At 48.1% G+C, this 69027-nt stretch overlaps 19 protein-coding genes across 19 annotated transcripts in view; 8 read left to right on the forward strand and 11 right to left on the reverse strand.

Moving 5' to 3' along the window:
• Positions 1-544: 544 nt before the first annotated feature.
• On the reverse strand, positions 545-1238 carry N7539_009495 (PfsNACHT and Ankyrin domain protein; the record flags this gene model as incomplete). The annotated part of the gene is made up of 2 exons (XM_056939090.1): positions 545-963; positions 1055-1238. 2 exons carry the CDS (start codon positions 1236-1238, stop codon positions 545-547), a joined length of 603 nt encoding a protein of 200 aa, XP_056785585.1.
• Positions 1239-2892: 1654 nt separating this feature from the next.
• On the forward strand, positions 2893-3477 carry N7539_009496 (uncharacterized protein; the record flags this gene model as incomplete). Its single annotated transcript, XM_056939091.1, has 1 exon — positions 2893-3477. The coding sequence occupies one exon, from the start codon at positions 2893-2895 to the stop codon at positions 3475-3477; it is 585 nt and encodes a 194-aa protein (XP_056785586.1).
• Positions 3478-3880: 403 nt separating this feature from the next.
• Positions 3881-4342, reverse strand: N7539_009497 (uncharacterized protein; the record flags this gene model as incomplete). The annotated part of the gene is made up of 1 exon (XM_056939092.1): positions 3881-4342. One exon carries the CDS (start codon positions 4340-4342, stop codon positions 3881-3883), a length of 462 nt encoding a protein of 153 aa, XP_056785587.1.
• A 2181-nt stretch (positions 4343-6523) lies between these two features.
• Positions 6524-6751, reverse strand: N7539_009498 (uncharacterized protein; the record flags this gene model as incomplete). Its single annotated transcript, XM_056939093.1, has 1 exon — positions 6524-6751. The coding sequence occupies one exon, from the start codon at positions 6749-6751 to the stop codon at positions 6524-6526; it is 228 nt and encodes a 75-aa protein (XP_056785588.1).
• Positions 6752-20377: 13626 nt separating this feature from the next.
• Positions 20378-21601, forward strand: abnA (putative extracellular endo-1,5-alpha-L-arabinase; the record flags this gene model as incomplete). The annotated part of the gene is made up of 4 exons (XM_056939094.1): positions 20378-20644; positions 20764-21240; positions 21317-21402; positions 21466-21601. The coding sequence occupies 4 exons, from the start codon at positions 20378-20380 to the stop codon at positions 21599-21601; spliced, it is 966 nt and encodes a 321-aa protein (XP_056785589.1).
• A 773-nt stretch (positions 21602-22374) lies between these two features.
• N7539_009500 (uncharacterized protein) lies at positions 22375-24183 on the reverse strand (the record flags this gene model as incomplete). Its single annotated transcript, XM_056939095.1, has 4 exons — positions 22375-22955; positions 23015-23352; positions 23421-23899; positions 23968-24183. 4 exons carry the CDS (start codon positions 24181-24183, stop codon positions 22375-22377), a joined length of 1614 nt encoding a protein of 537 aa, XP_056785590.1.
• A 9317-nt stretch (positions 24184-33500) lies between these two features.
• N7539_009501 (uncharacterized protein) lies at positions 33501-33983 on the reverse strand (the record flags this gene model as incomplete). The annotated part of the gene is made up of 1 exon (XM_056939096.1): positions 33501-33983. One exon carries the CDS (start codon positions 33981-33983, stop codon positions 33501-33503), a length of 483 nt encoding a protein of 160 aa, XP_056785591.1.
• Positions 33984-34189: 206 nt separating this feature from the next.
• On the forward strand, positions 34190-36204 carry N7539_009502 (uncharacterized protein; the record flags this gene model as incomplete). Its single annotated transcript, XM_056939097.1, has 10 exons — positions 34190-34368; positions 34442-34455; positions 34531-34603; positions 34671-35017; positions 35105-35248; positions 35310-35524; positions 35596-35793; positions 35855-35882; positions 35942-36057; positions 36121-36204. 10 exons carry the CDS (start codon positions 34190-34192, stop codon positions 36202-36204), a joined length of 1398 nt encoding a protein of 465 aa, XP_056785592.1.
• Positions 36205-36946: 742 nt separating this feature from the next.
• On the reverse strand, positions 36947-38527 carry N7539_009503 (FAD-binding oxidoreductase; the record flags this gene model as incomplete). Its single annotated transcript, XM_056939098.1, has 3 exons — positions 36947-37086; positions 37157-38318; positions 38393-38527. 3 exons carry the CDS (start codon positions 38525-38527, stop codon positions 36947-36949), a joined length of 1437 nt encoding a protein of 478 aa, XP_056785593.1.
• A 2559-nt stretch (positions 38528-41086) lies between these two features.
• N7539_009504 (ATP-binding response regulator) lies at positions 41087-45159 on the forward strand (the record flags this gene model as incomplete). Its single annotated transcript, XM_056939099.1, has 5 exons — positions 41087-41313; positions 41412-41643; positions 41748-43027; positions 43109-44826; positions 44924-45159. 5 exons carry the CDS (start codon positions 41087-41089, stop codon positions 45157-45159), a joined length of 3693 nt encoding a protein of 1230 aa, XP_056785594.1.
• Positions 45160-47202: 2043 nt separating this feature from the next.
• On the forward strand, positions 47203-48723 carry N7539_009505 (alpha-L-arabinofuranosidase B; the record flags this gene model as incomplete). Its single annotated transcript, XM_056939100.1, has 1 exon — positions 47203-48723. The coding sequence occupies one exon, from the start codon at positions 47203-47205 to the stop codon at positions 48721-48723; it is 1521 nt and encodes a 506-aa protein (XP_056785595.1).
• A 515-nt stretch (positions 48724-49238) lies between these two features.
• On the reverse strand, positions 49239-50899 carry N7539_009506 (cytosine permease; the record flags this gene model as incomplete). The annotated part of the gene is made up of 3 exons (XM_056939101.1): positions 49239-50344; positions 50409-50625; positions 50690-50899. 3 exons carry the CDS (start codon positions 50897-50899, stop codon positions 49239-49241), a joined length of 1533 nt encoding a protein of 510 aa, XP_056785596.1.
• Positions 50900-55409: 4510 nt separating this feature from the next.
• Positions 55410-56383, forward strand: N7539_009507 (Endo-1-4-beta-xylanase B; the record flags this gene model as incomplete). Its single annotated transcript, XM_056939102.1, has 3 exons — positions 55410-55551; positions 55623-55828; positions 55898-56383. 3 exons carry the CDS (start codon positions 55410-55412, stop codon positions 56381-56383), a joined length of 834 nt encoding a protein of 277 aa, XP_056785597.1.
• Positions 56384-57269: 886 nt separating this feature from the next.
• Positions 57270-57548, reverse strand: N7539_009508 (uncharacterized protein; the record flags this gene model as incomplete). The annotated part of the gene is made up of 1 exon (XM_056939103.1): positions 57270-57548. One exon carries the CDS (start codon positions 57546-57548, stop codon positions 57270-57272), a length of 279 nt encoding a protein of 92 aa, XP_056785598.1.
• A 502-nt stretch (positions 57549-58050) lies between these two features.
• On the reverse strand, positions 58051-59741 carry N7539_009509 (allantoate permease family MFS transporter; the record flags this gene model as incomplete). Its single annotated transcript, XM_056939104.1, has 4 exons — positions 58051-58482; positions 58551-58953; positions 59025-59448; positions 59516-59741. 4 exons carry the CDS (start codon positions 59739-59741, stop codon positions 58051-58053), a joined length of 1485 nt encoding a protein of 494 aa, XP_056785599.1.
• Positions 59742-60822: 1081 nt separating this feature from the next.
• Positions 60823-61831, forward strand: N7539_009510 (DUF1445 domain protein; the record flags this gene model as incomplete). Its single annotated transcript, XM_056939105.1, has 2 exons — positions 60823-61241; positions 61315-61831. 2 exons carry the CDS (start codon positions 60823-60825, stop codon positions 61829-61831), a joined length of 936 nt encoding a protein of 311 aa, XP_056785600.1.
• Positions 61832-61952: 121 nt separating this feature from the next.
• On the reverse strand, positions 61953-64012 carry N7539_009511 (putative C6 transcription factor; the record flags this gene model as incomplete). The annotated part of the gene is made up of 2 exons (XM_056939106.1): positions 61953-63170; positions 63251-64012. The coding sequence occupies 2 exons, from the start codon at positions 64010-64012 to the stop codon at positions 61953-61955; spliced, it is 1980 nt and encodes a 659-aa protein (XP_056785601.1).
• Positions 64013-65054: 1042 nt separating this feature from the next.
• On the reverse strand, positions 65055-66874 carry N7539_009512 (cytochrome P450; the record flags this gene model as incomplete). Its single annotated transcript, XM_056939107.1, has 4 exons — positions 65055-65429; positions 65515-65837; positions 65936-66569; positions 66656-66874. The coding sequence occupies 4 exons, from the start codon at positions 66872-66874 to the stop codon at positions 65055-65057; spliced, it is 1551 nt and encodes a 516-aa protein (XP_056785602.1).
• Positions 66875-68094: 1220 nt separating this feature from the next.
• Positions 68095-69027, forward strand: part of N7539_009513 (cation diffusion facilitator family transporter) — a gene marked incomplete at both ends in the record, with an annotated part of 1945 nt that continues 1012 nt past the window's right edge. The window contains 3 exons of the mRNA XM_056939108.1: positions 68095-68462; positions 68509-68577; positions 68657-69027. The exon at positions 68657-69027 is cut by the window's right edge and continues 489 nt beyond it. Of these exons, the coding sequence (XP_056785603.1) occupies positions 68095-68462; positions 68509-68577; positions 68657-69027 (808 nt within the window). The remainder of the gene's footprint in view (positions 68463-68508; positions 68578-68656) is intronic.

The raw sequence follows: 69027 nt of genomic DNA on the forward strand, positions 1-69027 counted from the left end.
TAACCCTAAACCCTAAAAAACCCTAAACCCTAAAAACCCTAACCCTAAAAGCCCTAAAAAACCCTAAAAAAAGTTAGGATCTCTTGAGAGAATGCCGCGACCTCGTAAAGTTGGAGCCGACCCAGCGGGGAGCCGAATATTTGTGCCAGCGTGATGTCCATCATCTCATAGAGTAAGAAGATGGCACCATCGTCGTAGAAGGCTCTTTGCAGCTTGACAAGGTTTTTGTGAGAATATGAAGTGATGATTGACAGTTTTTCTTTCCCGTAGTCTCTGATTTCCTTCAATATCCCTTCGGCAAATGTCGCATTCTTGGCATGGACGATCAAGCCGTAGCTAGCCTGGTTAAGTTGAAAGATTTTTGATAATCTCGCCAAGGACTGGCTATATCTCTAGAGAAGGGTGACAGCGGCAAACGTGCGATAGCCTCCTCCATAGCTGCCTCGTGACAACACGAGCCGGGCTGTCCGACTGGCAGAGCGCCCACCTAAACCTCAGCTGATCGTCAGCAAACCAACGGTGTATTGATCGAAGCAGTATTATCTCATATCCCGTCGGCCCCGTCGACAACCTTTCTCCGGATCCCCTGGAGGAGATCCTGGGACAAGGGTTTCTCTTTAAAATCCTGCCGTTGAGAAAGTTGTGCTGTGACCCACGATCGTATATCGGAGTTGACATCCTGCGTGTTAAGTGATAGGCAGATTTGCTTTGCTATCAAAGGGTGAATGTCGCGCAGGAACCCAGTTTCCGGTCGACTGGTATAAAGCAGCTGGACATGACCCAATTCCGGACTAGACATTGTCCCCTCATGGCGGAGCGTCCTCGCGTGGTTGGCGTTTGTAGACGGATCCTGGGGACAAAGCCAGCGCTTGATATTATCGGTATGATGGTCAGGCCTGATGGAATCAGTTGCCGCTTTCGTTGCAACCGTCGTCTGCTGCACGCAATCGATCTGTTGTTGAACTACTCGTAGTTAGGACGTATTCCAAGTTCAAATACCGTTCGGTTTCGGGTGTTTGCTTGTCTAGCCCTGGTGAACGACACAAGAACTAACCTAACAGAAGCACTTCTATTGCCCTCTTGGTCTCCTGGACCTCCGCAGCCGGCACGTACTCCAGAAGCTCCTTGGCGTAAGCAGCGGCGGTGGCCGAGGCGTAGCGTTGCCATCGATTATTCTTGTGAGAGTCGGCGTAGTCGCAGATCCCTCGGATCACAAGACATGGAACGTGGTTCATCATGCCAAAGAGTAATAGGATAACAATATGAGGAAGGCATGGCTCGCTAGATGGCTGTTCGAAATAGCTTCCTTTAGGCTCGCTGTTTGGAACCGCTAGAAGTTAGTTGAATGGCAAATTAGGCTTCCCGTTAACGGTTTGAGTCCAGTTCATGAACCTAGAAATTGTAGGGATTTTAGCTGCATACAGTCGACAAGTTGTGACCCGAAAAATGGTCCCAAGAGTCGCGATTCTGAACCACCTACAAAGCATCTAGGCAATCAGCGCATAGTACTAGTGTGGAAATTCTAGGCAACAACTTAGAGCACAAGGACGCAGAGGAATAAGAAGTAGGTTGAGAGGAAGACGGGTCTCATCCCGAAATCCCTCTACCAAAGGAAGGATAAGCAAAGCTAAGCATACGCCACCGGTAGCCTACATTATTACGGGCTAGTAAAAGACCCTTGCGGACTGTTACATCGCTCAGAACTATTACCCCGAGACTAACGTCACCATGCCTCTAGCCCTGATTTTGGAGGAAGGCTACATTCAGCTTTGCCTCGAATGACTCCGGACCTTCTAAATTGACTCAGCTGAAACAAGGGAGTCTTCCGACAGAAGGCCAATTAGGTCCTTCGAGCCTCCCAGTCGACACGGAATAGTTACATCAGCCATCGTTAGTAATTGGAACATAGAACAGAACCTAGCCCCTTTATCTTTTTGCCAGCGGGCGGAAGTACCCGGAGAAAATAATTAGTGGTGTCTGCTCTCCTACATGACATGACAGGTCTTGCTCGATACTGTTAACTTGTAAAGGCGGATGTTTTGTTAGCACGGCGCTAGCGCGAAACCGGCTGTTGCTCTGGATAGAGGGCATATATTACTCGGGGCATGTGGCTCGTGAGTATGCCCCCGTCCGTCCAGGGCAGTCCAACTAGCGCGATATCATTGTCAATGGTCTGAGTTGATCGTAAGACTGCGATAACCCGGGTACAAACGGCCCCACCACCGCTCTCCGCAAGCACCACAAGACAAATATCTTAACGCATGATTGTCTTTACGAAGAGGTTCCAGCGGCTAGCCAATATTAACTTGTTACTAAAACGATAGTAAAGCGTGCTAATCGGACTGCCTGGGACGGACGAGGGGATAGATGAAGAGCTGGCCCAACCTTGCAGATTGCTCCATAGAAACCTACTACCTGGTTACATCGTTGGCGTCGGAGCTGACCAGGAGGCAGGACACCCTAGTCAGACGTTCGCTAGGCTCAGTGAGCCCCGATGCAGCATAGGTTTGTACTTCGGCCAACTTCTCGTGCATTGACTAATCGGCATGAGTCAGGATCCACAGAAAACGAGGTTGTTTCATTGGCCATGAACATAATGATTAAGCACACTGCGTAGGGGGAACACCCTTGTCAAAGAATAGGAGGCCAAGTTTAGTGATTTCGCCGCTGAAAACACTAGGACGCAAGTACTTCGCCTATCGACTACAGAGCCAACCCCTAGATACTACCTTGAAATCATTGGAGCCAGACCCAGCCGACATGCTATGAGACAGATGGCAGATTTTCAATATAAAAAGCCGCAGGACTGCTGTGGAATTTTTACTACAACTAAGTGTTTCGAACAGTCGTGAAATGTCTTTCATTATTTCTATTATCCTCTCCCTCTACGTTATGGCTTGCAGCGCACTTTACTGCAAAGACACAAGCGTTGTACTGTCCCAAAAGCCTCAAAACCCTGCCAACCCTACATTTCTTAAGCCCGCCACCAACACTGAGTTCACAAAATATGCTTATGATACTGAAGACGCAACTGAAGCTGAAATGGTCGCTGTCGAATACATCTGCTCCTATAACCCCGACGTGAACGGCGAGTGGTGGCTAGTCAGCGAAGAGGGCAAGCCTGTTATCAAGTTGACCACACACTATGTTGACCACTTCGGTGGGGACTTGGATAAATCTCCAACCACCGAAACTTATTCCTTTATTCAAGAATATTTTCAGGCCAAACTTTCAATTGTTCGTGCGGATCTTCAACTTCAGGAAGAAGCCCAAAAGTGGTTAGACGGTGTCAAGGCTACTCAACGGACGCTTTCCATGCCGTTGGGCGAACGCTCCTTGGAGGAGCGTTACGTTCGGTGTGGCTCGTCTCGATGCCAGTCTCAACGGACTTGTATTAATACTGGAGGCACTCAATGCTCAGTTTGTGCTCGTTTTGTCTGTTATTACACAGTACTTCCGGATGGCTGTTGGCACTAGAGTCAGGCAGCTGCCAATGGACGTCTGCCTGGCGAGGAATGGTGAAGGTGGAAAAACCGATGGAGTTGATCTGAATTGGTGCATTTGGTGATTTCTTTTAGTACGGCCAAAGGATTTACGACTCTTTGCGATTCGAAACTTACAAGGGCTTCAACCCCTTTCCCCAAAATTGAGGTATTACCAAGCAAGGACACTTCAACAGTTCCGCGCCCTGTTTAGTCTCTTCATTTTCTCAATCAAGCTACTCTTTTCTTTTGGATTGCTTCCCCATGGTTCTTTTCAAGCCCTATCCATGCGGAATAGTATAGTCGCTAGTTACTTGGTTACGAAGGATTTCAAGACTGTAAGTCACTGATTGCGATTGCAAGCTTCGTCGCCTATAGGCTCGAGGGAACTTTGCACACTAAGGCTCGAGAAATTTGCTTTGTCGGCTATTATCACCAGTGGTGACATCTTCAAAATAGTGGGTTCGTGGTCGATTTGCTTCTTCTTCTTCGATCCGCTTGCAAAAATTGAGCAGCGTTTCTGTGCCACTCAATTCTTCTCTGAAACTCTGCTCCTCGGATTCCTGGTCGTTGTTCAAGTAAGGCAAGTAGCGCTGTTGTCCTTGAACATTTCGATCGAGTCCATATAGATGCTGCAACAGGCGTAACTTCCAGCTCGTGATTTCCTTGCAAGTAGAATTGAGGCCCTCCGCATTGATCATCCATGAACCATTATGGTTGCGAAAGGGCGATGCTTGATCAAAGAGTCTCGAAGAATTGCTCACTTCACCCAGTAAAGTCGGTCGCGTCTGGTCGACCAGAGAGAGGAATTGTTCGCGGATTTCGAGGCTCTTCTGTGTGCTATTCTTCTCGTCCTCCATTAATTAGAGCTCAACTGTATCGAGACCAGCTATCATGGGGCCTTGAGCGCACGCTATTTGTAGCTTCTCTTGAATATCTTGCAAGTGATTTTCCAGCTCACATTTCGTATTTTCGATCAGATTTTTATATTCCTCCAAAACGGCTCTTGTGGTCTTTGTGGTGCGTCTGTTGAAAAGAAAGAAGACAATAACTTACAAATTTGCATATGCGAGTGCAATAGAGATAGTTGACTTGTAACTAGATATGTCCTTGAAATTGGTGATGTCCCCACCTATGTATCTCAACCTTAGCCAGTCTCTTTTGCTGTTCTGCTCTTGGGTGGAATGCGACGTGCGTTTTATGATCAGAGCATTGAATTCACCACAGGCTTTATTGCATCGCTTAAGGGGCTGCTCAAGCACTATGAGATCGACTTCAAAATCGCGAATTGATTCACCCAGATCTTAAAGGACACCCTAGAGAGCCTCTAACTCCTGACGTAGTTCACGAATCACCTTGTCTCTTGATTGGAGGCTCTGAACTGTCTGATAGAGAGTGATAGAAGATTGAAAGGCCAGATTCACTAGGGATATGATAGCAGATAGGGTACCGACCAATTCCGCCATAGCAAATAATGCAATATCGTGCAATTCTCGGTTGTGAGGCGTGAAAGGAGGAACCAAAGGTTTGCGATGGCTCTCCAGGACTCGAGAAAAAGGTCGCGGATTTAAAGGAAGCACTGAAGGGCTTCTGAAACACTTACCGCCGCCCCAAGATAGCGCGCGGCTAGCATCTCACTGTTGAATTTCCTGAATAAGTTATGACATGACTCGCTTCGACTAATGCCTCAACTCACCCTGTGCTTGGAGGGTTTGTAACCAATCATTGGGCTAGGTGTACTAAAATTAGTTGGACTGCCGCGGCGCACTCTTTGTTCAGTCTATTCTGAAACTCACTATGTATTATCTTGTTAGTACAGTAAAACGCATCTCTTGCACCAACGTTGAGCATTGAGCATGGATATCCGAGAGCTTACATCAACCCATCCCGCAAGTTAACTATTTTTCCCGCCCTAATGACTCTCTCTAGAGTGCTGTTTCGAAAAGGAGCTCATTGTCTGAATCTCATTTGAATGCATGGTGTCGAAGAATATTCTGTATCTTTAAGTATTATTTTGGTGAAGTAGCTTCGCCAGGTGGCTGTTCGAAATAGCTTTCTTCGGAGTCGCTGTTTTAAACCGCTGAATGTGCGCTCCATCGATGGAAGCACAGTGTAACATAAGTGGAAATTCTGGCGTGTTGTGGGCAGATGATCGCATGCGTACTTCCCTTTTTAATTAAGAGCGGTCTTTCTGGGATTTGATAATTTACCTGCTTTCAAGGGAATCACTAGGGATATCGCACGATTTATTAAGTAGTTAATAAAGGCTGCTGTGTGTGTAACAATTCCCTGCTGCCATTAGACCGTGTGGTGTCTGTATTGATTCCCCCAGCTCGCCCATAAATTACGTTAAGTTGGTTACACATGAGACAACAACGACCCAGGGCTGGCAGAAAATCTGAAGCCAGTCAGAAGGCTCTAGGGGTCGCAGTTTCAAACTGCGAAATACCCGTGTCTAATCATGGCTCGAGAAGTCCTAGATTCGCGATTCTGAACCGCTAAGAGGATGTCCGACCAATGGATAGACAGTGTTTATCTCGAACCGCTAAATTCAATCGGTGATTCCGCACCGGTACCTTTCGGTTGCGTCTAACTTGCTTGCAAATACTCTTATAAGCATAGACTAATTTGCCTAGATCGAAGCATGACTACTGTGAAGCGAAGCAGCGGATAATGTAGGGCTAAGCAGCGAGATCCAATTTTGTGCTATCTAACTACAGATAGACCAGCCGTCTATAATGTAACCCAATTACAGAGTCAACTTCTGTATAACCAAATCGAATCCAAGGTATTCAAAGAAAATAAAGTAGCCAAGAACGAATAAGAAAGATAGGACGGCAAGTCGGACGCACAAGCGGCAGCGCAAAAACACGGCAACAAAAGCGGCACCTAAAACCGCAAGGATAGCACCTTGCAAGGCCGCAAGATGAAGGCAAAGGGAAAAGCGAAAACTTCAAAAAGAAGCAGGCCACGCCATTGGCGGGAAAGGGCGTACCTAATTGCAGCAAATTAGGAATCACTAATGGTTAGAAATATCTCACTTAAATGTAGAACATGGTATCCTTGATGCTGGGGTGAACAGTTGCCTGGCTCACCTCAGATACACGACTATCACTTTCACCGGCCACACTACCCGTCGGAGTTGTAGAGGGAGTTGGGTCGAACAGATCACTCATGTAGCAGCGAGCACGGGTGCAGACGAGATCGGCATAGTAGGCAGGCGGACACACACTGACGGCCTTCGTTGCTCGGCCGAAGAGGTAGCACATCTTGTGTGTGAGGTCCTGGAGTCTATCGGTAGCGCCGATACCGGGTCCGACGCTAGGGTGTAGTGGGTAGAAGATCTCGTCCTAAACGGTGAAGTAGTGGGCGGGACGGGCGGTGCCTTGCAGCGCGGAGTGGGCCTGTAGGTAGAAGTCCTAGTAGCGAGCCTCGGAGATTCCGCGGTCGACGACGGTGCTAGGTTGAGGGTTGGCGGAGCGTTCGGCGTTACCGTCGGATGTTGGGTAGAAGCAGGTGTTGTGGCGTTTTCTAATAACGACGATGGCTATACGGGGGAGGTTTTTCTTTGTATCTGAGGCTGGGTAGATATCTTGGTAGGCTTTCTTCAGGAGTAGTAGCTCCTTCTTAATGACTATGTCGTATTAGCCCTCTAACACGCTGTTACGGTAGACGACGATACGTTCCGGGAACTTACCCTTATTATACTCTACCTAGATCTTAATACGTGATTATAGAAGGATATCGAGGTCAGAAACTATTTCCTAGCGCGTAGGCTGAATACGAATACCTACGGGCTACTATACGAGTTACGCGTCGACTAAGGCGACGATCCCGACCACACTAGGTACTGAACTAGTGGAACCCGGGGAGGGATAGGTAACGTCGAGACCGACGAGCATAGTCTTACCGTTAGCGAAGAAGCCTAGATCCGAGGTTCGAAGGGTTTAGTTAGTACCTCCTAGCTTAAGGTTGATTTTCAGGCCGATATTTACCTAATATTATACGTTAGCACCGCTTACCTTCTCGGTATGATCACGGGCCTATAGCTACCTTAGGTATCCTAACCCTTCCTTTTCGCGATAACCAGAGCTAGATGAGCTATAACCTTACCGTACGGCTCCGGTCGGTTACGTAAGGACCCTTAGTCCTCCGTATATATATAGTCACGCCCGTAGCTATACTTATAAGAACTATATCCTATCTACCCTCTAGATCTTATCTAGTAGTAAACCCTTATATTAGCTAAGCCTCCGTGCTTAACTACTCGAGAGCGAAAGCTTACTTAGAACTATACTTACTAAGCTCTTAAGACTAAACGATCCCTAAAGATCTAGCTTAAATTACTAACTACTTATAGTACTAAGTAACCCTCTTCTTACTATATTAAAAATCTTAAAAATTATACGATAGTATAAGAGAGGGCTTAAATCCTAAAAAAAACTCTACTCTACTATAGTTAGTATATAGGATATCCTTCTAGAAGAGATCTAATCTACTAGTAATTAAATAACTAGAAGTAAAACTAGAAGAAAGATACCTAATTAGAAATAAAAGCTTCCTTATTCAAATAAACTATAACCCTTATTAACTTATAGAATACCGAAGTATATAATCCTCTTCCGATAGAATTCGATATATAGGAAAACCTATATAGGACTTATATCCTATACTCCGAACCCTTTACGTCGCTCCCGGAACCCCCTTACTAGCTAATACCTAGTATACTATAACTAGTATTACTATTAACCGATAATACTCTAATAATCTTACCGGCTAATATAGCTAAACTCTTTCGAGGCTCTTACTAAAGTATCCTTAATCCTACTCTATAGAAGAAGATTATCCGACGAGCTATCTTTAAGTAAATCGCGACTACTTAATATCTTCTAGGATAGATACTATAGATATATCCGCCTCTAGCCGATCGAGATAGTATCGGTATATCCCGAGAATCTAGTATAGATACTACTATCCGGAAATAACTAGTTAAAATAGTCCCGAAAATTAAGGATTATATAGATATAATTAGGAATAACGGAGCTAGAGAGCATCTATATAACTATAAATACTTCTTTATAGAAGTAAGCTAACTCTCTAACTTAATCCTCTAGGACTTAACTAAGATTATATATATATCTAGAGCTCTAGTAGGTAATATATAGAAAGTCTACTATACCTAGTCTAAATATATTAATCTAATATATAGTATATAATATACGACTACTTAGACCGAGTTCCGAGAATAGATTAAATACGGATTCTCGGAGTATATCAGTACCGAATATAGGCTTAACTAACTTATAATCTATAAATAAGATAGCTAGTAGGGATTTACTAAGTACGCTCGCGATCTATAGTAGTTTATAGCTAATTATAAATATAAGTTCCCCGAAGATCTTATTATTTAATTCCTTCGCTAAGATACCTATACTAAACTCTAGAAGAAGTAGGCTAAGGACTCTAATAAGCCTATAATCTTATATAGTATTATTAATCGGTTTATCTAATATAAGCGAGATACTATAATTATAAATTATATTAGCTAAAGAAACTAGGATACTAATAGTAATATCTATATAGATAGCCTTAATACTATAAATAGCGATGTATATATCTACTATAACTATAGCTAAGTAGACTATCTTAGACTTATCTATAAGTAAAAGTATAATCCTAGAAGCTCCTATAGCTATAGAGACGGATATAGATATAGGGAGCGAGGAGATTACGGTAATAATAGTAGCCGTAATTAGAGCTAAGTAGATTAATTAAAGCCTAAGTATAAGGAAAAGAATATAGGTAATAATAATTTAAAAAACTAAGTCGCTTAGATAAGATAGATATACTTATCCGATATATAATAGTAGTATTAGAGAGCTAGGACTAGCCTAATAACGATTTCTTAGATCTCTTATAGGCTAAGTAGACTACTAATTATAATAGTACTCTTACTATCCTAGGGGATAGCCTATTAATATACTAGGCTTATATCGGTTCCCTAATATAGAATATTAATATATAGGCCCTACTAGATAGTAGTATCTTATATATATTTATATCGAAAACGGTTTTAAAGAAGTATAGGAGCTAGCTTCTTATAATATATAATAAATATATATTATAAGTTAAGCTTCCTAATAGATAGAGTATAGTCTAATACTTCTTACTAACTACTAATATATATTAGTAGTTAGTAGGAATATATATAAGTATAGGCCTTAGACCTATCTAGATTCGATCTAATCCTTAGTAGAAATTTCCTTATAGCTAAGAATCCCTATATTAATTAGGTTATCTTAGTAATAACTATCCGTAATTATACTAGTTTATACCGGATCGAAGCTATCGATCCTTCTTACGATAAAGAGCTCGAAGAAGCTAAGCTTAACCTAATTAGCTACTACTAAGCTTAACGATACGCTAGGAAGAAAGACTCTAAGAGCTTTCTATTAGCTCTCCGGCCTATCCGAGAGGAGCTAAATATAGCCTCTAAGTTTTTATACCCGGATCCTAAGGTATATAAAATTATCCGAGTCTAAACTAATCTAGGATACTACTCTTAATATTATAGAAGTAGACCTAACGACGGTCGGAGATATATTAGAGAGTAAGTAGCTAGAAGTAACTATATACTTCCTAGAATCATAGGAGAAGCCGAGTAACTAGGTACTTATAAAGGTTATTAAGAAGTATATACCGAACTTAAGTCTTTAGGCGTATCCTAATAATATAAACGAGTAATTACTTATATTTATATATAAAAACGGTCTAGTAGCTCTATACCTAGAGCCTATCTTTTATATAGATCTTATTAACCGGATATATATATAGTATAGCTACTTAGGTTAGCCGGGGTTAAACGGAGTTATCCGCCTAAGGGCGTAGTAGCTATAGATGTAAAAGGATATTAAGAAAGCGGTATATATATAGCCTAATTATTAGTTTTTATAAGATTCGAAGAAGAGTCTAGAGAGAGAGTTACTATAGTATATAGTAATACGCGATATCTAGCTATTCTAACATTAGGGTATTAATCTAATCGGTATCTTACCTACTATATCTAATAGGAATTAGTAGATTATTACTATAATCGATTATATAACTAGTATAGAGGGGAATGCTCAAGGCAGTCTGATCTCACTAGACAGGTCGAGTCATAGAGGACCCAAACCACAACCACTAGCACGCACGTCCAGAGATCTCCCAGCCCGACTGTATAACACCTATCCGTAGGATATCCGAAGGTAAAGAGGAAGATCAAAAAGAGTATATCATTGCAATGCAAAAGAATCCGACTGTAAAGACTGTACTGAACTCCCTTAAAGCCGTTCAATCCGATGGTTGCATCATATCCTTCGCATCCGTATGGTTGTCCGTATTATTGTTCGTCGTATTATGGTTGTTAAGTTGATTAACTCCCTCTCCTTATGTCCAAACAGCCTCTCCCGACCGTAAGGCCACCATCAGGCACATGCACCTCAATAGACTATCTGCTCTATGTATATGTAACCGGATTCCCTACTACACTATTTACTTTCTTAATAAATAGGATAGGGAATCCCTATAGGCTTAAGGATAGGTATATAAGCCTCTTCTTTAGAAGTAGATTAACTTAGGCTATCTACTCCTATAGCTTCTTATAAGAAAGAGTATAGATATTAATATTAACTAGCTTTATATTTCTAGTATCGATTATATAGTTTATAGCTTATATAGGAGAAAGGATATTAGGAAGCTTATCTTATATAATATCTAGGAATTATCGGATAATTTTATATATCTTAGGATCTAGGTATATAAACTTAGAGACTACGTTTAGCTCCTCTTAGATAGGCTAGAGAGCTAATAGGAAGCTCTCGGAATCTTTCTTTCTAGTATATTATTAAGCTTAGTAGTAGTTAATTAGGTTAAGCTTAGCTTCTTCGAGCTCTTTATTATAAGAAGGATCGATAGCTTCGATCTAGTATAAACTAGTATAATTATAGATAGTTATTACTAAGATAACCTAATTAATATAGGGGTTCTTAGCTATAAGGAAATTTCTACTAAGGATTAGATCGAATCCGGATAGATCTAAGGCCTATACTTATATATATCTCTGCTAACTACTAATATATATTAGTAGTTAGTAAGAAGTATTAGACTATATACTCTATCTATCGGGAAGCTTAACTTATAAGATATATTTATTATATATTATAAGAAGCTAGCTCCTATACTTCTTTAAAACTAATTTCGATATAAATATATATAAGATACTATTATCTAGTAGGACCTATATATTAATATTCTATACCAGAAGACCGATATAAGTCTAGTATATTAATAGACTATCTTCTAGGATAGTAAGAGTACTATTATAATCGGCGGTCTACTTAGTCCGTAAAGGATCTAAGAGATTATCGTCGGACTAGTTCTAGCTCTCTAATACTACTATTACGCGTTAGATAAGTATATCTATCTCGTCCGAGTAACTTAGTTTTTTAAATTATTATTACCTATATCCTTTTTCTTAGACTCGGGCTTTAATTAATCTACTTAGCTCCGATCGTAGCTACTATTATTACCGCGATCTTCTTATCCTTTATATCTATATCCGCCTCCGCGGCTATAGAAGCTTCCGGGGTTATACTTTTACTTATAGATAAGTCTAAGATAGTCTACTTAGCTATAGTTATAGTGGATATTATAGAGGGGAATACTTAAGGCAGTCTAATCTTACTAGATAGGTCGAGTTATAGAGGAACTAAACTATAACTACTAGTATATATGTCTAGAGATCTCCTAGCCCGACTGTATAATACCTATCTATAGGATGTCCGAAGGTAAAGAGGAAGATCAAAAAGAGTATATTATTATAATATAAAAGAATTCGACTGTAAAGACTATACTAAACTCCCTTAAAGCCGTTTAATCCGATAGTTATATTATATCCTTTATATCTGTATAGTTATCTATATTATTATAGTTATCCGTATAGTTATTAAGTTGATTAACTCCCTCTCCTTATATCTAAATAGCCTCTCCTAACTATAAGGCTACTATTAGGTATATATATCTTAATAGACTATCTACTCCCTATATATATAACCGGATTCCCTACTATATACTACCCCCCCTAGAAATTTACTATCCCTTAGTAAATTTTCTATATCCTTCGAGGATTTTACTAGCTATTCTAAGAGTCTTATAAAGATTTATTAGTCTATATAAACTACGGTATTACTAATAGTCCTTTCTCTTTCCGCAGAAAATAGGAATATATACTAAACTATACCTATTCTTCTTATACTATTATCTAGAAATACCGAAGATAGGCCTATCTTATCCGATTATACTAGTCTTAAATTAATCGGTATATACGCTACTAGTCCCGACCGAATAGAATATCTAGCTTATTAATAATAGTAGATAAGTCCTATCTTTCGTGACCGATAAGAGTATCTCCGATTAGACTTAAATCTTATAGCTAAATCGATATAGAGAAGGGATATATAAGCTAACTACTATACTTCTAACTCGACTATCCGAAAGGAGTCTTCTCTAGTAATAAAAAATCGCGATAATATACCGAAAGTTTAGACTAAGTACCGGATTTAGGACTATCTAAAGTCTTATAATTATCTTTAATACTAATAAACTATAGTAAAATTATTCGCCGAAGGATAGTAGCTAGTCCTATTAATCTATAAGATAGATATAGTTTGAAAATACGTATCTCTCCTTTCCCGTAGATAACTTTCTTCTAAGAGAGACTAAATTTCTCTTTATTAGTAGATATCTATATCGTAGTAGAAACTTTATAAATTAAACCGTCCTTTTAGTAGCCGCGTTCGCGTAGATCTTACTACTATTTAGTAAGATAATTTTATATTCTAAGTAGTATATCTATATAGTTATATAAGTCTTCGTTAGTTAGAGAGACTGTCCCTTAGATTATATTCGCTATCCGCTAGGATATAAGTAGATCTATTATATTTATATTAAGATATTAAAAGATAGTCTATTTACTAGGATATACGCTCTTTATATAATAAGGAGATAAAATTAAGCGATACTAGTAATTAGGTCGAAGTAGTATATAGAATAGATAGTAGGTATAGTCGTACTATATTAGCTACTAGATACCGCTATACTATATATTCTTAGCCTATCTAATTCTTAGAGTATACTTACGCGACCGGTAATACTAGTTATATATATTAAATTCCTTCTCGACTATATCTATAATACTATAAGGATAGTAGCTATCCTAGTTATCTTATAGCTATAAAAAGATTAGGATAATAATACTCCTATCTATATCCTAATCCCTTTCTAGCTTCCTCCTAAAAATATCCGGTATTCTTCTAAAATAGCGAAGACTTATATCTTAAAGAGATAGATATAATAATTTCCTAAAATCTAATACTAGTAGCTTCTGTAACTTAGGAAGGAATCGAAAATAGTCCCTAAGCTCCTTTCTAGATAATAGCTTAAACTATACTTCGAACTCTCTTTTAGCTCCGTCCTATTTATCTAATTATATATAAAGATAGTATAAGCGATATACTAGTATTATATAATTTATACTATTAGTATAAATATATAATAGATATATAAGTTAAGTTATATATTCCTTATAGATCGAATCAGAATTAATTGCGGTCGTATTTTCGCGAATTAATCTTCTAATAATCCGGAAAATTATTAGAGCTTCGCGTTTACTTTTAATATTTAGTTTTGCCTTCGGAATTACCTTTTTTAACCGAGATAGATCTATCTTATATCCGTAAGGTATAGATTTAGATAAATTCTATAAAGTCTACGATTTCTTAGTTATAATCGGGACTAATAGTTCCGGAGTCCTCTTTTACGGCCGAATTCCTTCTATAGAAGAAATTAGATTCCTTTATAAGTCCTAGGAAGACGATCGGCTTTATAGTAGTTAGCTTTATAGCTAATTTTCTTCTATAGAAGAAATCTATATCTCTTTACCGTCCGAGACTATATCCTAATTTTTAGCTTCTTTATCTATAAGCCGCGGTATTAGATAATATTTATATATAAACCCGTCCTTATTAATTAAAAGATAATATTTTAATAGTTATTCTAGTATTAATTCTATTAAATCCGGTAACTTATATATATTATCTAGATTATCTTATATAACCTCTTTAGCTCTATAGATTCCTTATCTATATATTAATTTCTCTAGATATTAAAGAATAGTATTATTAACTCTAAGCTATATTTCTTCGAAACTAATTGCGCTCTATATTAACTTACTAACTTTTTTGGTAAAGATTTTCGTTCTATCTCTAATTATAATCTTTTTAGTATTACTATTCTAAGCTTAGAGTACTATATATATTACTTACTAGATATAATTCTTATTATACATATAGCGATTAACTACCTCTCTTACTACTATCTAGCTATCTTTAAAGTCCTCCTAGATCTTATATCCTCTCTAAAGTTTACTATTCTTAATAAAAGTATAGAGATTAATCACAACTAAGTCTAGGAATTCCTATCCCTTCTTATAGATCTTATATAGATAGAGCTTAGTAGTCTAATATATCTAGTTTTTAGATAATACTTATAACTCTTCGATAATTTAACCTAGGGAGACTACTATCGGTTAGTTACTTAGTATTAAAGATATAAGATTAAGATACTATTCTATAACGGATATTATAGTACTTTATTAGCGAGGAATAGATAGTCTAGCTAAAGCTACTATAGTTAGTAGAATTCTACTATAATATATATATTAATATAATAACTAAATTTAGTCTTTACAAAGCCTTTTATAGATTTAATCCCTTATTCTATCTCCGCGATAAGGCTATTACTTAGGAGAGAGAAGTACTAGAAATAAATATAAGACTTAAGAAACTTATAATGCTCCGCGAAAAGCTAATAGAATATAAAAAGCTAATAGAATATTAGTAAAAAGTAAATAAAACTATAGAGAAGTACTATAATATAAAAAGGATTCCTATATCCTTTAAGTAGAATAATCTAGTTATATTATTAATATAAAATCTATAGATTAAGAAATTAAGAAAGCTATTACTAAAGAGGATTAGCCTCTTTAAGATCCTCTAACTAGTTAGATCCTAAGTCTACTATCTTATACTCCCGGAAAAATATAGCTATCTATATAATATCTTTTATATCTTCCTCCTTAAAAAATAGAATAATAATCTAGTATAAAGTAGTATTAAAAAGATATTAATACCTAATTCAGCTAAAGAAGAGGATAAATACAAAATAAAAGAAGTTAAGAATAAAGCTAAGATTAATTAGTAGCTTTATTTTCTAGTTAAATAGAAGAACTAGTCTTCTAAATATAATAAATAGATTCCTAACTATAATATAAAGAATATAGTAAAAGCTATTATATAATTTCGAAAATCTAAGAAAACTAAAGTAGTAAAAACTAAATAATAAATATAAAACCTAAGACCGAAATATCCCTAAACTATCCTTAGAACTCCTCTATAAACTCTAATATCTAATTATATATAGCTATAGCCTTAGCCGCTAATATTCTATAATTATTTATTATATCTCTTAAATAAGTTATAAAATTTACTAAACTAACTTACTATAGTATAAATCTAGTATCCTTTTTCTCTAGATCTAGTAATATATTAACCTACTTAGTTAGAGCTCTTATAATTAACGCCTAATTATAGTACTAATTATTTATCTTTATATAGTAGAAATAGTAGTAATACTATCTAAGTTAGCTTATATTTACGTAATCGAAATACTAGGTTTTCCTTACTAACTATATATATTTTAGGCCTTCGAAAAAATACTTCTTTTAATAAGTAGTAGCTATACCTATAAAGATAGCTACTAGATCTTTATTTATAAAAAAGAGATCGGTATATATTATAACTAGCTAGATAGAAATATATATTAGTCCTTCTATAATACTTAACTCTTAGATATCTTTAAAGATTACCTAATAGATTTATAGGTACTACTAGAATAATTATATATCCTATATTATACCTATAAGAACCTAGGATAGATTAATATCGAATTATTATCCTTTTATAATAGTCTAGAGTTTCTTATCGGCTTATATAAGTTATACTAACTATTATATAACTTATATAATACTAAACTAATTCGATCGAAAGTATAAACTACCCGAAATAGTTCCGAAGTAGTAAAGTAGTTATACGAACTTTTAGCTTCCCTGAAATACTATATATACTAAAGATATTCGTAAATTATATAAATATAGTTTAGTACCGGAGAAGTACGTCTAATACTATCTATCTTAGTATAGCGGCGACGATTACGAGAAGTAGGAGGTATAGTATCTAAGAAAGAAGAAACTTAAAGTAGATATTAGATAACTACTAGAAGATAGGAATCTTATCTCTACTTATAGTAGAGACTATAATATCTCTAAGAGCTCCCTAAAATATCCTTCTTTTCTACTTATTTATACTTAATCCTATAATCGTTAGTTCCTTTAAGTATACTAAATATAAAATTACGACTATATATATACTAATATTATAGAATACTATAAGAAGCCCTAATTAAGATAAGTTCCTATAGTTATATATTATAGTAGGGAATCCGGTTATACATATATAGAGTAGATAGTCTATTAAGGTATATATACCTAATAGTAGTCTTACGGTCGGGAGAGGCTATTTAGATATAAGAAGAGGGAGTTAATTAACTTAATAATAATAATAATATAGCGGATAATTATATAGATATAAAGGATATAATATAACCATCGGATTAAACGGCTTTAAGGGAGTTTAGTATAGTCTTTATAGTCGGATTCTTTTATATTATAATAATACACTCTTTTTAATCTTCCTCTTTACCTTCGGACATCCTACGGATAGGTATTATACGGTCGGGCTAGGAGATCTCTAGATATACGTGCTAGTGGTTATGGTTTGGTTCCTCTATGACTCAATCTATCTGGTGAGATCAGACTACCTTAAGCATTCCCCTCTATAATATATACTAATCGTAGTTTAGCTATATCTTACCTTTATTTAATCCTACTTATCGTTCTACTATTATAATAGTCCCGACTTATATCCGATTCCGTAATAGTATCTTCTTTATTAGTATAGTAGACCCTACTATCCTATCCGTAGTTATAGCTTAGGTAATATAAAGGAATATTATTATCCGATAAAGACACGAACGTTACTATATATAGTATATAGTATATATATAAATAGCTAAAAACTTAGGAGACTTCTGGCCGGGATATCTAGTATAAAGGAGGGGATTAATTATTACGGCGCGACCTGCTAAGGCGCGGTCGCGGGAGAATCACGTGCGGAACGCTAACGAATCTATCCGGGTTGTAGCCCTAAGGATACGGGCCCGGTACGTGGGAACTATATATATAATAATCGCAGAAGGGAGGAAGAACTCCGACCTTTAAGATTCAGTCTTTGAATTTGAGCCCCCCTAGACTTCGATCCTTTGCCTAGTCAACAGTCCTAGTCACCCTACGATCCTGACCCTAATAGATATCATTGAAACATCAGTAATTAGGAATCTCTTCACTAATGCCTACTTTTCCAAATAAGCACTAGGGAGGCCTAATCGGAATATTACGGCAAAAGTAGATTTTGCTGTGTTAGTCGATTACATCGATGTGCTAGTGAAAAATGATTTGATACCAATGGTTTATTCCAAGCAGGCTTATCATTGTATACAGGAGAATTGCACCAGACATCGAAATCACTAGCCGGTACCTTATGTGCCTGGATCCATATCTTGGACGAGATCTCTAATCTCATATATACGAGTCCAAAACTCGTACCTACGTGAGCTTCAAAACAAGGCTGATCTGTCACGGCTTTGGAGCTACTAAATATATTCGTGTTTAAGTTCTTGGCAGAGTTTCTGGACGTACTCGGTGATCGCATGAAGTGCTTTGATAAGGCTTTCGGTAGGTCAAAGTGAATTGAAAATGCTAGTCGGGGGTAGTCTGTGGTAGCATGCGTTGACCGAGGCTTTGTGATGGGATACGGCTACTGTAGGGGTAGCAGTATCGATGTGTGAGAGGGATAAGGAGTGAGATTGCTAAGGGGGAGAGATTCTACCTAAGCTATGGACTACGGTGAGGCGGCAGTATCACATGCCATACAAACACTTTGTATTCTCCTGGATATGATTTGAACATTATTCAAAGTGTGTGTACTTCATTGCGCAACCCCCGAGATTCATATCGCTGTATTCCGACTTGTCTTGCCTCGGTGGAATCTGCCCGCGACTTCTGTCTCGCAACCTTTTATCCGTGAAATATGGAAGATCCCTACTTGATCCAGCTTCAGCTCTATATTTGGATCTCTCTGTGGTAATGAGCTCTATAGCAGCTTCTTGTGGAAGTGTCGGTCAAGTACCTTATGCTATGCTTCTCCATGCAAATGCATATTCCAGTTAGACGCATTGATTTGTAACTCAGGCCCTTGAGCCTGCCAGCCGCTGTACTCAGTCGCGGCGCATTTGCGACATTGGCTGCTGCAGCTACCTAAGAGCCTAAACAATTTGCTTCCACTCGTCAGTAGGGGTTTCGATCGTTGAATCACGCACATGTCATCCACGCAATGCCCGAGAAGCACAATTCTGGCTTCCTAGAAGCCATTTGCCGCGGACGGCATATCTGCCCATGGCCAAGTTGCTGTAAGCATAGCGACTATACGGACCAGTCCGAACGCTGTGTTACGTATTCCACCCATTGGTGTCATGCTCGCTATTGCATGTTGACGGACATTGTGCAGACTGGCCGAAAGGTTGCGGATGGTATGTAGGAGTTGATTTTAGGCCACCTCATTCAAGCACATCGGAATCCGAGTCTACTCAAGAGAACGCGCTCGTACGAGCTTTTACTTGAATACATTGCGAACCGATGAGATTCAGGGTCGCAAATAGAGCGAGAAGTTACAGTTTGCGAGGGTTTCTGTTGATTTTATTGTTGTCATTGAAAATATTGCCCGTCGTTAACTCCGACGAGTTCTGGGGGTCGAAATCAGAATAACTAGCCTCACTAGTGCGACTCACTTGGGCGAGCTGGTTCAACCTTTATGTGATCTCCATGAGTGATATACAGACACCGTCACGAGCCACGATTGAGGGTGGTACTGTTTTTCACGTTGTAACCTAGTCACTGGTGTCAGTGGGCTTGTCCGGGAGCCTTCCTTTTATTGATAGTTTATACAACGAGCGTCGTTGACATGTCGCACTTCGACACTCCTTCTATAAATTCAAGCACACTTGTATCCGAGACCTCGGGAATTGAGTTTTATGTTCAGAAACCAAAAAAGGTGAGCAAGCGAAGAAACAGTACATGTTAGCCGCCTGGGCATGACATTTTCACACTAGTGACCAGCCAATTTCTTTCCAAGACCCGGTGTCCTTGACACCTGCTATCTCCTCTTCGACCTGTTCATGCATTTCCACTTCGAGTCGACTGGTACTCCGCACCCTTGTTGCCGGCAGATTAGCTATAATGACAGGGGGGTCGTATCCACAGATGGGTGTCTCACTCCCGTTATAGTTGTGTTTGACATGATCACTAACATCTTCGGGCGAGCCTATCAACTATCGTCCTAGTTTCTTCAGAGCCTTGGGAGGTCCTTGGCAGCCCCACCCGCGAATTCACCCATTTCTCTACACATCAGCAGGTAAGCGTATGGCAACCTTCGCATTTCCATAGGTACACGGCCATGTTGTTTCACTTTTTGTGGTACGATTGATCGCTTTAATTCTCTCCCAGGTTCTCGCTTTCGCTATTTAGTGTGCTTCTGTCCCCGGTCAGGAGTGAAAATGATCTCAGAAGCCACGATACACATATACAGGATCAACACCTAACAAGGACATTCTTCCGACCCGCAGTGATGGCTCTAAGCAAGACCATTGTCTTTCTTTCACTGCTTACAACTTCTGTTCACGCTTTTGCGAATCCAGGGCGCTGCTCGGGAGAATGCGTTGTTCATGACCCGAGTGTGATTCAGAGAACCTCTGATGGTCGGTACTTTCGTTTCTCGACCGGAAACAAGATCTCATACGCCAGCGCGTCTTCGATCGCTGGTCCCTGGACGGGTCTCGGATCTATGCTTCCATCCGGGTCTTCTATCAACCTGGCTGGTCGGAACGATCTTTGGGTATGGTTTCTTGTTCAATGAATCACCGCAGCCTGACTGATTATTCATATGCGCTGGGATTGAAGTTTCCCACTCATGCCAAGGGGTGACAACTGACAACTGCGTGTGAAAAATATTAGGCCCCCGACGCACATTTTGTCAATGGTGCATACCACGTATATTACTCGGTGTCGACGTTTGGCTCGCAAAATTCGGCGATCGGTCTGGCCAGGTCAGCGACAATGGAACCCGGTTCCTGGACTGACCTTGGTAGCACCGGGATTGCCTCATCCGCCTCAAAGCCCTACAATGCCATCGATGGCAACTTAATCAACGCGGACGGACTCTACTACATGAACTTTGGGTCGTTCTGGCATGATATTTACCAAGCGCCAATGGACTCGGCTGCAACCAAGGTTGCCTCGTCCTCCTATAACATTGCGTTCCAACCGACAGGTACACATGCAGTCGAAGGAGCCTACATGTACCAACACGGCAACTTTTATTATCTTTTCTACTCGTCGGGCATCTGCTGTAACTATGACAAAACCAGACCGGCGCCCGGAGAGGAGTACAAGATCATGGTCTGTCGGTCAACCTCGCCGAAAGGTGGATTCGTAAGTCTATGCAATCTTCCCGTCCCAGCCTCTCCATGGGGAAAGAATCCTGCGCTGATATGCCTTGGGAATTCAGGTGGACAAACGCGGCATAGCATGCACGAACGGCGGCGGCAGTGTTGTCTTGGAAAGTCACGGAACCGTGTACGGACCAGGTGGACAGTAAGTCATCGATTGATCTTGTTCATATCGGTCGAGGACCGGCTAACTGTTTCACTGGTGCAGGGGTGTATTCACCGATTCTAGCCTCGGCCCAGTTCTCTATTATCATTACGTTGACACTACAGTGGGATTTGCGGATGGTCAGAAACGATTCGGGTGGAATCAGATTGACTTTTCGTCTGGATGGCCAGTTGTTTAGAGAAGACTTGTTGAGACGCTGCAGAGAGACTGAGACTAGACGCAGACGGGTTGATTGCCGGGCCGTCTCAATCCACGCTGCGGCGAAGCCTACGCTGTCAGTTTCACCTGTGAACCTGGCTTTCCATCGTCGTCAAACAAGAGCTCTCAGCCACGCAACAATGCAACTTGGCAATCCGAGTATCAATCGGCATGTCAGCCATATGATGGCAAAACTGGAGACGAACATGGTATACCCCGATTCATGACATTGGGCTCTTAGGAAGTAGAAAATGCAATTGTACGGTGTTTTCAGAAGACATCTCAGGATCGATAGGTATAGAACGCGCTTCGAATCCGGTGAAAGGGCGATCGACCGATTCCAAAATCTTACCTAGGTTTTATGCAACACCACACTCGGCCTACAAGCGATTGCAAGTCGACGGCGAAACCGAAGCGGCAATGCACAAAGCTGAGCGGGACTGAGATTGACTCGTTAGTGCTTAGCCGAAGATTTCACAGTCCGTCTTTATGTTCAAATTTGCCTATTCTTTCTAAAGTGAGGGAACTAGGCTTAATGGGTCATGATACAGACCAATCTATTTCATAAGAAGTGCACCTTGTCAATTAGAGAAAGCCGGGACAACAAAGCCTCTATATTCTGAATGACATGGGGAAGGAATACCAGGAACGAAAACCGATGGAATAGAATTAAATGCATTAAGTATCAATTGCATCTCGTAATCTGATGTACCAGCAAAAGCCACCCCCACGGTGTCGAAGGCCACAAACTATCTACTCATCATCGCCAATGTCGACCACGGTCTGCTTCCACTTGCGAGCGGGAACGTGACGGTTGAAGAGAATGTCAATCTCACGGAACGAGCGGTGCTTCATCTCAGGGATGAAGACCCACGACATCACGGAGCAGAACAAGGCAGTACCCGCCCAGATGTAACCGCTCTTGCCGCCGAGATTCCACTTATCGGAGTTCAGCATGTAGCTGGACAGGAAAATGCAAGGAATGTTGACCAGGTAGTAGGCGCCACGGCCGATACCGGTAGTCAGAGGACGAAGACGAACGGACGGGGTCTCGCCGATAATGACCCATGAGGCCGGGGCTGGTCCCAGACAGAACAGGACTGAGACAATGAGACCCAAAGAGGCCTGAGCATTGCTGGCGGCGTTGCTCCTCCCAACGGAAGCGGCAATACCGAGGGCAACCAGGAACGCACAGTTGATGAATTGACCGTATACATAGATGGTGCGACGGCCGAGGTAGGTGGTGAGGACCCAGGAGAGCATGACCATGATCCACTGCAGAGCCGAAGTGATGAGACCCAATGCGAAAGCGGTGTTGTCCGCCATACCGGCCTCTGAGGTAGTGTTAGCATGACGAAGGTAGACAAAGGATACACAGGGTCCAAAAACTTACGCTTGAAGAAGAAAACAGCCTGGTTGGCGATCAGGTTACCAGTCAAGTTCTGAGAAGCATAAACACCGCAGACAATCAAAGTCCGGTACAGGTCGGTGCCTTTCCAGAGCTCTACCAGACTAGGCTTCTTCTCACTCTTCTCGAGCTCAATGGTACGACGCATCATGGCCACCTTGTCCGACGGGTTATCATTGGCGCCCGCACGGCCCAGACGCTTGACGGCCTTTTCGGCCTCCGCTAGGCGGCCCTTGCGCACCAGCCACCATGGGGATTCGGGGGCAAGGAACATCAAGATGGCGAGAGGGGTAGGAAACATCCACTGCAGGGCGATGGGGACTCTGACATGAAGCGTTAGCGTACTCTGTCTCGTCATGAGTCAGGTGCGGAAAAGGGAAACGGTACACACCTGTAGGCTGAAGAATCCTCCTTGGACTGGTAGTGGTAGGTGATACCACCCACAATAATGGAGCCGATAGCCCAGAACATTTGCAACATCTGTGTGGCCGGAGCTCGCAGTCTCATCGGGACAATCTCAGCACAGTAGGCGGGTGCATTGGCGATGAAGATACCCCATGGAATACCCTCCAAAATCTGGGAAGCGAAGAACATGCCGTTGCTGTTGCCAAAGAAGAAGATTAAAATGAAGCCGTTCAAGGCCATCAACCCTCCAATGGTAGCCCAGCGGTAACCGATCCAACTTGTGATGGGACCTGCGACGAAGACACCGATCAAGGCACCGAGGGGTCCACTGCACTGGAAGGCAGATTGCCAGGACGCCTCGATGATCCACTTGCCAGTCACCGTACTCTTCACGCCAAATGCCCTGGCGAATGCGTCAGTGGCGACAAACTGTCCCATCAAGAAGACACAGTAGGATTCCATGATCTATACCGCATGTTAGATACATCCGTCTCCCGGCGTGTCGCGTCGACTCGAGGGTGTATAGTACTTACAATCGTGCAGGACATGACAAAGGCCCACCAACTGGCTGCCGGATACGCCTTGACAGCCTCCAGCACCGTCAGTCGGTGCTCGGCCTCCTCGGCTTCGATGGCACCGGCACGGTCATAGTCGACCTTTTCGTTGACATCGTAGACGGGACCGCCCGTCGAGCTGGGCTGCGCCTCGATCTCCTGCGCGGTGGTGTGCTTCTCTGTGTCGACGCTCATGTTGATGGGTTTTGGAGTGACACGAGTGAGATCGGGAAAGAGAAGGGAGAGACGAGCAGGGGGGCGGATCGGTTGAGAGCTTTATACCTGCACACGGTCACCTTGTGACGAGTGAGAGGGAAGACGGGTGTGGGTTCAAGGTTGAGACCTGATCTTAGCTCAATTTGCGGGTGGAGCGTGACCGAGGGCACCTTTCAGACTTCACTTGACCCTCACCATCCAGTGTACTACTGTAGTGGTGCAATAGTCCTGAAGCGTATCCACTCCCGGGTTTTCTGGACTTTTGGGAGGGGGAAAGACCTTTTTGCCGGACGCGACAGTAGCAACAGCGTCGGTCTGTTGTGATTGGCTCCGAAGGGGGCAAGGTTGTCGGGAGTATCACTTGGTGTGCCGCTTTTCACTTTAATTGTCATGTGTGAGTCGGGAGGAAGCGCACCGAGAGTGGTGGCTTTTTGCGGGGATGTCGGCTGGAGTGGCAAGCTCACGCACCCACCACCACACTCTGGACGCTTTCTGGGGTCTGGGGTTTGGACTCTGGAGTCGGGAAGGCTGGAACCTGGAGTTTGGAGTTTGGGCCGGTGCGGGTCTGTAGGAGAGGCTAGAGGAGGTCTGTCATTCGCCGCCGGAGATTTCCTGCTTTCGCTTTGGAGCGGTGCCAGGTTGGAAGACTACTGCTGGTAGGCGAAGGAGAGTCCAGAAGGACTCTTGAAAGTCAGCTAAACCAAGTCCGGCCTGAGTTAGGCCCCCTCCCCCTACCGAGCGGTCAGGTCAAAAAATGGGCTGGCGGGAAGAAAGCATGGAAGCGGCTTGTTTGCCTGCCAGCGAGCGGTTCATTTCGGCTACGCGCCATCCAGTCACTCTCCCGGAATTTAACCGACCGCCTGAAAGCCCCCAAAAACTGTAAGACTCAGCGCTAGCTTTTCTCCCGACCACTGAGGAAGTGCGTGGCTTGGCTCCATGTACCAAGATCTCGCGTACCGCCATCCCAGGTCCCGCCAAGCCGGCCGATCTATCTTCTGTTACGCCTGGTCCTCCATGCAGGAGTGCCAGTGCGGTTCTGAAAGCTTGACATCGCATCTGTTGATCGAATTCGGGGATCAGGTCGATGATCACAGTGGTCATACGTGAGGAACAAACGATGAGCATCCTTTTTCCAGATTCACCCATGCGGCCATGGGCGGTGGTGGGCTCGGTCCATTCTACCCCGGACGGTTGCTACCCCGCGCTGGGACCCCCCCGGATGGATCTCAAATATCCGCCAATGAGCAGCTTCAAATGTACCGTAAAAATTGGGTCACGCTCCTCTTTCCCCCGAATTGGGAAACTGCCTAACCGAGACTAGTCCACACCTAAAGCCCCGGCTTTGTACGGTGGGCACACTGGGCACACCGCGCAGTGGACTCAACTACCTGGGCCAGTGGACGGTGGGCACGACTAAACTAACCATTGGGCTTGAGGAGCGCAGCTGTCCACATGCCGCCCGCTTCCCAGTGGTCTCGGTCCACGAGGACCACGTCGACGATTACACACTTGATTTCATGAACTGTTGAACCTTCAACCTATCGGCCCTACGCGTATATGATCCCCCGCACGCTGGACTCGCACAAAATTGTCCGCAATCCGCATGACTAGCGTATTTATACGGTGTCGTAAGATTTCTTTGCGAACAAGCTAATGGCTCATAGGCTGTGAGCTGGTGACCGAATCTAACTCGCTTATGTGGTTGTCAGGTCAGACGGTCGCGACGTAGGTACTAGTCGCGCCGCCTACTCAACCTCTGTAGGTGGAAACTTGCCCTGGGAACCGACTACATCACCTTGATTCTTTGATTGTTTGCGGTCATGAGGTAGGTAAGTGCGTTCCATGTTTTTCTGGAGGTACGGTTAGGCCGTCGATATATGTCCATTCAAAAGTCCATCACTACTGATTGAACGGAGCACAAATTTAACAATCCAAATGGGCCCCACCCGCTCGGGCAATATATCCACCGATCTGATCGATGTTTTCTCAACACAACTAATTATGCACCAGCACCGATTATATCGTCGCTGGGTATACGGACCCAGCTGATCTGGCCAGTGATTCAACGGGCATCAAAATCCGTCAAAAGACACATGAATTTCCACCTCGTATATACATATAGGTCTCCCGCTAATCGCCATCCATACCAGACGCGAGCTCCCCGGGCAGATCTTCCAATCCACAAGGGTATTAAAGAATCGTCACCAAGCTTTGGCCAAATTGGTAAGTATTGGAACAGCTAGGTAAGTATTGGCCGTAGCCCGTGAATAGATAAGATCCAGGAACCAATTGAATATTCCCGTCGTTCATTACCTATTTAGACGCGTATGTTTGATACAACCAAGCGTGATATGTACTCGTAAATGAGTTCGACGGAAGAGACGCCAGCCCGTCAGCCCTGTAAAAATCAAAGATATGGACGAGCAACGGCTTTGCCTCCCGCCATCGCATTGTCCGGGTTCATTTGTCCAGGCACTTGAGCCCGTCGTCTCTCTCGTCACTTGAGGTGGTCCTCATCCACCTACCGTCTCAACGATGACGCTTGGATCGGCAATGACTAGGTTTTTTGGAGCCTCAATGCACTCATGTAGCTTCATGGAGGTCTTAGAACAGAAGAAAGCCTGCATGCTTGCTGGCAGGAACCGTTGGAGACATGGTTCCTTGGGTGGAGAACCCGGTGTGGAATCGAACCCTGGACCTAACTCCACGGGTAATTGATTCAATTCAAATTTCCATGGCATCTATGAGACATACCAAGAAATCTGCGCTTTCGATCCAAGCTAGTATGAGGCGGGTCGCCGGCTCACAGTCGCGGCCTCCTGGTGGATGCGGACCTGATGGTGATCATCGTACCTTACAGATGAACTGGAGTCACTGGCGATCTCCCTGCCACGCGAGAAGACGTGTTTGTGGGATCAATGGAGAGGGATCGGCAGGGTAGACAAGTCGATCAAGTGTCGGAGACTTTGAAGTGTGCAAAACCCTGGGCCAACGCGTGTTCCAATCATATGGCACGCTCTTCCCCTGACCGAAACATGATTCTCAAGTTCAAAGAGTCAAGACGGCGTCCTTTCTCTGTCTCGTGTCCCCAGTGCATGATCCCGCCTGCTTTTCTCCTCCATTTTTCTTACCTTTTGGAAGTTTCCTTCGCATTTCCGCAATGTCATGTCCGTCATTGACTCTCGGTAATGAACACTTGACTCACTTGAACATGCGGTTAATAAGACTCCTCTCCGGCGCCCGAAGCTTATCTTTTTCCACACGGCGGTTAAGGCATAATTAACCGGTCTTCCCTGCAATGCTGACAGAACCCGTACCAATCAAGTAGGATCTCTAGCATTAGCGAACCTTGTTCTACGCCGAAGCTGTGCAACCGAGAAGAACGCGGAGGCGGGGGCGGGAACCGACTCCAGTATGTCCCGTGAAACTTTCTTGTTTTCCGCAGACACCGGACCGTGGGTGAAACCTGGCGGGGGGCGGAACTGCACAGCGCATCGAGTCGCAGGCTAAACAGAAGACCTCGCCGAGTCTGGGGAATCCGGGGCGACTGGAAGTGCGACAATATTGGTGATCACTCGGGGGTGGACCAGCATGTGATTGCTTTGAATGGAGATATGGACCCATCAGAGGTACTTACTAGTACATCCGAACATCGTACCTACCGTAATAGTCCCTGGCCATGCTGGGCTGAAACAAAATGGTTTTCGATGGAGATGACCTTGTCACGTCGAGTGAGCTAGCGCTGATCACCGCGAGACATCGGCTCAATCGGCAGCCCGAGTTCCACCCGTCGGTCCAGTTGAAGTGATGCCATTGCGACTTGGCCATGTGGCAACGATGGTCGACCTCGTGATGTTCTGGGGCTGCAAGAGCAAAGCTTGACCCATGAGGTTCCCCAATTACGGTAAGTGTCTTGATCACGAGCCTCGGCGGTCGGTGCTCCTTACTTTCAGACGTGTTGCTGGACAAGGAGCTCCATCGACTCAACACTCAGCAGTAGTACTGAGTCAATAATACTCAGGTACTGACCCTACTCAGTCCTGCCTCCTGACCGCCACTGCGTCAACCGTAATACCGTATCCCCTAGGTAGGTACCACAGCACCAAGGAGCTTATATCGTCAGCTTTTATATTGTAAGTATTACGTACCTACCTAGTTGCTACCTAGGTAGTTAGTTAAAGGTTCCAAAATGACTCTGAACTTCTGAAGTCTTTGAGATCCGTGCGTGTACATCACGTGGTCTCCATTGTTCTGGAGCGTCAGTTGCTTGCAGCTGCCGGTCCCCCGCATGCCGATTTCCCCGGGTCTTCTTTGTATGTACAGCGTCCTTGATGCATGTCTACCGCGTTCGATCGCTTCCATCTTTCCATTCGCTGGAAGAATGTTTCCCCACTTATCACTCGGAAATGACCGCTTTGGAAATTCCATAAAATGGGGTCTGGAGTCCGGAGTTCAGAGTCGCTCCACAGTCTCTACGCGAGCGCTGGGATACGAATATCCACCGTCAACGCTCCCTAGGATTACGAGTGCCTACTGCCTAGTCCTGCTACTGCTCTAAACAAGCGGGCATCAACAGCACACAGTAAATCGGCACCAAAGGTGAAAAAATACCGAAGTTGGCCGAAAGAGTGGACCCTTGACATGAAGAGGTAATACGCCCGCAGGTGGCGCGTCTGGGCGTTTCATACGCCGGAGAATTGCCGCTCTCGGATAGATAAAGCACGTGAACATAAACATGGTCAGGAAGAAGGACGATTTACACGAGTACAGTTATAGGCTCGAATCTCTGGGTTCAACCCCAAGAGATTTCCACATGGAGAGGCACATAGGGTATGTTTCAGGTGCTAATCTCATTGGTTAGTGATTCTTGGAAGACAAAAATGCAATATCTCTCGAGCGCAGCATGGCTTGACGCTTACCTTCCGATTACCTGTCAATCTCAGCTCTCGTTGGCCAGTCTACTAGGTAGTGCATCACCGAGGTGAGATACTTCCACGTATCATCATGTGTGAAGTCGGATGACCGACCATAGCAGTAGCCAACCAATGCATCCGGTCGCACGGTGGCATCTGCAGGAGTATGTACCCTCTAACTACAACCTTGGATCCTCAAATACTCACTGACTTCAATCCACTGAATCCAGTAGTGTCCACAAAGACCTCTCAGACGTTTCAATCTCCCTCATGTCAATTGGTCGTTATATCAACATGTTCATTCCCAAATTCGAACGGTTCTAATATCAGGTCACCAAGTCACAGTTTGTCACGCATCACTAGCAAGCATCCAAAAACTCCACGAATCAAAAATACTCGGCCGTGGAAGTTGGCCCCCAACTTTCTCCTAGGAGGGACGTTCGCAGCGGTCACTACAAATCTCCAGTACATCCTTCGGAAGGAAGCATTAGGTCGGTTTGTGGGCTTGCTTGGCCCGCATCAACAGCCGGCGAACGAATGATAGGTCAGGTTATCATTCCCTATGGCATTTCATCTGCGACGAGGCTATGTTGCAAAAGGATTACTCGACGCGATGTCAGAGTCTCGCATCTGGTCGAAAACCCCATGTGGCTCAATAGCCTGTTCATGCTTCAGCTTCTCGCTAACAGCCGGCTAGCCGAATGAAGCTAAGAGGCTGAAACTATGACTCAACATGCAAGTCTTATCTGGGAGTCCTGCGGTACCCTTCCGTGGATGAATCAACCCACCGTCTCTCGAGGCCGGCTGTGGCTCTTGGTGTGTCGGCGTGCTGCTGATGGATCCAGTTGCAATTGCCCGGGGGCCGATTGCCTTGCCCTTCTACCCCATGGACCCTAGCCTTTTTCAAATTGGCTCAATGATCGGTATTTATTGACAGTCGAAATGAAGACCTGTGCTCAATCATCAAGGAATGACTTATTCGATAAGATTTGTCCAAGAGCTAACATGTGAGACTCCCAGTCCGATGTTCGTACTTGGTTAGTGAGCATACGAGACGCGCCCGGGTCCGGTCAGTGTGAGTGATGCACCCACCCTCTCGAGAATCCCGAGATCACAGGGAAACCAATTCCGTGATTTCGAGATCTCTTGTGGCCGGACCGAGTCATCGCAAACGGATTCCTTCGGATTGATAACCAGGAGAAGGTTCGACCAATCAGATTGTCCTCAACTTAGGGTGACTAGGGCTAGGTCAGGTGTTTCGAAGGAATCCTCTCAATGCCTTTTGTGTCCTCTTCACTTGCTGGTTCTTATCCTCACTCGCGCTCCGTGGTCTTGGATACCTCTGTAAGTGCCTCGTACCTCGACAAGACCTTGTGCGAGTCTCCCTCTGTGCTCTGCATGAGTAATCCGAAATTTCCAATTACCGAGAAATTTGAAGTACGTCTCGTCGATTGTTTCTTATCGTTGTTGAATGTTGCTCTTATCCAGTACCCTTGACGAAGACGTCCGTGGTCGGAGGCGCCGACAAGCAGCAAAGCAGCATCTTGTCACAGACGATAAGAAATGATGGATGCGATCTTACTTGCTCGTCGCTGTCTATTTGCTAATGATCTTGGCTAGTCACAAACACGACGCGCACTCGCCAAACTTCTGGAATCGGTGGAGTGGCATCAGTTGTAGTGCTGCAGGCTTTCCATTCCAATAGAGAGCGCATGACAAGCCAATGTAAGCACGATCTCGGAAGCCCCATTGGCCAGGCAATTTTCGTTCTCGAAACCTCCGACCCGATTGGAATCAAAGATACTCGTTGAACTGTCTATCGCCTAAGATGATCGCCCAATTCGCTCCGATTGAGAATGCACGGAGGCGGGATCAACCCCACCCATACCGGGACCAAGGCCAATATAACATTGTCGGATCTGGACCCGTTAACGCGTCAAGGGACGATCAGCTTGAAAATCTTTCTTGTGGCATGAGAGCCACGCTAACGAAAGGATCAATGCCGGTCCGATCCGCTGTCTGTTCCTCGCGAAGTTCTGGACATCCGGAATGACCGCTGGAACCGATCTATCTCCGTTTCTGTAAATCAGTGATCCCGTTGTTCGAGTCGACCAAGCGATTGGCTCAGTCAACGCTCAATAGCAATGATTCTATTGCTTCTTCCAACACCGAGACCCTTATTCTCGGCACTCCAATGGATTTTCAGCGAACAAAGCAGTCAAACACTGCGGGCTTCATGTGCTGCTCTGCCCTCACCTAATCCCCTGCCGATGCGCATTAATTGGGTATATGCTCTGTCTGTGACCTTCTTCGTTGGCAGCACTTCAGTGGAGACAAGCGGGTAAGAGACACTGACTAGAGTAGAAGCTAGATGAGCTTGTATGGTGACCGACTGGAAATATAATATATGTTGGGTGCACAAGTTGACCGGCCGAAGGTGTGTTCGCGCCGCGTCTAGGTGTTGAACGTCTCATGGCCGTAATTGCCGAGTACCACCACCAACACAAGCGTCGCCCTCGTGATCGGAAGGACCTTCCCTCCGCGACCCTGCAGCGTGACTCCCGCAAACCGAGCTTGAATGGAGCAGTCCTGTGTGACGAGTTAAAAGATGTTGGTCCCAGAATTGATTGAAATATTGCTACGAACGTGGGGGAGGTTCTGACCAGGCTATGGAATATGGTCAGTGGTAAACTCACATGCCATACAAACACACTTCAGCTGTGGTGTGCCCACTTGCCGTGTATGACTTTCCGATTGCACTCGTCGCGGGCAGTCTCTAGTTAGCACTCGAATGATTTCATACCTCAACATTCATTCTGATATTTGAGCCGTTTCTTTTCACTCAAGTCTGGGGGAGGGGATTCTCAGGCATTCAATCTCCAGTGTGGTAGGGCAAGTCGTTGACCAAAGAAAGTACTTTCAAAGTTCGATCCCCTTCAGTCGTGGTCAACAAGATTGAACCCATTAGGTCTTGATAGAAGGTGGCTACAGTAGGTGCAGCCGCACAGTGTGAGAGAAGGATGAGTGTGGGATGGTCAGGCGAGGAGAGATGGAGGTTCCATCTAGGCTGCGTACTGTGGTGAGACGGCAGTATGACATGCCATTCGAACAGGTCTCAACCCTCAACATTTTGGGGTCGCAATCTGGTGTTCTGAAGATGATGGGCCAATGGGATTCCCGGACAACAGTGATTGAGATCTTGACAAGCCAAGCGTGGATCCGTGGGTGGGTGAGTACCCTCATAAGTCAAGAATAAGACAGTTCGTACCCTTCTGGATCCGGTCGAATCTCTTTTACCTTTGCCCCCGATACAATCGAGTCAAGTCACGCGACCACATGTGAGTGGCCGTTCATCTCCAGATTAGTGGCTTGGTCTTGCGTTCAGGGAGGGGACAAATGATTGGGTATCGCCGATCGAACGTATCAGTCATGGAAGTAGTATAGTTCTCTACGCTGGGACCTCGGTACGATACTATACATACTACGTGAAGTACCTTGGTACTCTGATGAAATACTATGTCAACAGAGACAGAGATGGGCGAGGAGCCCTCGACTGATCCCCCGACTCGGCATGGAACTTCATTCCCGCACCGCACAGAAACGACGCCACAAGGCGAATGAGGCGAGTCTACACAGGCACCAAGAAGTCGATCTCCTGTATCGGTAGATGGAGATCTGGACGCCTAAGCATCAACTGTACACAATACCTAATGCAAAACTGATCTACTACAGAAGTACAGTAGAGTGAACCCAAATACCCGCCAGTAGCCGCATCTACGGTGATCGAAGCTCGGGGACAACCAGCAACTGATGAGGGAGTCTTGGATTCCGACGCCACCTCAAATCATCACTCCATCCCGTTCAACCCGACCCGACGTTCGCCTATCTCCTCTCCTTTGATCGAACTCTTTTCCTGCACAAAGCCCTCTAATTTGCTGTTGAAACAGCCTGCGCCTGGTACAGGGTTCTTCCAGTCGCTTGACCGTCGCCGTGAAACGATCATTGGGCGACGTCAGATCCATCCGTGATACCCTGACGTAATGAGGGTGAAGGTACTACCTGTGAGAGATTCGTAGACGTTCTGAATGAACAATCTCAGCCGCACACGGAACGGACCTGACCGCCGCGCTGGTCCCCAAGTCCTTTACCCTGATCAGGAGCAGCAGGTGGGCAACTTGCGGCAGATCGAATCCTGGACTCTGTCTAGAGACAATTGGAACGGATCTTCTATCAGTCATCTTGGCGAAACCAGAGACCGGAATCATCCCTGGACACATCGGGGGCCAAAGATTACCAGACACCCGTGGATAGTGAAAGGTGAGGATGATGAGACGTCATACGTCCGATTGGAGATGTTGGTGGTGTTGGTGGCACCGTCAAGCCTCATGGTTGGGCAGCGGCACCATCAGCCATGGCGTCGCTTAGCGTCCATCCGGTCGGCGTTCCGAGAATGCCACAAAGTTTAGGATAGAGATGCACCGGACGACCACTACAGAAACGCGATGGTGATATTTCTTGATGCACGGTAATCCATGAACGGGCGCTGCCAGATCGCAGCATAGCAACTGGACTGTTGTCATTGTGCATGGTCATGGTCCTTTGATTCCTGTCGATTGTCGACGGCAGAAGACCTTCCCCTTTTGGTGGCGGCGGAGACTCGGGGCACACGCTGGGATCCGCTTGGTCTCCAGTTTGCCAGATTGGGGTAAAGCTTCCCTTCCCCGCAGCCGAAAAGCGGAAGTGTGACATCGTTTCCAACTTGCGCGAAGCCCCCACCGTGGATCGTTTCCGCCGACAAACATTCATGGGATGAGGAGCAGAGGAGGCTTGGGCCTCCTCGGGAGGACGCGCCACGACCGACCCCATCTTTGGGCGGTCCCCATATCCTTCTGACCTGCGCTTTCTTCCTCCTTTTCACTCCCCCATCCTCCTGATCCAGTCCTCCGTCGCTTTGACTTGCACCGCGGATCCTTCTCAGCGCTGGACAACTACGTCAAATCTCAAGGACACCCCGGCCGTGTGCTCGTTTCGAACTCTCTCTGATAGTAGAACTGGGGACACTCTCGACGACAATGTCGCACCAGTATACTGATCAGTATGCGGATCCAGTAGAGGATGGTCAGTTTAGGGGCCGCGGCGATGGGATGCGAAAGGAAGAAAAGGCCCATCTCGAGCAACCGAATTCCGAGTACGAGGATCCGTTTGGCAGTGAGGAATTCGCCGAAGTCAAATATCGAACGTTGACCTGGTGGTACGAGAGCATCCACTGTCGATCACTCCCCTAGATGAATCGGTTTACTGATCCGTGTCTTTCAAAAATCCAGGCAATGTGGAATGAGTGCGTACCCCAGACCATTTCTATCGAGGTTGAGACGCATCTGAGACTTCGCCCACTGACAACTATATCATTCAGTCATGATCGCCGAAACCATCTCCCTAGGTATCCTGTCATTGCCTCAGACAGTGGCCACCATTGGAATGATTGGGTGAGTAGGCCAAGACCGGCTTCTTCTCCGCGCCCAGGTGCTGCAGCTGCTAATATAGCTTCTCCAGAGCGGTGATTTTGATTGTGGGTTTGGGTGCTCTGGCTACTTACACAGGATATGTCATCGGGCAATTCAAACTTCGTTACCCCCATGTCCACAGCATGGCCGACGCCGGTGAGGTTCTATTTGCGCCGCTGGGAATACCTCGATTCGGAAGAGAGTTCCTCGGTACTGCGCAGCTACTCTTTCTCATTTTCATCATGGGCAGCCACATCTTGACCTTTACCGTGATGATGAATACCCTGACCAACCACGGCACTTGCTCCATCGTGTTTGGTGTAGTCGGTTTGGTCGTATCATTCATCTGCGCTCTGCCAAGAACCCTACGAAAGGTCTCATGGTTCTCCTTTGCCTGTATGTCCCCCGTTGCTTTTTTTTTTTTTTTCGCTTTTACCTGTCCACTCTTCCCTCGGAAAGCACTTGGTGACTGACATGGAACAGCCTTTGCAAGTATTCTTGCTGCCGTGTTCGTGACAATGATCGCCATCGGCATCCAACGACCCGGGCACGGTGTTGTGGAGGCGACACGCCATACCAGTCTGGCCAATGGGTTTCTCGCGACAACAAATATCGTCTTCGCTTACGGTAATTGAAAGCCTCCCATCACAGCGGTAGGGTTGACACATCGATGCTAATTTCTTCCCAGCCGGTCACGTCGCATTCTTCGGTTTTATTTCAGAAATGCGCAAACCTACCGAGTATCCCAAGACGCTCTACTTGCTACAGGGCACCGATACCACACTGTATCTTGTCGCAGCTGTTGTCATTTATTACTACGGAGGGCCGGATGTCAAGTCCCCTGCTCTCGGCTCCACTTCCTCCGTAACGGCGAAAGTGGCCTACGGACTAGCGATTCCCACGGTATCATTCCACTCTACTCCCTTTCCTTTACCACTCTCGGTAGCAGCGTGAGTCTAATGTGGTCTTGTTAGATCGTCATCGCCGGAGTGATCAATGGACATGTTGCTGCCAAGTACATTTATGTCCGCGCCTTCCGTGGTTCTGACCACATGCACAAGAGAAGTTTCCTCTCAGTTGGAACCTGGGTTCTTATTACCCTGATTCTCTGGGTGATCGCATGGGTGATTGCAGAGGCAATCCCCGTCTTCAGCAACCTACTGGGCTTAATTGTGAGTGTGCATCCCCCATCTGACTTCCGTTGTGGTCCTGTGCTGACATGGATGTGTTCAGGTTGCCCTCTTCGCCAGTTGGTTCACATGTAAGCAGTCTCTGAATCTTATCTTTACCGTGAGCAAGCCTAACCGGAGCGCTTAACAGATGGACTAAGCGGTATCTTTTGGTTGTTCTTGAATTGGGGAAACTACACTAGATCGGCTGGGAAAATATTCCTGACCTGCCTCAACCTGTTCGTGTTTGCAGTCGGAGCTGTCTTGGTATGTTCATCACTCTCTATCCTTTTCGTTGATGATTCCTTGGGGCTAACTCTTTTTTTCAAGTGTGGAATGGGTCTTTGGACATCTGGCGTGGCGATTCACAACAACGCATCCAAGTCCAGCTTCTCTTGCAATGCCAACCAGTAAACAGTTTGCGTGGGGCTTCGTCCTATGAGTATGCCCGTTCAATAACTTCGCCGTCTAGTTACCCCCCAATCAATATGATTAAAGTCAAAAAAACGAAGAGATCCATCCGCACAGTAATGAACATGATGTCTCTGAATCTTAAGTATCATCACTTTCAGGAGAAAGGACGTTGTTTCAGTATTGCAGCTCCCTCTTACTACTCTCAACTCAGACCGAAAAATAGGTCGAGTGACAGCTTACGCCGATACCTAGCACATATAATGGCCCGAATTATTTGGTAAATCGAGCGTACCTACCTAGGTACTCGGCCTGCTCGTAGTAGGGACAATCCCAGCATACCTCCGCTTTGCATGTGCTGTCACGCAGAATGATCGAGTTCCCTGATGCCCACATATACCCATGCTAGCGGAGCTCTGCTGCGAGGAGGCAATGTAGGTATAGATGCAGGTCTCCTACGTCCAGGGCTAGGCTGCAGAAATTACTTGACAGTTGCAGCCACGTCACACAGGCTGGAATATGATCACCAAAGTGGAGTCTACTTTAACGTGAGTCGACTAAGGTGCCCTCACTTTTTAAAACATCCATGCAGGTCTGTATTCGGAACTTTCAGCGATCAGCGATTCTTTCGGTCATTTACCTGAACATATCCATTCGTACGTCTCATTTCCATCTGACTATCACCACCACCTGGCCACAAAGGTTTATATAAGCTCGACAGACGTGACGCTCTGGCACTGGATGATCACTTTTCCAAAGTTCCAGTAGCTGGCAAAGGAATGGGATGCATTTTGTGGAAAATGTTCCGCGGGTCATAATACGCCTTGATCTCCTGCAGGCGGGCCAAATTCGCCCCGTATATGTTGTCGACGAGGGAATCGCCCGCTAGAAGTGAGGTCAGTCGAACTGGACATGCGTCGGGGGGTCAGAGTGAACACTCCAGCGGGGAACTTACGCTCTGCGTAATTGATATACTGAGGAACATCATTCTTGTGTAGTGTATTTCTCTTCCTGGCATCCAGTTCGGTCTTCCACTTCTTCTGCACCTCGCGTGCCCAATTTCGATGGTCCAAATCTTTCGAAGCATCACTCCAGCGCATCACAAGAATTCCATTCTGGGTCATATTGCGACTTGCAAATGCGGTCTGGGATAAAGGTACTTCGCATATCTTACGCATGTCAATGAACTCAAGGATGATCGCGGACGGTATCAGATCCTTGTCGCTGTTCACTTTGGCAACGAACTCGTCAAACACACCTCGAATGAAGTTGGTGTCCAGTGGAGGCTCGTAGAAGACACCCTTGAATGACTTGCGATCACCATACGTTGCTTGCGGGTTCTGGAGAGTGTTCACCTCCGAGTAGGGGATCATGTCCACGGTGTTCAGTATCGGTGTCAAGGCCAAGAGGTCGGCGAATCGAGCTTCCCCTTCTTCGCGGGTGCCATTGTAGAAGCAAATGACCACAATCATGGGGCCCGATCCATCGGGTGCTTGTGTGATGATGCACATCGCCCCCGACCGCGCATCGGGGCTTGCCAAGCCGCTGTTCAACACCTCAATGACCTTCTCCAGCTGTTCCGGGGGAAAGGCGAGCACGCCTGAATACACCAGGGGACTCTGATCGTATGCTTGAAATGTGAACTCCACCACCACACCAAAGTTGTAGCCCGCACCCCGAAGGCCCCAGAACAGATCCTGAGACTGGGTGCGTGAGGCAGTGACCAGGCTGCCGTCAGCCAGTACCACCTTCGCTGACAGCAAGTTGTCGATGGTGAGGCCATGCTGCCCACTCAGCCAGCCATAGCCGCCACCGAGCGTGAGTCCCCCCACACCGGTATGGTTGACCGTGCCTCCCACGGTCGCGAGTCCGTGAGCCGCGCCGGCCTCATCGACCTCCTTCCAGGTGGCACCGCCCTGGACTCGAATGGTTTTCTCCGCGGCATCGACGGAGACCTGTTTCATGCGAGAAAGGTCAATCACCAGACCACCTTCACTCGAGCTGGTTCCTGCAGTTGAATGGCCGCCGCCCTTGACGGCAGTATCGATGGAGTGCTCTGTTGCCCACCGGACTACATTCGAGACATCCTCATATTCTACGGGCTGAACAACAATTCCCTGGTCGGGGTGATGACTGTCAGTACATCGTCTGTAGTCCGCACAGAAGAAGGTGGGGGGAAATGATCATTTACAGCCTCCTTCCTGCCCGTGTCGGACCATCGCACCAGACTCTCCTGGTATCCTTCCGTGTCTGGGGTAAGAATGACCGCACTCTTCGAGAGGAGAGTGCGAAGTCGATCAATTCCGAAAGAGTCGATAGCCGCCATCCTGCAACGAGCACGGGAGAAGTTGTGTGCAATACACCTGGATTCGAGAGTGGTAGCCTTTGCTCGGCGGTCTCCAGCCTTTTGTAGCGCGGTCAGTGCCAAGGGTTTTTGAAACGATAAGGGACCTGAAGCGCAGATGTGAAGTTTTGATCGCTGGGGTGATGATCTTCGACGTCCACATACACAGTATTGAGTCAGTAGGAGTACTGACTCTGCCTCGTTGATATCGGACCAGTGTAAACCTGGCGAACCACAAGGTACAGTAGGACGGGCATTGTAGCAGTGGGGTCCAAAACGCCTGTCAGATCCCAGAGCTTCTCGGGTGAATCCTGGTCAATTGAGGACTCCGGAAGGTCCTGAGTGACATGAGGTACGACTGCTAGATACACTGCTCCAGTAGACCAGTCGTACTGCTGGAGTGAGTCCTGATTAGCAGTAGTGCGACCGCGCTATGGCGACGCGAGTCACGCCAGACCTGGCAGTGCCGCCGTACCCTCCCTCTGACACGAGTCATACGACTGCTCTGATAGGTACGAGTCCCCCCTGCTGATCAGTGACTCCATGCTTGCTGTAGCTCCACGTTCTACTCCACGGTGTGGCTCGATTGAGAATGAAACTGCCGATGGTGAAAACGAATCACTCCGACCTGAGTCGATCGCTAATTATCGCCCCGGTGGCTGAGCAGCTCCCACTCGCGAACAGTCGGTCATGAGGTCCACTGGGGATGACTCGAGATCTCGCCACGTAGCTCAGCATCAGCAACATAACCTGGGCTTAGACACGATCCATGCACGTGAGAGCTTTCGATGAACCCGTGGGGTCCGTATAGCTTCATGCCCGCTAGCGGGGACAAAGGATGTCCACGACGGTAGATGTGTGAGAGAGAGTCCACCACCGTGAACTCCACTCCACTGTATTTGTGACTCAAGATTGGAACTGGTGAGACTGTCTAGGAACCCCCAATGTGTGCATCACTGGTGGATCCTACCAGATGCCACCTACCCCTAGTAGCACGAATACACTACTAGTCCCCGATTTGGACATTCATGATGATCTATCTTAACTTGAATATGTGCAGTCGTGAACAAACTTGAGGGGCTGGGCAGACCGCCTCCAATCATCTCCACATTCGGGGAGGTCCGCGTGCAGTAGTAAGTGACGGGGTATCATAAATAAAGTTCTCACCCTGGATGTACTTTTCCAGTCATATGCGTGGTAAATATATGCATCCGGTGGACTGGAGGAGCAGGCGATGCAGCCGGCGGAGGTCCCATCTGTTATTGGATAGACGATGGGAGCCACGAACATCGAACATTCACCGCCTGAGGTATATCATTCCAACACACATCAGCTGATCGGGCATATCGACTCTACAGGTATTTACCAGGAACCTCCATCTTGGAAGGTTTCTAGCGTAGACGGCTCGGTACCTCGGCTTCCACCTGCTCATATGTTCATGTGGCATGGCCGTGATTCTACCGCTCACCACGGTCCATAGGTAGAACCTCGTCGTAGCAATCTCAACCTGATCCCTCTCTCACATCCTGCGGCTGCACCTCGTCATCTACTAGTTATACCTGCGGGTACTACTTATGTAGCCGTATCTCATCAACTGAGGACGTACCTTCGCCGGTCCCATCAGAACTGAAGAGGCCAGGCAAACAGTGGCAGGACTCCAGTCGGTAGGCAACTCGTCCAACACAAACCGGGTTCCACGACACATGAGGATCAACAATCTCGGGCAGCATCTAGGGGCCACCCTGTAGCTCATCAGTTCCTACCTACGGAGGTGATCCATTTCTATACGCTTTCCACATTAACATAACCGTGTCGAGTGCAAACACCGCGCTCGAAAAATCCTTGGGGCCATTCCGCTTGTGACTGACAACACAATCCTCTCTTCATCGCCTGCTTGACGAATGCTCTCTTCGGCCACCTTTCAGACGCTTTCGGGGAACTTGTCGAGGGTCTGGACCCGGCTCGAGACACCGCAGGCGAGCCGTGACCACCCCACTCCAGACGATATGATTCGTTGATATGGGGCGTCACCCGAGCGCCAGCGGCACACCCATGCCCATTGTGGCAGGCTAGTGACCCACTGTATCTCCCACCTCTCCAATCAACGTGCTCTACCCCTCGGCCATCTGGCGCAATCAACTGCAAATCACTGCAATCACCGACCCAAATGACTTCATCGGCAGCCGGGGGAAAAGGGCGCACCAGCAGTTCGTCGGTCTTTTCTGGTGGGCGGCAGATCACAATCGCCTCTTGGTCTGACCTTGCATCGTCCCGATCCACGACGGCCAGTCGAGTCGACCAAAACTCTATCCACAAACGCAATTCTGGATGTCGCTCAACTCATCGAGGACTGTGCGCCGGTCGCAACGGAGAACTGAGGGGTGCTTGACGGCCCGTCCATGCCCAGCGCGCGAAGACGCTGCAAAGTGCAAACTGCCACACGCCGCATCGGGTCATAAGCCTCGAACATTCTGCCTCTACTGCCGACAGTGCAACGAAGGAGTTGGGGGGAAGAGGTGAACACACAACCTCGTCGCCAAGATGGGCAATTTGACGACCGACCAGGATCGCACGGGCGACTCCCGCGCCCGCGAGTTGTTTCATTATTTCCAACCCGATAATCCAGCAATGCTGCCGACGAGCCAAGTGGCCGCCTGCGATGCCAGTTCATCCCTGGCGGCCAACAACAAAGGCAGTCCAAACTTGGTCTTGACTGCGCTCGCGCAACTCGCCGCCGTCAAGTTGCAGGCGCAGCGGGCGATCATCAGGTAAAATCGGCGCCGTAACCCGTACCGGGGACCTAAGCGTCACCCCACATCCTCCTCGGACGCTCATATCATGGAAGCTAATGCACCGACGCTCGCAGCTTGATCGGCCGGGAGACTCTATACGTGGTGGCGGAAGCATCGAGGTCGCTTGATCTGACGAACCCTGCGTACAATCCCATGTCAGATGACGGGCTGTGGATGGGATGCTCGAATGGTCCCGTCACCGGCACATTGTGTGAGGTAGGAAATCTGACGAAGTCTCCATCCTATGAGGACGATGATAGAGAGGGACACGAATCTGCCGGTCTGGGTCGGGATGCGCTCGGTCTAGTAGAGCCTGTCCTGAGTCCCTCAAGCTCATCAAGATCAAGTCAGAGAGACGCGATCAATCTCCGGATACAAAGCATCTTGCTAACGTTACAACGGTGTCGTAGGCCACGGTTGCCCTCGAGGCAACCCCGGAACAGCCGCATCCCTTCTTCGTCGTCCAGGACCTCCAGGAGCACCCAAAATATCACCAGTTGCCGTGTGTGGCCGGCAGTCCGCACTTTCGCTTCTATGCGGGCACGCCGCTGAAGACTACCAACGGGGTCAACATTGGCAGCCTCTATGTCATCGACCCGCGGCCACATCTGGAATTGAACACTTCGCATCAGACCATCCTGGGCGGTCTCGCTGACACCATCATGGAATACTTGGAGACATCGCGACAGTCACTAGAGGCCAACCGGCTGACCAAGCTGTTGGCGGGTCTGAATACCTTTGTGCAAGGGGAAGCTGAACCCGACAGCTGGTCCACCTCCGCCAGCTCCAGCGTCTTTCCCCCAACGGCACAGTGGGAGGCCCGAAATCGATCCTCGAGTGTGACGAGTCAATCTGCGATCGAAGACGCCGGTAAGGTGAGGCCGTCCCCGTCCCCGTCCCCGTCCTCGTCTCCTTCGCCTTCGGTCATCGAATCAACAGCCATCAAGCCCGCCTCCACACCAGCGGCTACCTCGCGGACCACGTCTCGGTCAAAAGCGGACATGGCCCGGAGCCTTACCGATCGCACCGACCGGACCTTCCAGCGCGCTGCCAAGACCATACGGGAAAGCCTAGAGCTGGGTTCGCACGGCGGAGTCGTGATCGTGGGCACCACGGACGGTGCGGACGAGGATTTTAACGAAGGGTCCGATGAAGACAAAGAGCGGACGCTGGCGAAGGTCTGGGCCACGTCGCGTTCGAATGCAAGTTCTGGGACCGTGGAGAATGACCCCGAGGTGCTGCCAGCAATCCAAATGGACTCACGGTTTGTGCGTCGGATGATCAGACGTCATCCACGCGGCGGACTCTGGTACTTCCAGGACGAAGCGCTTTCTCTATCCTCGGACGAGGACGGTGGTTATTCAGAGGGCAGCAAAGTTTCCAGTCACCCACCGCCCCCTTATTCCTCCTGGGCATCGACGTCGGACCGTCTTCGCGAAAAGGACCTACGGGCTCTGGAGACCTACTTCCCAAAGGCCTCCAGGATCATCTTCTGTCCTCTCTGGGATACCCTCAATTCTCGTTGGTTCGGTGCATGTTTCTGCTGGAGTAGCGCCGAGACGCGGGTCTTCAGTACTCACGTTGATTTGGGTGGTCTGATTGGGTTTGGGTCATCATTGATGGTCGAACACAGCCGCATACGAAGCCAGGAGTCGGCTGTCAAGAAAGGAGACTTTATCAGCACCATATCGTAAGTCCGCCCAGTGCAACTTGTGCACTTGAGCTCACGGTTCCCTATCCACCCACGCTAACATGAAATGCGTTTTCACAGTCATGAAATGCGAAGTCCTTTACACGGCATACTTGGTGCGAATGAGCTGTTGTCGGAGCATATCCGGTCTGAATTTGGATTACGACTGCTAGACACAATCCGTGCGTGCGGCCAAACACTCCTCGACACTTTCGAACAAATCCTTGATTTTGCCAAGATCAATTCATTCGACAGAAATTCGAAGAGACCTCGGTCCCCTCATCGGGCTGGCCCACACTACGTCGACCAAAAGTCCCGTCGAGCGCAATCCTACCATCTCTGGAAGTTGGTGAACGTGGTCAGCGTCGTAGAGGACGCTGTGGAGAGTGTGTACTCAGGGCAGCTGATGTCAGGCTCGCTGGCCCGCAAAAGCGCATGGGGCTTCAATCAGGAAACCGACACAGCCGCCGCATCTGGAACTGTGGAGCGTCAGCGCTTAGAATTAGACGTGATCATCGAGGCCCCCGCAGAGGATTGGCTCTATTTGGTGGAAGCTGGAGCTCTGCGTCGAATCGTCATGAACGTCTTCGGCAATGCTATCAAGTATACCGAACACGGGTCTATCACCCTCCATCTCGAAACGCAAAGGCCAAAGAAAGGCTCCCCTTTGCTGATTTTGACGGTATCGGACACGGGTAGAGGAATATCTCATGACTATCTGCATTCAAAGATCTTCACCCCATTCTCGCAAGAGGACTCCATGTCGCCCGGCACCGGACTAGGACTATCCCTTGTCCGTGACATTCTCCGGTCCCTCAATGGAAGCATCACGATCAAAAGTCAACTTGGAGTTGGAACTGTCGTTAGAATGGCGTTCCCTATCTTGGATCCCACACAACCCGACTCGTCCACTGTGAAGCCTACTTCACCCGTACCGTCTCCGCCCCTTCCTGACGCTCTTGAACGCGTGCGCGAAAAGCTTGCAGGTAAATCTGCCGTGATCCTGACACCGCCAGATGGCAAGATGTCGGCTCCATTGCGAACGATAGGGCAGTACGCGACTGAGTGGCTGGGTATGTCGATGGTTCCCTCGTTGACCACATTCCCTACCGATGTAATCATCGTCGACGAGCTTAACATTAGCTCCCTTCCTGATGCTCACCGTGCAGCCCTAATTCTCATCTTGTGCCACCGAAGACCAGAACTCTGGAATCGGATGAAAGCAACTCGCAAACAATTGCCCAATTCTGTGTGGATCACTCTTCCCTGCGGCCCACAGCAACTCGCGCGCTCGATACAAGCCCACTGGCAAGCTCAGGCTCTCGAGAGCTCAGCTGTGCTGGCGATGATGCCTGAAGGTGCCCAACTCACAGCGAAATTAGACCCCAAACAACCTAAAAATATTCTGCACCCGCCCTCGCCTCTTTCCTCGCAGGATCTGCAGCAACGTCTTGATTCCGGTTCCAAAGCACCTTGCGTGGATGATGAATTATCGGATCTCCCCGAACAGGCTGCGGCTCTGTCTCTTCGTCCCATCGATGCTCTCACTACCCAGGCCAGTCGTCAAAGCACTTCGGTTAGTGTAATCGACCACGCTTCCAAACTCGGTCGCCCACTTCCTGCCCGCGCATCTAGTAGTCTTCGGATCCTGCTTGTGGAAGACAATGCCATCAATCTGGCCCTACTTTCTAAGTTTGTATCTCGCTTGAACCCCGCCACCCTCGACACAGCGGTAGATGGCGCGAAAGCTGTGGAGCAAGTCTTGAAAATGCCAGATGGATATCACTTCATTCTGATGGGTAAGTCACAATTCATTCATCCACCACAATCAGTCTCTAGAGGTTCAATCCGCTCGACGTTGTATGAGTGTCCTTACTCTCTAACCGTGAAACGCAGATTTATCAATGCCGGTCATGGACGGTTTCACGGCCACGCAAAAGATTCGCTCTATTGAGAATGATCGAGGAACATCGCGTCCGGCAACCATCATCGCTCTTACGGGCCTAGGGTCCAGTGAGCACATCCGGAAAGCCTACTCGGCTGGTGTCAACGTCTTTCTGCGCAAACCGTTCTCATTCAAAGACATCAAAGGAATCTTTGAGCACGAAGCTGGCAAGTCTGAGGTCACCTGAGATTCTCTAGGCGCAAACCAAGAGTTTCCACAGTATTCCACGTCATCTGGACAGTCCATAACCCCTATTGCGAGATCGAGACGAAGTCGAGTCACAAACTCTGATTGCCCCTCGTCGCGACGTGAACGTCGAAACCTCGTCGGCAGATAAGTCGAATTTGGGCTCTTTGGAACACCAACCTGACCAGGTATTGCTCGACCAGTCGCAGTGAGGCAGCTGGAGCTTCTCCGTGGGCCTCGATGGCTTCGCGCGGCGAAGTCACGGGCCGCCCCTCGGGGGTTTTGAAGGCTGGTTCTAAGAAATGTAGGAAAGGCGGGTGTTATCGTTGCCTATTCCTCCCCCTGACGATTCTCCGGGTCGCCTAAAGAATGGACATTTCCCATCCTGTCTCACAGCCGATGCAGTTCAGGGGAACCATGTGCCCTCGCACAGAGCACTTTCGGGGTGCATCTCGGCACTCGGTTAAATTTGTCCTTCATGTCTCCTTTGGCGTGGAGAGGAGAATCAGGGCGTTGAAAAGAAAGATGAAGACTTGGGAAATTCTCCGGTGGCACCCAGCGCTCCCGCGGGAAACTATACCGAAATTGGACACGCTCCGGCTTGTGGCGCCGTTCTTCAGGTCCTCAAGCTAAATCTAAATTGTGGAACAGCAAAGGTACAAAGCTTTTCTCCCGATAACTATGTCTGATACACAATTCTACAGCAGTACCTGGACCGCACTTGCGAGAAACACGACGAAGTTGTTTCCAGTCATTTGACCCCCTTCCTGCTTGCTGAGTGGGTGCAGGTGTCTCTCATCTCAGGTTCCGCAGGCTAAGGCCAAGCATGATGCAGTTCACAAGTCCAGTAATCTAAATTCCCGACGGAAACCCGACGTGGGCCTCGCTACGAGCGGGAATTACCGGATTCTCCGGTCATTTTACTGAACTGTTAAGTCATACCGTGACTTGGGGTATATGTACATATCGGAATCGCATTTGAGGATCTGAGTCAATGATCCAGATTCCACCTCGAAATGACCTCTGTAGTCGTACCTAGGCCATATGAGTATCGCCCAATATAAAACGAGCGCCGTGGGAAAGAATTAACCGTGATTCCGCGTGGCTCAAGGTTCACGTGATGATTCGCATTCTAGTTGCTAGCACCCTCGTCATGAGGATGCACTTACTCTGGTTTACGCGGCCACCGATCGACAATGCAACTTCAACCCCGGACTCAAGCAAGGACCAAGCCTCCCCCGCTCCCGCCTTTTGCACGAAAGTAAAGCCCACGTCTCTCATCCCCGCTCCCTTGGTGAAGCTTTGTGGGGTCTTCCTGGCAAATCGCCGAGGGATCGTCATCGCGCGTTACATCCCTTGACGACTCTTCCAGGAGAGGACCCATATCCCCGTCCCGGTTCTTTGGATTCGAGGGAACAATCCCGAGTGAACCTTCCAGTCGTTCGACCAGTCTGTACCTGATTTGGGCTTGTCAGCCCTGGCACCATCAACACTAGCATCGATCTGACTGAGGAGAGTACTCCAAGCTCCCCACGCACGCTCTGGCCGAAGCCCAGACTCTAAGAAAGTTGAAAGTAGAAGGAATCGATCAAATTGTCGTGGGCTTTGACTAATCAACTTTGTCTTCCAATTTTCGGGATCGATGACAAGCGCCAGGCTACTCAGTCGAGGGATCAGCAACATTCTGCAAATGTCCGGCGCTAGTGAAATTCAAAAATGCCGCGACGCAAAACAGGTCATGCGCCTGTCACCCAACTCAGAACATGGCCAACCGACGTGCATGAAGTGATGGCATCGAGAGAAATCAATTGGAGGAAATAGCAAGGCTCCTGGCATCATGCACGATGGTCCATCGGCTAGGTTGGCTTGCTTGGCGTCCATAGAATACTTCGATGCGATGGTATAAATTGGTCGAGATGCTGCTCTCACGAATCCCTACATCTGTCTCAAACATCCCCTTTCAATTGATCACACAGCTGCCTTTGGTATCAGTTGTCACTCTTGCTCCTTAGTGTCCATTTTCTGAATCCTCCCAGCTGTCAGAATGCTCTCTGGATGGAGTCGTGAGCAGGTCTGGGCGCTCGCTTGGGGTCTCGTGGTCAATGGGTCTCTGGTGTTTGCTGGACCCTGTGATATCTACTCTGCCGGTGGCACCCCTTGTGTTGCAGCCCACGGCACGACTCGTGCCTTGTACAGTTCCTACTCAGGGGCTCTGTATCAAGTGAAGCGAGCTTCAGATGGTGCGACGACTGATATCGCTCCATTGTCTGCAGGAGGAGTCGCCAATGCTGCTGCCCAAGACAAGTTCTGTGCCAGCACAACCTGTGTCATCAGTGTGATCTACGATCAGTCCGGCCATGGAAACCATCTCACTCAAGCGCCTCCGGGCGCCTTCAAGGGCCCGGATGTCAATGGGTTTGACAACCTCGCCAGTGCAATTGGCGCGCCTGTGACACTGAACGGACAGAAGGCTTACGGTGTCTTCATCTCACCAGGCACTGGCTATAGAAACAACAACGCCAAAAACACTGCCGTGCGTGACGAACCAGAGGGCATGTACGCTGTCCTTGATGGCACTCATTACAACGGCGGTTGCTGCTTCGACTATGGCAATGCGGAGACCAGCAGTACCGATACTGGCAACGGCCACATGGAAGCCATCTACTTCGGTGACAACACCGGGTGGGGGTCTGGTGCCGGAAGCGGGCCCTGGGTCATGGCCGATCTCGAGAATGGCTTGTTCTCAGGTCGGAATGTGAAGCAGAACACAGGGGATCCATCCATCAATTATCGATTCCTCAGTTCCATCGTCAAGGGCGAGCCAAATCAATGGGCGATCCGTGGTGGTAATGCGGCGTCCGGCTCGCTGTCAACCTTCTACAGTGGTCCTCGCCCCAATGCGTCCGGGTACAACCCGATGAGCAAAGAAGGAGCTATCATCCTGGGTATTGGCGGTGACAACAGTGTCAGTGGCCAAGGAACCTTCTATGAGGGTGTCATGACCTCTGGGTATCCGTCTGATGCCACAGAGAACGCAGTCCAGGCGAACATTGTTGCTGCCAGATATGCCGTGGCGCCGCTTTCCACCGGGCCAGCTCTCAGCGTGGGCTCGTCGATTTCACTGCGCGCCACCACGCCGTCTTATACCGACAGATACATCGCTCATACTGGCTCCACGGTCAACACGCAAGTCGTCTCCTCTTCCAGCTCCACGTCTCTGAAGCAGCAAGCAACCTGGAAGGTCCGCACGGGTCTCGCCAACAGCGAATGTTATTCCTTCGAGTCGGTCGACAGCCCCGGCAGCTTCATCCGTCATTACAACTTTGCTCTCCTTCTTAACGCGAATGACGGCACCAAGATATTTGGCGAAGACGCCACATTCTGCACGCAGCCAGGTTTGAACGGACAAGGCGATACTCTTCGTTCGTGGAGTTACCCTACTCGTTCGTTCCGTCATTTCAATAATGTTCTTTATGTTGCGAGCAACGGCGGTGTGCAGGACTTTGATGCCACTGCTTCATTCAATAACGACGTCAGCTGGGTGGTGGGTGCTGGATTCGCATGAGCTCAGCCCACATCGCGGCGTAGCCGCGAGGCACTCTCGCGCTCAATGATGTCGACGTTGATATCTTTCGCTAAACTGATTTCTTTTTGTTTTTCCAGGAGTTATGAGGACCCAATGTGTCCGTCAAACTTCAAACCGAACAAACTGTACATATGTGAACGAGAGAGACTAGACAAGAAGATGATTATGACGAATGTGACGACTTGCGTATATCTGAGTTTGTTGGCGCGAGGAATCTGCCCTGATCCTGTAATTTCCTAGAGATTCAACATGCATTTCGTGATCTATACCCAGCATCGGCTATAGACTGCGCATTTACTTTGGCAGGTCCAGGTTCATCCAACATGAAAGAAAGCGCTTGATGGCTTGGGAATCAAGTTATGTGTGAAGCTGGCGTCAATGGCGACACCGTCGAATGAGCTGAGATGCCCCATTGAAGGCACTTTTGCACGTCTCATGTACATAAGGCGAGCTAGTCCCTTCTTTCGTGGTGTCGTATTCCTCGTGTTCATGTTTCATCTTCTAACAATATGCAGCTCGATCGGTCGAAGGACAGCATATGAAACGGCTGCGAACGCAAAGCCAAGTTCAAAACCAATGTCACCACCCGACGGCGCAGTTCCTGCGAATTTCGCAAGTGGTCCCACGTACCAAGTTTGGCTCATCCCAATCACCATGCCAGCGATGCCACAGCAAAAGGCTAGCAATGCTGCGATTCCCAGAGGAAGTTTTTCTTGCATGTCGTAATACTCGGGTCGATACCCGGAGAAACCTCTGCGAAAGAGGAAATGCTCTGTGATACCGACGCCCTCGTAGATGGCCAGCCAATATCCAATGAAATGCATGAAATTCTCCAACACAGACTCGAACGAGTTATAACCAGGAATGGCGATGGCAATGTAGACACCTGTGGCAACAACCGTCCACACGAAACGTGGCACATGTCGAGTCCAACGTCCCATAACCATCAATGTAAGGGAGACTGAGTAGACATTTGGGCAGTTGTTCGCCACAATCGAAAGGGCCAAGATCACGACGCAGAACTTTCCGAACCCACCAAGCGAAGGAAATAGGAGGGCTCCAAGGAGACCACCAATGCCCGCGTCGTCGTAACCTTGTTGGTAGGCATTGTGGCCGCCGTTTTGCGCCATAGTCGTGGCAAGAGCCGCGCCCAGTAGCTCCGTGAAGAGAAGGGTCGGGAAGATGCCCAAGAACGTGGCCAAGAAGATGTTGCGACGGGGTCGATTGCTGGGTTGATACACTGTGTAGTCTGCTGCAAAGCTGGTGTAGCCTGTACCAAACCCAAAGACAGTAGATCCGTAGGAAAGGACTGCTCCCAGCTCGGCCTTGCCAGCACCCATTGGTGAATTGATAAAGTCTCCAGAATGTGCCAAAACACCTAACACCACAAGGAATACGATGAATGTTGGAATCCAGCTCCAGTATTCATACGCGTGAATGACACGATAGCCAAAGAAGACAATCAATAGGGTGCAGATAGCAATGATCAAGATCCCGGCGTACCCAGGTACGTTGGGGTTGACGGCATTGATCAATTGAGCCCCCACGATGATATTAGCGGCAGCCCATCCGATACATGACAGAACATTGAAAATAGCGACTGGTCGAAGATCAGTCAGCAACGAGGTCCCATGAATATGGATAAGAACTTGAGGTTTGCATACTCAACTTGACACCCCACCAGCCAAACCAGAATCGGGACAGGACCATCTGACGTAAACCAAAAGTGGCTCCGAAGATGGAGAAGAAGCAGACCGTCAGGATGCCCAGTAGGTTGAAGAAAATAATGACCAGGGCTGAGTCGACAAATCCGAGCTCGAACAAGGGCGCGCCTAGCACACCCACAGTGAACGAAGGAACCACCATGTTCGCTGCAAGCCACTGGAGCAATTTGCACCACCGAATTAGACAAAAGTTGTTAGAGGGCAAAAGATTGGAGCGGTACCATTGAGCTGATGTTCCAATATGAGCTATCCGTCCTCTCATTCTCGGGGACACGCTCAATTCCTCGCTGCTCGACTTTGATCAACGAGCTCAGTCGCTGAATTCTTGCAGACCACCTCGCTCCGGCTCCCGACGCAGGTTGTGGTCCTGCATCATTCTTCACGAGGAACGGTTCAACTCCCCCGGGGAGCTTTTCCATGTCAGGATTCATGTCCACTAACGGGTCAATCAATTTAAGGCAGAGGTCAATGAAAGTCCCCCTCACAATCTCTGGATTAACCAGAGAACACAAAGAAGAAAGAAATTCCAGAATATCTCAGGCCGATATACGATCGAGATGGCGAGAGTCACGATGCAGATTTTGTGAAAGTGGATCCACGCCTGACGGCGAGGCACGATCCACCAGAAAATCTTTCACGGTGGATCAAAACACATTTCGCAATTCACACATTTGCGCACCAGGATTGATTGCTTGTTAGACATCCTTATTCACAGGATGGTCTTAGAGGATTCCCTGACGGCTCGCTGTGATGCGGTAGATGACGAGATGAGCAAGGTTGGCGGATGGACAATATGAAGTTTAAATTAAAACTTTCGATTTAGATCTCGTATGATCGACGGCAACTGACAAGACTCACGTGACTACTGGGTCGCTCAGCCTACAGCTACTCATCGGCTTCGACAAACGAAGAGCTAAAGACTCCCTTGGACGTTCGATAGTTGGAAGAAGTCATTGTTAGCTCTCAAACGAGACTCGTGCTGTTTCCGCTAGAATTACTGCGATCCCGACTCTCGGCCCGTCTACTCGTTTAATGCAGCTCGGCACCGGGTTTTGCTGGCCCACTTTGCCGCGCCGCGTGGCGATTCACGCGGACGTCAACAATAATGTCGTCACTCTCGTCCTCTGGCAGACAATGGATTTATTTTGCTCAGCAACCATCTTGACCCCAAAAAGTTCCAGATCATTAACTTCAAAACAATGAACCTCAACACAATGAATGGACTTTCATTAGTCCCTGAGCGAAACATCAATGATAGTGCAGGGATCACCTCAATCTTAGTCATATTTACCTCTTGATATCTAACCTTACCTCAGGTATGTTCTAACTTCCGTTCATGACATTCCAGGCCGTAGCTGGGAGACATTGATATCGAGGTAACAAATCCTCCATTGAAACTTATTCGGTAGGGCATCTAGGGCATCCATGCAATTCTTCCACACCTAGGCGCAGGAAACTTGGAATTCCTGCAGAATCCGAAGCTTCTACCCGCAGTCTGCCAACTCATCACCAGGGTTGTGTGTTTTATCGGGCGACGGGCTTCCAATCAATTAGTTAGACAGAACTGGGATTACCTATAACTGCGAACGACTCGACTGCTCATGCCTTGAATCCTTACGAGTTTAAACAAGCTCTGGCAACAGTTCATGGCTATCTACAATCACACACTGAGTCGGGCTGAGCACATTTTGCTGTTAAGTTATATTCGTACTGCATGTTCAGACTGAGAATAATGACAAACTGCATGTGTCAATGTCTATGCTTATGAACGTCCTATCGCTCGATCGTCACTGCTGGGTCAGGATCCTACCGACACCGAGACGTCTACATATGTAGTAGGTACCTTAACTTATACCGTGGACTGCCGCATGTTGAACCATGGATTGCTCCACCACCCATAGTGACGTTATCCATCTCCGCGACGGAGACTCGAGGAATTCTGAATTCTTAAAATGAATGAATCTTCCCTCTTAGCAGGTTGCAAGCATCTGTAAAAGAGCAGACTTCTCGGCAGGGGTGATGGTCAATTTATGTACTGACTTGACCTTGACCTACATTTCCGCATAGGTGCAATGATACGAAGCTGTGTCCATGTGAGCGTGTTCTTATTCGAAGATTCTTGGCGACACTCACTCAAAGGATGTTTCCATTGCTCTGGGCCCCTATCGCCCTTGGATTCATTCACGTTGTCCGTGACAGCTAGGAGTTGCGGGTTGACCAGATCATTCGCAAAAGCCTGTCGTTCTGCTGTTGTCCATGCGGATGCGCCCGACTAGCCGCGCAATAGGTATATGTCAGTCGTCCCCCTAGCTGGCACTATCCGGCTGTTCTTGTTGACTGACCTTCCAGGAATTGGACAAATGCACCAAATGATCAATGTCTACATCGCTGGACCGGGTCCAGGTGCCTCCGTCATATGGGGAGATCCAGGTGCCACTGGTACTGCTGCACCCACTGGTGCTCTGACTAGCTGCGGAACTTGAGGATCGGCAGTCTTGAAGAAGAAAACTGACCACCTGGGCCAATACTGAGATGTGGGTGGGTAATATGAGTCGGTGTGCAGGAAAATAGAACACAGGCATAGTAGTACGGAAGTACAACATTCCATCCTCTAACCTCGTGCCCAGATTGGTCATGAAATACTGCGAAGCCTCGACTTGAACTCGGCGCAACTTGTACCACTCAATCTGGTACCGCTGGCGGTTGGCTGGTTACCAGATATGATGCTCGCCCGTGTGCAATCTCTCGCGTTTTTAGTGAAGACGTGAGTTTCGAGAGGCCGATTGAGGGAATAGTGTCGGTTCATTGCCTTATCGGCCTTCAGACATCCCCACTGGTTTAGCAAGTAAATTTGAATTCCTGAATCTCACGAGCACAAGCGCGGTATCCCCAGCGTGAAGGAGGCTCTTCATTAATAGCGATCTAGCCTCAGCGGACAAGTTTTGCGACCGGGGCCAAATCCATTCAAAAGAATTGAGTAGTCGAGCTAGTTCCCTCAGAAAGAAGGGCCGCTGGACATGTTCTGCCAAAAGGTAATAATTTGCCAACTCACGTACAGACCTCTTCGCGCCTGCCCGTGAGGTTCGAGGTACTTCTGTTAAGGGCGCAGGCGAACAAGTGAGCAGCCACTTGATCGTTCGTGATCGCAAACTCTACCCTTCAAGTTCTCAACAGGGATACAATAGATAGATGCTCGACAGCACAGGGACCGACACGGAAATTTTTTCGCTCGCGATGGAAGTCCTGCACATGAGTGACTAAGGCTGCGGCTGAGGTTTTCATTTCAAAGGCGAACGGACTACTCTGCCGCTGGTGTCCAACATGAGCGCCTCCAACGCATGCTGAACCTATTGAGCTCGCATTCACCATTCATTAATGGACATTTGGTCTTATATTCCCGGTATCAGGTCGAGTGGCTTGAACGTCAGAAGTTGGCTGTCAAAAGCAGTCTGATCGAAGGTCACGAAATTGCAGTTTTGCAGACATGCTGACACTACACCACGGGGAGACCTTTCCAACCCTCGCCAAGGTCAAGTCGCGCGAAATGCTAGCATCGACTGGTTAGCTGGGCAATCAGTGACCCAGATTTGAAGTCCCGATGGCCCTCATTGCCCGGAGTGGGATCTATGTATCCCTTTGTACCGAACTTGAATGCTTCGCTTATGATTCGATTGATCGCCGCTCACGGTATCCGAAGCCGAAGCCTCTGGGCTTCGGATTGAAGGGGAAAAACCGAGTCTCATAACGAGCTTCGTGACTGTCCGTGACTGTCCGTGACTGTCTCTGTCTGGGCCTTGATCCGAGTCACTCACTCGGGCCTTAGGATGTGCTGGGGCTACTTGGTCAGTATCAAGCTTCGAGCATGTCACTCGATCGGGCATTCTCAGGTGAATTGTGACACTGATGATCAGTAGCAGGAAACAGATTGCTCATCCGGGTTAAGATCCAGTAATTGCCTGTCTCCGGCATGACGCGGAAACTGCCGATGGCAACCTCTTTAGGGATCCTGACCTCATGGCAGATGTCGGGACTCGGGAGGCGTTTCTTCAGCTGCCCTGGACCCGGCAGAACCCTGGTGAATCACAGGTTGCAATGTTGTATCAAAGACAGGGGTAATCGTGCACCGTTCATGATTAGCAGAACAAGCTCGACGATATTTACACTCAAGACAATTGATGCATTGTCTCGACCCCAGGTCGGCGTTCCCTCCGCGCCGTACACATCACGGGCATGCATCGTGTGCCACCGGGAACTGGTGTGTTGACTGTTGGGGGCGTTGTGAAACGGACAAGCTTTGTGCAAATGTGGGGTATTCAGACGCTAGCCGATCTGGGAAATCTACATGAAGTTTCATAATCAAGGTTGTGCTCTCCACGATTCTTCAAGTCGGCAATTTAGCCGTCACTGTATAAGCTTTTCGGGTTCCACATCTGCCTCTGCTGCAGAATGTGTTGACTCCGTGAGGTCCAGATCACTACAGGTGTGTTCCATTTGGCTTGCCACCCACTGACAAATGCTTCTTTTGAAGCGGATGGCCGGGATCCCTGCAGAATGAAGTCCCCCCGGTGGGGTTGGACCATCTTGAAGGATCCTTTAGGCTGTTTCAACCCCCCTGAATGTTCATCTCACTCTAATTGAAGGTCCTCGGCTTGTTTCGACCATTGTTTCATACAGAGACAGGCCATGCCTGGAATCACCACGACTGATTAAAGGCTATTCGGATCAAGCCTTGCATGCGTTTCGGCTATGTGATGATGTGAGTGCCGAAGGAACCGTGGAGGAAGTTGAGGAAAGGACTATAGAGATCAAGGTATATAAGAAAGAAGTCCTCCTCCTCGTCTTGAACAGGTTCATCTTCTCGAGCACAAACCTTCCAGTGGCCTCAACAGTCGACAAAGCCCAAATAATATCCCAAATCGGAAAGGATCTGTTTCACGCACAATGTTGTCCTTCACCACCGCTTTTGTTGCTGCGGCAGTCGCAGCCGGCGTCGTTGCCAGCCCGGCGGCATCTCCCGCCGCGCTCAGCAGACGCAATACTCCCAACGGCCAAGGCACCAACAACGGCTTCTTCTATCAGTTCTGTAAGTGTGCTCCCGCACCATCTCCGTCGAATTCGTGAAGGATATACGGACTAGGCTGACTCGAGGATTAGGGGATGACGGCTCAAGTGGCGTAACTACCTACACCAATGGAGCTGCCGGTGAATACTCGGTCAACTGGCAGAACGTTGGTGATTTCACAGCTGGCAAGGGTTGGTCCAATGCCCAGCCCAGAACGATCAACTTCTCTGGTAGTGTGAGCGCTTCGGGCAATTTCTATCTTGCCGTCTACACATGGTCAACCCAAGGCGAGAACTACGTAAGTCACTCTGTCCCACGCCGGCAGACCTCTGCTGCCCCGTGTGCTTGCAAGCTAACTGCGATGTAGATTCTCGAGGACTACGGCAGCTACAACCCTTGCTCTGCAGGCACCAGCAAGGGCACACTTCACAGCGACGGTAGTGACTACGAAGTCTGCTTGGTCAACCGCGGCAACAATTACCTCCAGAACTGGTCGGTCCGCAAGAACAAGCGCTCATCCGGTACCGTGACCACAGCCAACCACTACAACTACTACCAGGCCCAGGGTATGACCCATAACCCCCTGAGCGCGGCTGCGTATCAGATTGTCTCGACCGAGGGCTTCGGGAGCAGTGGTTCGGCCAAGATCACCGTCTCCGAGGCGAGTGGCTCCAGCACGGGTTCAACAGGCGGTTCTGGTTCGTCGACGACCACCACCGCGTCGTCGGCCCCTACCACTGGCACCTGCGCCCAGATCTGGGGTCAATGCGGTGGCAGTGGCTGGAATGGTCCTACTTGCTGTGCTTCTGGTACCTGTAAAGTTACCAACGCTTGGTACTCCCAGTGCGTCTAAACATGCAGGCCATCCAACGGTCATGGGCTTCATTGCAGAGCAATGCATTGAATGATTATCCTGCGGCGATAAATCTCACTGTCAATGCAACCATTTGATTTTGTCGATTCACCGTTCAAACCCTGTAAATCTGTGTACGTGTTGGAACGCTCGCCGTGGTCATGGTGGAAATAGGCTAGCCTATACACTGACATAGGCGAGATCTTGTTGATGAGAGAAAATACTGAGAGGTATGGACGGAAAGCATTTTCAAGGCCATGATACGTTCTGCGCCAATCAAAAAATGCATGTAAATACATCCAGCTTCACAGACGACCTGCTGGAACTTGTTGTGGCCACCTAGTCAGCGCCGTTTAAATGAAATGTTGTGCCCGTCGATAATCGATGCTAGACAAAAAGATATAAGATTAGGTGGTACCGGGCTTAACTATGTAGAGGTGCGTAGTTGGGCATGTACTCGCTACAGGAGCTGCACAATTTGAAATGGTATCCATTTGTTTCTAGTCTTTTAAGTGATACTGACCCCAATCTGACCGTAGACTACAGCTCTTAACAAAGTTACCTACTACTCTTTAGCCCAGGTGTGTCATCAGAATTGCAAGACCATCATTCAAGCATCAAAGTTGACACATTTCATGTTGAAAAACAAGACGGTAACAAAGTACTGGTGTCAATCATTCTTGCTTATGCACGGAGGGAGTCTCCAAGATAACATGCTAGAACGGCGTGGGCTGAATTGCTGTGATTTTTTGTTTCGCCGGTTCGTCTCTTCGCAGAAGGCTCCTGAGAAGATGTCGCTTTAGCGGTTAGAAACTGAGACCTCGAGACGAGTCTCTGTTGAGCAGTCTTACCCAAGTCGAAGTCAGACACCTCCAACATCACAGCATCAGCAGCGCCTTCGTGGTCCACCGTATCGACCAGAGCCACCACCGCCCCATCCACCACCACCTCCATATCCTGAACCTCCAAACCCTCCCCCACCATATCTTCCACCGTATCTGCCGCCATGGCCCATCCCGGGACTCATACCGTATGTCATTCCACCATGGAAGGTGCGTCGGGGCGGAGCTGCCCAACCGCCTCCGACCGGAACGACCGCGACCGGCACAGGTCGCACAGGTCGCATCATATGGGAGCGTCGGGGCATGGACATGCAGAGACCCATGATTACCGACTTTTCAAGGAGATTCTTCGGGTGTACAGGATATTTCTGTCTTTTGGCGGTATGTTGATGCGCGATGTAAAGATAGCTCGATCGTCCCATCTACTCGGCCCGGCGTCCTACATCTAAATACTCATACAGCCAGCTGAGCCACCCGACCTTGTGACCTCCATTACTGACATAATGGATGCCCGCGCCTACTAAAAGTGTTGAATCATCAGTCGTGTGCGTCATGCATTCTTTCTTTCGATGAGACAGGCATTGCTCGTGGGCCGATCCAGGGTTTGATTTCCGCGGCCTGAAGCTCAAGGCATCACAGCCTGATCATCTAGTTCGAGGATCAGCCTCGTTCATCAAGCAGCCGTATGCGTAGTAAGAGCTTTCTTCATTCAAAGACGATATATTTGTGTCGTTTGCAAGGATCTCTGCAGTACAACAAATGGTACTAATGATCTACCAAAGAGGCTTCGTAAAAGGCGACGTCTAATTCATCAATGTACTTACCTTAGTAGAGATACTTGAAATCGACCGCGGCATCGCCGGTCTGAACTCGTCGGGTATCTTGGACCTCATCATTCTCGATCCGAGCTTTGACTTGATTCTCCCGTCGTAGATAGAATCCAAAAAAGGTAACACCTATCTGCGATACCACCAGTGCGCCGAGTGAGAACGAGTTGCCCAGCACATAAGGCGGGTTGCGATAGATCTGACCAGCGACAATGCCAGCACAATTGCCAATTGTCTGCTGAAGTCCAATCTCAAGCGCACGTCGGTACTGGGGGGCCACATTCACGTTGATCCATGCAACATTCAACCCTACGCCAGTATATGTCGAGATTCCGATCAGGAAAGTTGCGAAATATTGCACGGGTTTGTGTGAGACGGTCAACAGAAGAATGTATCCAACGATGCCGAAAATGTTTGATGCGAAAATGAACTGGGTGGAGGAGTGATATCCATCAGAACGGGCATTTCAAATGTCCCACAAAAGTAAATGAAACTTACCGAAGCAAATTTAGAATATCGGTCCGAACAGAATGCCAGAAATACAAAGACAGCGGCCGCCCAGATATAAACCGGAACCGTCAAGACGTTGCTCATCAACGTGTTGTAACCCATGCCCTTGAGAATGGTCGGGAGAAATGTGCTGAATCCATACAGAAGAATGTCTTGGCAGAACTGAATGAGACCGGAGAAGAAAAGCTTCGGATCAGTCAGGGCGATGCGCATCTCCTGCCAGCTGAATTCCTCATTGCCCATATATTTACGGCGCTGTTCATTGCGAACGCGCATCATCCACTTTTCTTCCTCATTCAAAAAATAGGCCTCCGCGGGGTTGTTCGGCAGGCCGAACCAGATCAGTACAGCACAGAGAGCGCTGAATATTCCCTCAATAATGTAGACCCATCTAAAATCAAGCGTGTCAGCATAGGTAAGGCTGAAGGGAAAGGAAATGACTTCGGAATGCAATGACAATACCTCCATCCAGCTTTGCCGGCAACTCCATCCATGTGAAGGAGTCCGTAAGCTAGCAGTCCACCCACAGCCCCAGAGATGGCAGCACAGCTCAGCAAGTAGGAGACTCTCTTGGCCTGTTCCTCACGCCGGTACACCATCGTCAGATACAGGTTCAGACACGGGAACAATCCAGCCTCGCATGCTCCGAGAATCAAACGCGTCGCATAGAGCGATGCCACCGAGTCGATGAAACCAGAAAAGACCGTGGTCAAGGACCAAACAATACAAAGTCCCGTCAGAATATTCCGAGGCGTCAGTTTCTTCATGAGAACAGCCCATGGCGACTCAAATAGGACATATGTGACGTAGAAGATGGAAATAGCCGTGGAGAATTGACTGTCTGAGGCACGAATGTCCTCAGGCATACCGGCTACCTTGACATTGCCTGTTTCATTCGGTCAGCTTGAGAGATTTGATTTTGGAGGTGCGCCAGCGACAGGTGCAGCTTATACCTATGTTCGACCGGTCTAGAAAGCATGACAGGTAGGTCAGCATGATGATAGGTACAAAAGCGATATCGAGTTTCATCAGTAGCCTGCGTTCCAGTGCCGGGTCCAGATGCACATCCAGGGCCTCTCCAGCGACACTGCCATCGACTGCTACGCTATCTCGCCTCTTGTGACCGGTGAACTTTTGCCCCACGGCAATATCGGCGGTTTGACTGTCATCAATAGCCATGATGCATGTGTTGATCGAAGACTCGACGGGAGGCTTGTGGCAGGGTCAACAGGGGCTCCAAATAGAAATGTCAAGTGTGATGCAGAAGAGCCATTGAAGCAGCTATGTACTCGTCTTGGGGCTCTGCATGGACTTATCAACACCTGCATACCAGCTGCTGCTGCGTCATGCGAGCGACATGGATTGAGGGGGGGGACTTGCTTATCGCCCATATACCCCAATTTCCGGATCCACTTCCCCCGAATTGTCCATAGTCCATACTCGATAGAGTCTGTAAGGTAGTCTCCGTACTACCTTATACTCGTCGGCGAAGTTCCTGGGTGTACCAGCGGGTTGGATCCGAAGGGATTCTCATCGGGCCGACAGACTTGATAGGCGTGGTGTCTCAGTCGCTGAGTGGTGAAGATTAGTGCACTGGCTCTGTAGCCCCTCACGACAACAGTCTCAATATGGAAAAGATGATCGGCGCGGTCTCTCGGCAGCGGAGACCATGCCAAACCATTAGATACCTTAGTACTGTACAAGGGTGCCTTGAAGCTCAAAGACCAGCTTTGGCCAGCAGAAACCACGGTCAGCGTGCAAGTTCAGCCTACCCAAGGACTAGCAGACGCAAACAACAATGTGGCCTATCTATCTACCTATGAAACCATGGCCTGCATTGGCCAGAGCTTTCCATATCATGAAACAACACTGGGTAGATAAGCGACCACAGGACAACATGAGGGACTCTCTCAGTTCCATCGGTAAGTGCATCCCGATGGAATCTACAAAAAGCAAGTGAGGCACAGACTAAAGTACTTTAGTACTACTGTTACAACTCTCTAGTATGTAATATGTATTACAACGCCTTAACTACTAAAATAGAAAGTACCGAGCTAGAGACCTAATAATACACTGAGTGACCGTTGTACCGCAGAGCCACGAGGCGATGCATTTCGGGCTCAGTTGTTAATCCTCGCATGTTCGGACCATATGGTTGTGACCCATTCGAATCAATGCTACGTTCGCTTCATGCCGTGAGCGGCGTTCGATGACCCCCGTGCGAAGGCGAAGCAGATGTGATTCTCATTCCTATTCACAAATGAGCCTGTACAGGCCTATATACTCTCCAGAATCCATCCGCACCCATAAGCTCGATCTGAAATCACTTGTCAACCCTCCTGAAGCTTCGTCGTCCATCGACTCGCCAGCGTATGAGGTTCGCCTCGCATGTCGCCAGAATACGATCAACAACACCGCGGGCTTGGCAACGGGCCATCTTCAGGCCAATCTGCTTGTTCGGTCGGCTCGATACGCAGGTGACTTTTATGACCTCTGTCTACGCAATCCAGTCTCGTGTCCGCTGCTGGCAATGTCCGCAAAGCCAGGAGATTGCCACGATGTTCGACCCGCAGGTTGCATCCAGACACCTGATTTTGACCTGCGCACGGACTTTCCCCAGTATCGTGTCTACCAGGATGGCAGACTTGTTGACTCGACTCGAGATCTTGTCGCACTATGGTCCGTTACGTTAATCATGTCGCATTTCTCATCGGGTGCTCCTTCTCCTTCGAGGATGCCTTGACAGCAGCAGGACTCCCGCCACGTCACCTGCAGACCAGGAAAGTCGTGCCAATGTACCGCTCGAGTATCTTCCTACTTCCCGAGGGCTTTTTCAGCGCAGGCCATTGTATTGTATCGATGAGACCCTACCGACTGGATCAGATCGACCGTGTCAGAGACATCACAAGAACATATCTGTCCCAGTTGCCTGGGGATGGGAAGGTGCAAAATCACTTGGGATATTTGATATTCGCAAGCCTGATTTTGGCGAAGTGCCCGACTTTGATCCCGACGAGGTGCCGATTTTCTGGGTAAGATCCCTCCTCGAGTCCAGTCGCCAATTTGAGTCCGTGCCTTTAGTCCTCATTTCTGATGCGTCATTCGACTGGAAGGAACAGGCGTGCGGCGTGACGCCGCGGATTGCGGTTGAGGCTGCCGGAGATCGAATCGACGGGCTTGTCTTTGCCCATGAGCCGGGTAACATCCTTGTGACGGATTGGACAGTAGCTGATCTTCACAATTTGCAACCAAGAATGGTTTGGTCGTAGGAAAATGAGCTCTCTCAGTTCACGGAGAGTTTTCAATCGCCTTGAACATTTTCACCTTGTGATTGTAGCAGCAACCAAGCATAGTTCAATTGAATATCCATAGCCACTCGGAGATGGTCCCCTAAAAGCAATCTCTCAATATGCTCGATAGCTCGTCTCCGTACTCACACATGAAAGGACCAGCTGCCGAGCCCTGCCAAGAGGGCTGCTCCGAGATGAAATGCGAAGTATCTGTCGTACTGAGCCCCCCGGGGTTCCCCAAAGCTTCGAACCACTCCATTAATTCCCTGGTCATTTGCATGCTGTCGGCCGGTATAGCCTGACTCGGGGTGCCTGTCTCTGCTGCTGCTGCTGCTGCTGCTGCTACCGTTGTGTTGAACGGTAGCGACTCAGACGAGGGATCGGGCACAGCCGACCGATTCATCCGTATTTTGTTGCATGGGGGTTTCTGAGCACCCCAGAGACCTAATCGAGGCCCGAGCTTCCGCAGGCTTCGCATCGATCTCCATAGCCGCTGGGAGACGTAGGAGTGCGTTGAAAAGCCTTTGACGAGATCCAAAGCGCAGTAGAATTCTTCCTTGCATGTATCGCTGAATTGGGACGGAGCTTGTGCAACTGCGAGGAAAAGGACCCCGATTGCAGAAACCAAGAACCAATTGAAAGCAACTTGTTGAAGCTGGTAGATATCCGAAGTCTCGTTCAAATTGGTAATGAATCGAATGGTGTCTTTCGCGATTTCAACTACCGTGGCGGACTCGGTGGGGTATCGAGCAACATGAGTCACCGTGTGCAAGACCGGTCGATATATCAGCATCCTCAGTTGATTTGCTCGCAAGTATAGCAACGCCTTTAGGCGACGCACACTGCGGGCTTTTCCATCTGCGGAATTCACCATCGTTCCAGTGAGGTGATTCAATCCCAATGAGTCGGGGATATCATGTGCCCAGCGCAAGACTTGCCAATCGAGATAATTCATTTCGTCTTTCTTGATTTCATTCTTGTTGTTGAAAGCGGAAACAAATTTCCACACCCTTGCCGCAAGTCGGCTGTACTTGACCATTGCACGAAGATACGGAGTGCTTTCCTCGGGCTCTGGCAAACTCGGGTCAATATCTGCGTCCTCAAGTGCGAAAGGCATGCCCGTCCCAAAGGACCAGCGCATGTCCAAGATGTAAATGGACCAAAACAGTCGCAAGGCTCGATCTCTACCAGTTGCCGTGATACTTGAATGTTTCAGAGACTCTGATCGATGCAGCCCTTTCTCCAGACACATTCGCTCCACAATTCCAATGGTGCGCCATGCAAGGGTCTCTTCGTCCATTTGGAAGTGCAATATGGACTGAGGGTACGATCAGCATTTCATCACAATTGCAAGTTCGTGATCCAAAGTCGGGTTGTAACTAGATTGTGCGAACTCACCACGAGAGTCAAAATGGTCATAGACTTGATCTCCGGTGAACCCCATACGCAGTCATCCTGAATTTCCCGTACGCTGTCGAGCAACGAAATAGCTTTGTCGCTCCGACCGCCTCCTTCAGCAGTCAAAGCGCAGGCCAACACCAGTTTTATAATTGCCATATCTTCATGGTCCAAGACGGCGTTTGTAGTGGGCCCAGCTTGCCCGAGATGCTGCACTTGGTGACCTGATCTGTCAAAAAGAAAGTGAACTTGCTCTAGCAGGACGGGCAACTCCAGCACGGGATACATTATGCCCATCTCCTCCTCGTACACAATGCACAAACGAAGGACTTCGCTTTTGTCCATCGTGTCGAGGGGATCGGCTGCGCGACATTCTCCTGCACGATGAGCTGGAGACAACGGAGAGGCCACTGGGGAAGGCTCCTGAGTCACGTCGCCGTCTACTCCGTCGAAAACATCATTTGGCTCCATGATTCCTCGCTGCAGCAAGCTTGTTTTGGCCAGTTTGAAGCTAAAATCAGATGTTGTTGGGCCTTGGAATGATGCCCTCGTGACTGTTGAGAGTCTTCGGTCACGGTGCTGTGGGACATGCAGTTTATCTCCGTGTGATCCCTTGAAAGAGCTAGCCCTACATGAACAGGGAGCGCCCGAAGACGAGGTGATGCGGCTGACTAGGTCTCTCACAGTCTTGTCGAGAGCGTGCATCTGACCTTGCATTGCACTCATTTGTTCAAGGAGCTGGCTGGGGTGTCTGCCGTTCATCGTTAGGGCTCACTTCATGGGCGCTTTCCAAAGACAGAACGAGCAGGTATGACTGTACCCATAAGTGTTTTCTATGCTCTCTTTGGGAGCACTCTCTGAGTAGACACATTCGATGTTTTGACGGCCGCAGCGATAACACGGTACTTGACCATTGCATTTTATCTTGCGACGTTTACAGTCGTTGCTGCGGGTCCTCAATGAGCTGGGATGATCCAAGAACAGTGGATAGTCTACAAAAGGAAGAACATACCAAGCACGAGCCGTGTATGTTCGCCGCTTCTTTCGAGGACGTTCATCACTTCTACCGTCGCTCTGGAATTGATTTAGGGCATCTCCAGGGCTCTCGTCTCCATCACCTGAAGTCGCTGTTCTCATAGCGGACAGAATGGAATACTTGCAAGAAAATCTGAGTGTTCAGTCAAGTCCTTACATCAAAAAGAGAGACAGCTTCCATTGAAGGGCCGATGTCAGCCCCGCCGGACCAGCTTTGACACTTTTTTGACCGAGCGGGGGATTCCGCGTTTCCAGAATCCCAGTCGCGGTCGCGCAAGGTTTCTCCATTCCCCGGAACCTCCACTTCACCAAGCCTCAATCTGGTAACTGAGTCTTTCCCAGTCCAGTCTACTGTCGTGGCAACGCTGGTCCCTCTTGACGTGCGTACAGGAACTCTTCGCAACCGTATGATTCTAGCGCACTCGCAGTGTTCTTGGTAATCTTACAACAGCATATACCCAATCGGTGTTGTATCAGAGCCATTCACCTCCGGATAGAGTTGAGTCTTTCACCGAGCAAATGAACACCCAGTCTCATCCTCGAGCGAGATAGATCCCACCTACTCGACCACGACAAAAGTTCCCACTCAGGTAGTACAAAATATGATGGTCATCGTGGTCCATGTGCTACCTGGAGTCGCAGCTCGGATGCAATTCCACTAGGTAGAAGACACCAAAGGTGGCGCAATCACTTCATATTCCTGTGCATTAGAGGGCAATGACTTTTTAGTATCGATCGACTTCTATTTCCACACCGCGATTATTTATATTCACAGGTCCTTGGTCCTCTCGTCACTCTCCATCATCCACTGCTTCAGCTTCACGGGATCCCGAGGGGTGAAGCCCACCTTAAATGGCTTGGGCTCCGTGGTCAATGCGGTTGGGATGGCGTTACACTCCAAAGCGTCCAAGATGGGCCGGTCTTCGGTCATCTTTGCAGGGACCATGCGAAAAGCAGTGATGAGGCGTAGAAACGCGGTGTAAAGTTCACGATTTGCCAAGTGTGATCCTGCACACATACGCGATCCTGCGCCATAACCATAATGAGGCGTACCGGAGGCCTCGCCGACGTCCAGATAGCGCTCGGGCACGAACTTTTCAGGTTGATCAAAGTGATCGGCGTCGTAGTCCGCGGCCCAGGCGTTCTGGAATAGCGTTAGCACAACGCCGGAAAAAACGAAGAGGGCAACATCAGACCCGGAGTGTGAGAGCGACAGGAGAAAGACTGACCATGAAGAAGGTGGTGCCAGCGGGAATTACTGCGCCATTCCACTCAATATCCTTCGTGCTTTCACGTGGCAAGCAGATCGGAATCACGGTCCAGAATCGTAAGGTTTCCTTGACCAAGGCTGTGATGTAGGGAACTTTTTCTTCCACCAGACATTTTTCCCAGGCGTCCCCGTCGGGATAGACTTTCATAATCTCCTCGAATGCCTTTGCTTGAACCCGTTGGCCTTCTTCCGACGCCAGATAGGCGATGCCCATGATTAGATTGCCGGGAACGGTATCTAGTCCAGCGGAGACCATGGTCAAGCAAATCGATTTGATTTCAGCTGTTGGTGGAAACTTAGCAAAGATGGCCGTAAACAAGCGAAAATACCGGTCGCTAAGATACGGTGCAATGCATCTAGGGGGCGTCGTCTGGACTCACCGTCATTCAACTTGGCGTCCGGGTCCTTGAGAATATTGCCAGTGATGCAAGGCTTGTCCGTTCCCTTGGCAATTTGATCCTTCAGCATGTCCAGGAGGAAGGTGAGATATTTGTCACGGCGCAGCCGATATGACTCTGCCTCGTTGTTCATCTTGGGGAGAATGCGGAGGAGCGGTATGTAGTCTTGCCAGTTGTTGGAGGTACTCCGAAAATTGGATACGCCTCGCTCGACGTCACAAATTTCCTTGAGAAGATGATCATCCACATTTCCCTCGATGCGAAACCCATAGTTGAGCGTGAGACTGGTGTTGAGAGCATATCTCTGAAAGTACGCTGTGGGGTTTATGTCGACTGTACCGTCCTGGCTGTCCCGATATAGCTCTTTGATGCTCGAGTTACTCTCCAGGTCAATGATGGGCATATACGACTGCGTGGCTGGGCGGTTGAGGGCCGTTGCGGCGGCCTTGCGCCGTCGCTTGCAAGATTCGTCCCATGGAGAGGTGCCAATAGTGAATCCTTGGGAACTGGAAACCACGCTATGGAAAGTGTGAAAGGTTGGGCGGGAAATCAAAGCCGACTGGTCCTTAATCCAGAGCTGTCGGACCGAGTCAAAGCTGTTGGCAAAAACGATTCTCTGGCTTGCTCGTCAGTCTCCCATGGCCAGCTCTACGCCACTCGCATGGGTCTGGCTGCACCTCTGTAAGGGCCTTGTTGACGTACCTTGTTGCCCATGCGAACCTGAAAGACAGGACCAAACTTTTTCGCCCATTTCGCGGTGACTCTGGCGTGTTGGTCGCCTAATTGCAGGAGATTGCCAAATAGAGGCACACCAGGAATCTCGGGGATGCCCTTGATCTTCGGCACATCTGTCCGATTCAAGTATCGAATCACAAGGTATGCCACCGTTATGACGGCGATGGCCAGCGTCTGTAAGGTCATGATGGTCCACGCGATCCAAACCTTGTGAATAGAAGTGCTCAAGTGTCAACTCGCTCGTGAGGGGTGGAGGGCCTTTTTAAGGCCGCACAGACGGTGTGCAGCATCTCGTCTCCGCCGACCTGGGAGGGCTACGACCCAGCTTGCTGCATCGGTCACTCTACGGGAAACTTCTGGCGGGGAAATCTCGCCGGGGTTGGCTCAAATCAAAGCGCAGCCAACAGCAGCAGCAGCAGCAGCAGCAGCGGAGAGCTTCGACCAGATGGAGACCTTCTGCGGATCGCCCCCGTCGGCGGAGGGCTCCACTGCGGAAGGAGGCTTCCGCCTTTCCGCGATTCATTAGTGCCTTAAGCCTTTAATAATGCCTTGAAGCCTTCTGCTAACCTCCAGGTCATGCACGCGTCACGTGTCTCTCGCCCTTTCGAGATGGAGAGAGGAGGTGATGACGTACCAGCAATGCAGAGTCAAGTTTTTTGCCTGTCAGTATGCACTGATGCAGTATGCACTTTGTGCAGTGACTACAGTGACTGCAGTTGAGCTCCTGTACAGTACCCATGGCATCGGAGGCACGTACCTAGCCCTCACTGCTGTGACACTATCATCACTTTCGATTGCCATCTCCTCCCGCATATTCGCGGGTCAAGCCTGGAGGGACTAGAGCACGCGGAAGAGCGGACTCGACATTCCGCACTCCACAAGTCCCGAGGATCTGCGTCGCACACGACTAGAGGTTGTCAGGTACTACTGTGGCTGGAGTTGAATCGTATACACACGGCTCGAGGCTGCGTGGGACGGTGGCCACGGTCGTATTGTAAGGTCCCGAAGTACTCACGTGCACTTCGTACACTACTGGGCCCACGTCCTTTTAAGAACTTTACTAACTACTGCCGTACATACCGGAGATCTTATCAGCTGGCGATAGTCAATGTGCCTGGATCACGGGCTGACTTCCAAGAAGCACGTGTGAGAGGGCCTTGATATGCTGCCTTGTCCCTCAGGTGTCCATCTCCCGCCCAGCGCCCCTGCGTCATCGGGGTCAGGTCAGTCAGAGGAGACCCAACAGGTCGTGGTCGTAGTAGACTACTGTCTCTAACCTCGCAATCTCCACCAGGTCGGAGGAAGAAAGACATTTGCGGTGCCGAATCGACTTCAGGAATTGATTCATGAGACTCGGACAGTTCTGCATAGATTCGAATAAACAAGAACGATATCACGGCGACACCATGTCGTCTCAACCCTTCCTGCCACTCTCAGACGCTCAGGGCTCTCCGAGATTGAGGCCGCGAAGGCCGAGTCTAGATCCAGAGCGCGAGATCATGTCAACGCGTGGTCAGCGGATCTGGTCGCTTCTGCCGAGTCGTCAATCCACCGCTACATTGCAAGACCTCGAGGAGCAGTCATCGGCGACGCCAACAAATGCGCGGCGAGGCTCGCATCTCATTGGACATCGCAATGCGCGCTATGACTGGTACGTGACACCGCGCCATACACTCGTTGAACTCTTTCTCGCGGTGCCAATCTCTTGTTTCTTCGGTGAAGACCAAATAAGCAAAGCAATCCGTGCTGCTGACGACTCCATGTCGCTCGAGTGGTGCATGGGAGCATCTACCATGAGACTGAGGGCATCCCGCTTACAGTAGTCCACTGGGTTCTAGGAATCAATACTACCGCCCACCTGAAACCTTGAAAGGCCAGCGTAAAGCGATGTGAGTCACCACCTGCCTGGATCCGAGCTCGACTAGTCCAGTTTGCGAATACAAATGAAGCTCATAATACACCCACCAGCCGTCAATACTATGAAGGGAACAACGAGTTGATCTCCCAGTATCTCTTCATCGACCGACTGCTGGATTCTTCTCTCCCGCACAATCTGATTGAAGACTATTCTGATCGTCACCATGACCCCCATCGACAGCAGGAGGGAAGGCGGACTAGCTCTTCTGAAATATCGAACACGGACCAGTCTCCAGCCCTCGCAGCTCAGGCGGTCTCCAAGGGCACAAGGGTCAAGCGCACGCCTCACAATCTGTATCGAATTCCCGATGAAACAGCCCCGTTGCTCCCGGATGCGTCTGCGCAGGACATGGAAGAGCCCCGTAAACCTAGCGATTCTGCTCCCGACTCGGAGTTTCAGGAGCGTCTCTCCCCGGAGGCAG

Source organism: Penicillium diatomitis (genome assembly GCF_028827545.1).
Source record: "Penicillium diatomitis strain IBT 30728 chromosome Unknown utg000018l_segment0_segment0, whole genome shotgun sequence".
NCBI classification, from domain to species: domain Eukaryota; kingdom Fungi; phylum Ascomycota; class Eurotiomycetes; order Eurotiales; family Aspergillaceae; genus Penicillium; species Penicillium diatomitis.